Source organism: Aphidius gifuensis, linkage group LG4 (assembly GCF_014905175.1).
Source record: "Aphidius gifuensis isolate YNYX2018 linkage group LG4, ASM1490517v1, whole genome shotgun sequence".
Lineage (NCBI taxonomy): Eukaryota > Metazoa > Arthropoda > Insecta > Hymenoptera > Braconidae > Aphidius > Aphidius gifuensis.
In genome coordinates this window covers 13,366,618-13,438,706 of record NC_057791.1, presented here as the reverse complement: position 1 = coordinate 13,438,706, position 72,089 = coordinate 13,366,618, and the positions used below count along the sequence as shown (strand labels likewise).

The window sequence follows — 72,089 nt, the reverse complement described above, 5'->3', positions numbered from 1 at the left end:
TTACATTTCGTTAACTTAAAATTATAAATATTAAATCCCCAAAAAAAATTTAAATTAATCCAAAAAAAAAAATTTCTACTTCCTATTCGAGACCTCTTACGGACGATCGACGGCTAGAATTACTCCGTGCGAGTCGAGGAGCGTGACCTACTTTTTATTTTATTCAAGTTTCATTTCCGTGTGATATTGTTGAGCTTTCATTCTTTTATCTTACCTTGAAAATTATTTAATATTAAATTTATTATTTTTTTATTTATTGTTTTTTTTTTTTTTGTTTATTGTTAAAAAAATATATTGTTTCAATTTTTAATTATTGAGAATTTATTGATTATTAATATTTTTCTATCTCAGGTTTTTCAGCGATGTAGAATGAATTTTTTTTTTTTTTTATATTTTTTTGTTTATATTTTGATTATTATTATTATTATTTTTTATTTTTTTATTTTGATTTCAAATTGAATTATTTATTGGTAAATCAGCCGCCCACACGGAATTAATTAACCACCGACGCGTGCGTAAAAAATCCCTTACAAATTACTAAGCTAGAAATTTTATTATTAATTATTATAATATTTTTATTTGTTTTTTTTTGTAAATTTTTTCATAAGTTTTTTTGTAAAATTTCATATCAAAATTTTTTTATTTTTTTTTTATATTTTTGTTTATTTTTTTTATTAGAATATTTAAGCAACATTTTTTTTAAATTTTTAAATTGATTGAAATATTATTTTATTATTTAATTATTGAATATTCTTTTTTTTTTTAAAATATTAAAAGTTGTAATTAAAAGTTAAAAGTAAAATTTAATATTTTTTTTTTTTGCAGTAAATTTATGTTATTTTGTAGTAAAATGTAATGTTAAAATTAGATTTAATTTTAATATTGTTATCATTTTTCAAAAAGTAAAAAAAAATTTATTTAATTTCCCAAAAAAAAACTAAGTTCAAAAATTAATTAATTTTCCCATAATAAAAAATTTATATTATTTAAAAAAAATTAGAAAATAAAAAATAAAAAAAAAATGTAAAAGATTTTTTAAAAAATTTATAAAATATAACTTAATTTATTCCTCTTCTTCGATGTACTCCACGGTGTCCTTGAATTGTAATCTGTTACCTCTGCTTGCATTGTCGCTCCTCTCCGGCTTCCATCGTCGCAGCTTGCCTGATGAACTCCCCTCAATTTCTTTTCTGATGCATGTTGATGACTTGATATTGTTTTCTTCTTTCACTGCTCTCTTTTTTTAATTTACTGACCGCTACCATTAAATTAGATGCAATATTGCGGCGTTGCCATTTATATTACAATAAAATCTTCAGGTCCCCATGAACTGCACTTTATTTATTTATTTTAGGATCAAGGAAGATAAGGATCAGGATTGTTACCCTTAAAATTTTTATATATTTATTTATTTTCAAAAAAAAATTTTTTATTATTAGATTTGAATTTATAAAAATAGTATTTGATTTTAATTCATTTTATTTTTATCACCGTTATTAAAACAAATTTGTTATTTGAAAAAAAATTTAATTTATATTTTCGTTTTTACCATTTCCCAAAATATTTTTGTTCATGTTCAATGTGTTATTTGTGTATTTGTTTTTGTGTAAAAAAAAAAATATCAATCCATATATATATGTATAAAACTTATTTTCAATTTTTTTTTTAGGAATATTTTTCCCGATTATTAGTAATTTTTTTGTTTATAAATTTTTTGGTAATTATTTTTTTTTTCATAATTTTTTTTTATTTCCATTTCTTTCGTGTATTAATTATTAGCAATTTTTCCTTCAACAAATTTATACCAGGTTTATAATATTTTAGATTCGATTTTAATCTCGCCCTATCCGGTCTACGTTCCCCCTTAAATTTTTCTACAATATTAATTTCTGATTTACCTTTGTCAATTACTTTATTTTTAAACTTCATTATATCCGACTTCAATTTTTCATCATATGTTTTCATTAGGTCATCTTGGGACTCATTCGCTTTAATATCTAATTTCTTCAGACTCATATTATTTTTTATTTTATTCTTTTTATTATTTTCATTAATTTTATTTAAATCAATTTCATTTAACACATCATCGGTTTTTCCATACGGTTTAATTATTACACTCTCAATATTATTATTATCTTCGCAATTTATTTTTTTATCATTAACTTCAAAATTATTTTTATCATTATTAGAACTTTTTTTATCAACGTAATCATTATTAACATTTTTCTCGATTTTATTCGCGTGTACGCATATATTTTTATTATTTTTGACAGTAACTTCGTCATTTATTTCATTATTACTTAAACATCTAGTTTCATTATTTTTCGACACAAAATCGTCATTAAAATTATCATCAATAAAATCTTTGTCATTATCAGACTCATTATTATATTCATCATTTAAATCATCATTATTTTTATTATCACTTAAATTATTAAACAAAAATATTTCGTCATTATCGCGGAAAATCTTTGTTTGATTACGTTCATTATCAGTTTCTTCAATAAATTTAATTTTTTCGTTAACTTCTTTTGCAATAGTAATATTTATATTTCGTGTAGCAATATTTAAATCTTCATTTTTATTTAATTCAATTTTATTATTATTATTCGATGAGTCTTCCGATACAGATATTTCATCTATAAAATTTACCCTTTTTATTTCATTAATATTATCATTTTTATTTTCTTTTTTATCAGGTTCAGAATTAAAGTTTACTTTTTCAGGTTGCACGATAGGTTCATAATAATTATCAACAGTATCTTTCGACGTTGATGGAATTGGATTAATTATATTATTATTATTTTCAAATTTATTTAATTTATTTTCAGTTTCAGTAATAGAATTATATATTTCATTTATGTCTGATTTTAAAATTAATTTGACTGTATTATTTGATCTGATTGAGGTATTGGCCATTCTTGTTTTCCTCCCTCTAGGTCCACCGGCCCATCCCCGTTTTTTTGAGCTTGACGTTCAAGACATTTTCTCTGAGCATTTTGTAATTTAAAACAATGATTCATATCATGATTTGGTCTTTGGCAAAAACCACAAACTAAATTATTATTTGTTTTATTATAATCTTTTTCATCTTGACTACTATCATATGACATAAAGCCATTATCATTATAAACATTTTTATTTAAATTTTTATTATCAATTGAATCATTTATTGGCGCATAAGAATTATTAAAATTATAAAAATCATAATTATCATTGTAGGAATTTTGTGAATAATCATTTGTTGAATTTTCATATGAATTATAGTATGAATTATTAATATTATTATTATTGTTCTCGACTGGATTCAAACCAAAGATCTCGGGTGAATTTACATTTGAATTTTTTTGCGTATTTAAATTAATATTTTGACTTGAAACGATGGGTTCGTTTACTTCATAATTACTAAAATTGTTATTAAAATTATTATTATTATTTCTTGAAAAATTATTATGGTATCTTTGATTTGAAAAATTACACGAAAAATTATTATTTGATTCAACGACTACTTCCGACGGGTTCTCGATTTTATTTGCTTGCACGGTTTTAATTTCTTTTAATTTTCTAAGCTTTAAACTGTCAATATATTCATTATAAACTTTTTTAGTAATATTCCACACTTTCAAAAAATCTGTAGTGTCTATATTTTTACATTCAACTCTCAAACATACCTCAGGCAATAACCCTTTAATAAATTGACGTATAGTTTTTTCCTCAATTTTAGATTTACTCATTGTTCCAAAACCATCATTATTACCTTCATTACAATCGATTAAATCATTATATAATTTTAGTACTCTACTTCCATACTCATCCACATTCTCATTGTCATTCATTAATACGGTAGATAATTCATTCCAAAGTGACTCGAAACTTTTTCCCGTGTATGTAACTGTACGGAGCAATATTTCCAGCTCATCAAGAGACGAAAATTCCTTGTTAGCAATTAGACTAATTTTAGGATCTGTAATTTTATTTTTAATAGAAAGCATAAAAGCTTGTGTCCATTGTGGATCTAAAAGTTTCAAGGCTGACCGACAACTATTAATAAAACCTCGAATAGAATTTGTTTTTCCGTCATAATTAGGAATTACATCAAGAGCGTCTCGTAAGGAACATTTACCGACCGTAATTGTTTCAACTGGCTCTAATATTTTTACAGTTTGATTGTTATGATTTATTACAGAATATAATGGTCCATTTGATTGTGAATTTGGGCGTTCAATTTTTAAATTAGAATTTACACGATTATTATTAATAAAATCTGGAATAAAATTGTCTCCACTTTTTTGATTAAAATTTTCCGTAAATGAAATAAGACAGTCATTTTTAATTTGCAATTCTTTTTTCAAGGTCTCGTTCTCACGTTGCAGCTGATTAATTGTCTCACTCAAAACATTCTCTCTCTCACTTGACATATACAAATTAAATGTTTCACGGTCATTCTCTAATCTCTCAAGTTGCTGACGACACTCATTCTTTTCCTGATTTACCTTCTCAAGGTTTTTATTTGCATGCATGACTCCCTCGCTCAAAGTATTATTTCTATCTCTTAAAATTTTTACTTCCTGGTTCAAACCATTCACTCTTCTTTTCTCACCACTTAAACGTTTTGTTAAATTTAAAATTTCATTTGACATTTGTTCATTATCGGTAATAACAAGATCAGCAGCGACTTTTATTTTATCAACCGTACTAACTATATTATCCCCCAAATCAGCATGTTGTTTTAGTTTTTCAATTGTTTCTTTAGTATTTGCATATTCAATCCCTTCCACATTTTTTTCTACATCAAATATTTCTAAGGTAGGAATTATTCCTAAAAATTCGCTAGCGCATGATCGTATTTCGGTAAGTAAAAATTTCAAATTTTCCCCGTCAATTTTTCTCCCCCGCATTGCTTCAGCGTGTAGGTCTATTTCCTCATAAATAAGAGAGAAGGGCGATCCCGCCCCCGACCTAGATGATGACATTTTCGCTAAGAATTATTTCCGACGGACAAAAGAAATGATAGAAAAAAATTCAATTCGATAAAATATTTTTTTAAAAATTAATGCATATAAAATTTAATGCAATTAAATATAAAATTCAAGTTTGTTTGTTCATGTAAAAAGTAAAAATATAAAAGAGACATATTTATATTGATAAAAAAAAAATAATAGTGACTCCTGCGACGAAGTAAAAAAAAATTTAATAAAATTTATAGACATATATATGAATATTTTTATTTTCTTTATGTAAAAAAAAATTATGTAAGTGTATAGTGTACCCCAAAATACCTTAAAAAAAAATTTAATCCGCACTGAGTTTAAAAATCTACGTTACACATTACTAAAATCCCACTTCTGACACCAATTTTGTTACGTACCAAGTTGAAAAATTAAAATTTAACTATGAAATAACAAGAAAAAGAAAGAATATGTAAAATCAAAATTAAATAACCAAATAATCATAGAATAATTAAAATAAATCAACTTGGTATTTCACGTTAAAATTAAAAATCCTCTTATTTTGTTATTCCCTACAGGGTAACGGGTTAGGAGGGAATGTGTATGATTGTAGATGTACCTTGATGTATGAATAATCCGAAACAATTGTTGAGAGCGTGTCAATCTGGATGGTCGCCTGTTGATGTTTGTAGTCTCGAATAATCCAAACGGTAAAATAAACTCGAAGCACAGAAAACAACACCCCGGAGAAATGTCACAGTCAATAATTTTTATATAGGATTAGGGAAGGTTAAATAACACAGGAAATAATAATTTATCACAAGAATTAATTAGTTTAAATTCACTCGAAAAATGTTATTTATTTAAAACGTAAAAGTTCAATTGATTTCATTTAATTTTTATCAGATGTAATTGATTTAATTTTAATTTTAATTTTTAATTTTTAATTTAGTTTCAATGATTTGAATAGAACGAAAGTTGTCGCAAGAGTGACGCTCCTTAATATTAAAAATAAAATTATTCCCATAAAAATTTAATTATTAGGTAGGGATGAAAAGTGGTACCATAGTTGAACCAATCGGATTCAATGGTTCCCATAGTAGTCAGCATATTCAATTTGTTTAAACAATTTAATAAATAATAATCTAGCAACTTCAACGGATGTGGCGTCTCACGTTGCAGAGGTGACTTTGAAAACTGCTTACCAAAATTTATATAAAAAAAAAGAAAAAAATAATTTGTTTTATAAAAACGCAAAATTTGAATTTAATTCCGTGTGAAAATAAAAAAAATAAAAAAAGAAAAATTTTATTGCTTGTTCTGCATCTATTGAATTTATTAAATTATTATTTATTATTAATTATTAATTGAAAATATACCAAGACGTAACAGTATTAAAAATTTCAATCGGTTAGTAGTTAAATCTTACTTAATGCTCAATTAATTTTTTTAATGCTCGACTAACTGTATTGGTCAACGAAAAATCAGCTTTAAAGATTATGAATAATATAATTAAATTTAATTAATCTAACAATTTTTCAATTTTTGTTTTCAGGTAAGAAATCGAATGAAGTATCCGCCATCAATAATATAAAAAAATAAATTTTTGATTGTATTCTAACAACTAATAAAGGTAATATTTTTATATTCAATTGGTATCTGTTTATTGAATTAATAGTAATTATTGTATGTTTTATAGGTCAGTGTTTATGAAAATTTATTTTGAAATTAGATCATATATTTATTAAAAAATAGATAAAATATAACAGATAACAGATAACAGATAAAATTCATAACTTTAAAAGGATAACTTTACTAAAGATTATTTACTTAATATTAATATATAAAATCAAGAAAAGATAACCAGATAAAATTAAAATTAAATATAAGTAATAATTAAAAAGGTTTTACTCAATTAATGTTCATATTTTTTTTGGAATAATATGGGTAGACGTCGTATTGAACGTACAGCTGAAGAAATTATCGAATTAAAACGTGCCAAGGAGTCAAGAAATGTTGAGCGAAGACGAGTTTCGCGACAACGAAATTTAGAACGACGTATTCCTATACTTAATTCAAATGATGTTGACGAACATTATATAGGTGAAATGAATGTTATTTGTCAATACTGTAGTGCTAAACACTTCAAATCTGAAGAACCATCAAATAAAAAAAAGTCATTTAATGATTGTTGTAGTCATGGAGAATGTGCTCTTGATCCATTACCAGACCCACCAAAAATAATTAATGATTTATTTACAGGTGTTCATCAATACTCTGATGATTTTCGTTTAAGAATACGCCATTATAATAATATATTTGCTTTAGCTTCATTTAATGCCAATTTAATACAATTCCCATCAAATAACCGACCCGGTCCATATTGCTTTAAAATTCAAGGTCAAATTTATTATCAGATCAACACATCCTTATATCCAACTGAAAATGAAACTCCTTCTTATGGACAACTTTTTATTGTTGATCCAGATGAAGCTGTTTCAATTAGGTGTGCTGGAGTACCTGGTGTTTGTAATGAATTAAATAAAGAAATTGTAACAGAAGTAGGGAATACACTTAGAGAGTGTGATATTTTTGCTCAGTCTTATACGATGATGCATGAAGAATTAATACAATCAATGATTAATAACCAAGAACAAGCAGAGCCTGAAATGCATTTATTATTTTCACTAAGACCTAATATGGATCCAAGACGATATAATTATCAAAGAGTAAATGAAGTTGCTGCAATCTTTTCAACAAATGCGGATGGTGATATTCCAGAATCGTATGTGACGATACGTAATCAACAAACAAAAAAACTAGAATACCTTAGTTCAATGAATCCTCATGTTGAACCAATGATTTACCCGTTATTCTACCCATTTGGTACAAGAGGATGGCAAGATAAAATATCGTGTGTAAATAAAAATAAAAGAGTATCACGAGCTGCTTATATAAAATATAGAATGGCGACAAGAGATAATAATATATTTTTGTATGGTGGAAAGTTATTTCAACAATGGATTGTCGATAACTATGTAAAAGTAGAGAAAGATAGAATGAATTTTTGCAGAATAAACCAAAAGAAAATTCGAGCGGAGAGCTACCAGGGATTAATAGATCATTTACAACAAGTAGCAGATAACGCCAAAAAACGTGTAGGAAGAATGATTATATTACCATCAACTTTTACAGGCTCACCACGTAATATGCTTCAGCATTATCAAGATGCCATGGCAATTGTAAGAAAGTTTGGTAAACCAGATTTATTTATAACAATGACATGTAATCCTAAATGGCGAGAAATTATAGAAAATTTATTACCATTCCAAATCCCATCAGATAGACCAGACATTGTTTCTAGAGTTTTTGATATAAAGAAAAATATACTCATAGATACTATATTGAAAGAAAAATTATTTGGTGATGTACTTGCTTATGTATATGTAGTTGAATACCAAAAACGTGGATTACCACATGTTCATATATTATTAACGTTAAAACAAAATGCAAAAATCACGACTCCAGAAGCTGTTAATAAATATATATGTGCAGAAATTCCGGATAAAAATATAGACGAAAAACTTTATAATATCGTCATGAAAAATATGATTCATGGTCCATGCGGTGATTGGTGTAAAAATGAAAAGGGTAAATGTTCGAAACATTTCCCAAAATCTTTTCAGAGTGAAACGACGATGGATGAAAGTGGATATCCAACGTATATTCGAAGGAACACGGGTGTTTATGAATGTTCTAATGGGAATACAACTGATAATCAATTTGTTGTGCCTTATAATCCCGTATTATTGAAAAAATTTAATTGTCATATAAATGTAGAAGTTGTGTCAAGTATTAAGGCTATAAAATATCTTTATAAATATATTTATAAGGGTCATGATGCTGCAACAGCGCAAATAACAAATGTAAATAACAACTGTGAGGATTTTGATAAGCCTATTGATCATGATGAAATAAAGAATCATATAGATACTAGATACGTTAGTCCTGTGGAAGCATGTGATAGAATTTACGGAAGACCTCTGCAAACGAAAAGTCATTCAATTACACGTTTACCAGTTCATTTACCTAATCAACAGTCGGTTACAATAAGTGACGAAGCGAGTGAAGAATCGATACGGGCTTCAATGGATAAACAAACGATGTTGATGGATTATTTTTCTTTAAATGCACGAGATCCTTCAGCTAGAAATTTTACATATGCAGAAATTCCTTCTCATTATGTATTCAAGAAAAGAACAGGGGCTACGTCGTTATCATGGGAAATTCGTAAACAACAATTCAATGTGATTGGACGAATGTATTCGATAAGCCCAAGTCAAATAGAACTTTTTCATCTTCGATTATTGCTGATAACGGTAAAAGGAGCTACAAGTTTTGAAAGTATAAGAACAGTTGATGGTATAATTTATGATACTTTTCATGGAGCATGCTTAGCACTAGGCTTAATCGAAAATGATGCTGAATGGGATCGTGCAATGACAGAAGGAGAGGTATGGATGATGCCTAGACAGTTGCGAAATTTATTTGTACGCATATTAATTTATTGTCATCCAAATGATCCAAGAGAATTATGGGAAAAGTTCAAAGATTCTATGTCTCAAGATTTTCAAAGAAATAATACTTTAGCTCAATCTCTTGCCAAAGCATACAACGAAATTAATATTTTATTATGTCGTGAAAAATCAGATTTGAATAATTTTCCAACAATGCCACTTCTTAATGAATTTGAAGATATAATTGATAATCAACTTTACGATGAACTTCTTCCTAAGGATCATGAACAAATAGGTCGAGCTCAATATAACAAGTTAAATGAAAAACAGAGAATTATTGTGGATAAAATTCTTCATATTTTGTTAGGAAATGAAGAAAAAAAAATAAATAATTGTTTTTATATTGATGGGCCAGGTGGTTCTGGAAAAACGTTTGTATATACCACCTTATATCATTTATTACGAGGTAATGGAAAAAAAATCTGTACGATGGCTTTTACTGGTATTGCAGCAATTTTACTTCCCGAAGGAAAAACTGTACATAGAACGTTTGGTTTGCCAGTTCCACTTTTCGCTAATTCGACATCGAGTATTAAAATTGGATCAAAAGATGCTAATGAATTGAAAGATGCTGATATGTTACTCTGGGATAAAGGACCAATGGCACCTAGATATTGTTTGGAATGTGGTGATAGACTTTTACGTGATATAACTAATATTGATTCTCCATTTGGTGGAAAAATAATGTTAATAGGTGGTGACTTTAGACAACTGCTACCTGTAAAAGTTAATGGTACACGAAGTGAAATTGTTGATTTATCTATTAAAAATAGTAATTTATGGAAATATTTCACTGTGTTTTCATTGACAGAAAATATGAGAACTTTACCAAATGAAGTAGAATTCGCAGAATATCTTCTACAAATTGGAAACGGAATTTTAAATGATAATGACAATAATTTATTGCTACCCGATAAATGCCTCGCATCAAGAGATGAAGATATAGTAAACACAATATTCAAAGATTTAATTGACGAAAAAAAATATTCAGATTTATCAAAAGTAGCTGTATTATCAGCACGAAATGCTGATGTAGATCAAATTAATAGTAGAGTTATTGAATTGTTAGATAAAGAAAGTGAAAAAATATACACCAGTGTTGATAGTACAGAAAATTGCGATAATGGTGATATTGATGATGTGATATTACCAGAATATTTAAATAGTTTAAATCCTCCAAATTTTCCACCATATGAATTAAAATTAAGAAATAATTGTATCGTCATGTTACTTCGAAATTTAAGTACAAATGAAGGTTTATGTAATGGCACAAGATTACAAATATTACATTTATCTAATAATCTTTTAAAATGTCGAATTTTAACAGGTGATCAAGAAGGTAATATTGTATTTATACATCGTATAACATTATATTGTGAAAATATTTATCCTTTTACATTCAAAAGAAGACAATTTCCGATAAAAATAGCTTTTGCAATGACAATAAATAAAAGCCAAGGTCAAACATTTAATAGAATTGGTGTTGATCTTCGTAAAAATGTTTTTAATCATGGCCAATTATACGTAGCATTTTCAAGAGTACGATCATGGGAATCATTGATAGTTTTTTTGGGAGAACAACGTGTTAATAATGTAGTAAAAAATTATGTATATAATGAATTATTTGAAAGGTGATCATATAAATATATATTATGAATGAATGTTTATAATATTTGATAATTTTCAATCATATTAATCATAGTGAAAATAATATTTATGCGAAAAAAAAAATATATATATGCAAACACGCGCCGAAGGCGCGTAATCGGTCTCGTTATAAAAAAAATTCAATATTTATATTACCATTTATATCAATTGTTCAAGAAAAAATACAATCAATAGCACCATATGGTGTTGATTTTGATTTTTTACTTGAAGAATATGCTGCAAATAAAGGACAATATCCACCAATTAAAAAAAGAAAAAAAAATAGTATTTATATATGTACTATTGAGAAGGCGATTGGTTGAATGAATAGTTTAATTGAAACAAAAAGACTTGATGAAATTGGTATGGATGTTGTTGATGAGTTACATTTACTTGGTGAAAATGGAGGAAGAGGTGCTTGTCTGGAGGTGTTATTAACAAAGCTACTATATGCAAATGATAATATTCACATTATTGGAATGAGTGCAACAATTGGTAATCTAGCTGAACATGCTGAATTTTTAAAAGCTGATATGTATGTTGAAAATTTTCGTCCAGTTGAATTCAAAGAATATGTTAAATGAGGAGATAAAATATGTTCTGTTGATGTGAAAGAAGAAAATATATTCCAAGATTGTAAAACTGTTAACTATCCAGTAAGTAATTTTAATTAAATTTCTCGAGTATTATTAATAATTAATAATTGTCTTTTTTATATTTTAGTATTCAAAAAAATATGCAATACTAGATCCAGATAAAATTGGAGGATTAGTTATGGATGTCGTGCCAAATGATTCTTCTTTAATATTTTGTTCAACTAAAAAAAAATGTAAAAGCCTTGCTGGTTTATTAACACATGTTTTATTCAAATTTGTTTATTTTTTTTTTTGCTTGTTAATTAATCAGTTATTAATTTGTATTATTATTTATATATTTTATTTACTATTTCAGTCCTTTAAAAAAACATACAGAAGCTGAAAAACAACTACTACTTGATGCATTAAAAACAGAGAGTAAATTATGTCCAATATTGGCTGAAACAATTAAATATGGTGTTGCTTATCATCATTCTGGTTTGACAACTGGAGAAAGAAAATTAATTGAAGATGGATTTCGTGAAGGTGTACTTTGTGTTATATGTGCAACATCAACACTTGCTGCTGGTGTTAATTTACCAGCAAGAAGGATGATTAAAATAATACAATAAATATTTATTAAAGTTGAAAATTAATTAATCAATTTTTTTTAGGTAATTCTTAGAAAGCCATATATTGGAAATCAATTTTTAAATTTAAGTAGATATGAACAAATGATTGGTAGAGCTGGTAGAGCAGGAATGGGACAGATTGGTGAAAGTATATTAATTTGTCAAAAAGTTGATATGAAAAAAGTTGAAGAAATGTTAACATCAAAAATGGATGATTGTTTGAGTACACTTCATCAAGAAACAGACCGTGGTATAAATTATTTAATTCTCAGTGGAATACTTTTATCACTCGTTAAAACACGAGAAGAAATACATCGTCTTGTTTCATTTTCATTATCGGGCTTGCAAGCTAAAAAACGTGATATTAATATTAAAGAAATTGTTGATCAATCAATTATAAATTTAGTCAAGTCAAATGCATTGTTGATCGACAAAAAAATATATAATTCAAATTTTAAAATTGAAATATTATCACAAAAATCATTAACAAATAATCATGATGATGATTTTACGTCATCAAATGATATGACAATGATGAGTTATTTAGAATTATCAAATTTAGGAAAAGTGGCAATGAAAGGTAATTTTAATTTATCAACAATAATTATAAAAAATTAATTATGTGTTGTTTTTTTTTTTTTACAGCTAATATTGATTTAAAAACAGCTTATATTCTTGCTGAAGATTTGAAAACACCTCAAAAGCAATTGATACTGTTGAATGATTTGCATTTACTTTACTTTATAACACCGTATGATTTTTCTGATAAATTTAGAGTTGATGGATTGGTTCTTTATGATAAGGTATGTTTATTAACTTTAAAAATATATCTATATTATTGTTGATGTGTTTTTTCAACTAAAAATAATCATCAACAGATAATGAGTCTACCAGAAAGCCTGATGGTTGTATCAAGATTACTTATTATTAACGAAATGACTGTTACAAAATTACGTGAAGGTGTTGTACCAAAAGTATCATCTATCATCATCTAAAATAATTTTCATCTATTTTTTTTTTTAATAATATACAATCGTTTTAGAGTGCTTCAGTCAAAGTCGTTTCTCGTTTTTATTTGACATTGATACTGTATGAATTGAATAATCAACAGTCAATTCATATTGTTGCTGAAAAATATAAAGATGATAGAGGCTGAATACAAAAGATCATGATTTCAGCAGCATCATTTGCAAATTGTATTATTAAATTTTGCCAAGAGATACCAGAATTTTGGGCATTTCCAGATTTAATTAAAGTATTTACTAAAAACTTGAGCTATGAATGTTCTGGCGAGCTAGAAATTCTAATGGAATTACCAACTGTTAAAGCAGTAAGTTTATTATTTAATTTTTCACGTAATTTACGTAATAGAAAATTGAAATAATATATTTTTATTGACAAATAGGGAAGAGCTAGACAACTTTACAATGCTGGCTATAAAATATTACAATCAATTGCAACAGCAGATGCCAAAGAAATTGCTGAAAAAATTCGTTACATGCCAAAAAGTTCAATAAGTCGTATTATTTCATCAGCTCATGGAAGTAATTAAATAAAATTGACTCTTAAAATTTTACCTGACATATTGTTTTTAATATTTTAGCTATTGGAAGGAAAAATTGAAAATTAAAAAGACGAATATGCAGAAATGATGGATGATTTGGATCCAAATTTACCTGATTTTTAATCATTCATTTTTCAATTAATTAATTAATTATAAAATAGTGTTGTTAATTTTTTCGTACTGATCATGTAAGTATATTTTTTCAAGTTTATAATGCTCAAATATATATGTTAATAATAAAAAAAAATTCAAGTATATTCAATGATGATTTATTTATTTACGAATTACATAATTATTTTCATTTGAAAAAAAATAATGTGTCAATCAGATCAGTATGCCTGTAATCTTGTCATACTGATTAAGCTGTCACAAACATTAATAATTCACATAAAATATTAAATTCAATAATGTGGTACAGTATTTTAATTTATCAAAGTAATTAAATTATCTTCTTTTGTATAAGCATGTTTTTAAATAAATTTGTGGAAGATTTTTATTTCTTCTATTGACATCTTCAATTTCTTTAAAGTCCATAAAATAAAATAAATTATTTGACAAATCTTGATATGTATTTTGAAAGCCATATTTGTCTAATGACTTTACAAATCCTTTAATATTTTCAAAGCGACTTACAACATCAGCAATTTTTAATATCCCACTGTAAATTATAACTACAAAAACAAAAATTAATTAAATTAATTAATTAACGAAATATTTCAATTAAAAAATACTTACTCTTGTTTTAAAACACGATTCGCTTCTAAAAGATAATCTGCTAAATTTTTTCCTATGAATGACAAACAAAATACAACAACATTAACACTGATAGTTAGCAGGGATGTATGTGCCATATCACAAGCTGTGACTTTATCATTGACAGCAACTAAATCAAGTGAGTGAACTTTTTGTTCAACTGGTTCACAAAGCTTAGCATCACCACAACCAAAATCAGCAATAACATATTCTTTTGGCTTGTAAAATAAAATAATAAATAAATATTTTTGTGCTCCATTTCCACTACTAGTGTCGCGAAAGTTTTCATGTAAACGATGAATAAAATATAATTAATCTAAAACTGTCGCGGCATTCTCCTGCTGGATTCGCTCTACTAACATTTGTGAATATTTTGACTAAAATCTCGTTCAATTTCCAATCGACGTGGTGTTAACTTCATTTCAATTATTGTCAAGTTCAGTCAAGTTTTTTTTTACCATACTATACCATACCTAGAGGGGGGTATGAAACGAATGAACGTGTGATTGATAGGTTGACCGTTAGTTCTCTGAAAGTAACCTAACTCCAATTAGGATAGTTAAATATTTTATCTAACATTAATGATTGATTGATAGGTACTGGTTGACATTTATATTTTGGATTAATCAAATTGTATCGATAATATTCAAGCAGAATTATATTGAAAAATCGTTGAGCTCAACATTGATGTTCATTAATTATAAAACCAATGGTTAATTGTGAGTAGAATTAAGATTATTTTTAATTTTATTATTTATGAAGTATTTTTTTTTGACATTGTTGATTACTCAATAATGAAAAACGATTGTTTCTTTTATTTCTAATTGATAATAATTCTTTCTTTTTATTTATTTATTCATCAAATTCAAAGTTGAGTGTAATTAACTCAATAAAATAATAAAACTAACAGTATTTCTACCCTAATTTTCGGTTTTTTATTTGACCACCCTGGCGGAATTGGCAAAATAGTTTTGTCGCCTGTGCGATAGTAAAGCCAGAGATAATAAATACAGAATATTAATGATACCAGACGTAAATTTGGGCTTTATGGGTAAATTGTTTAAGATAAATTATTATTTAACTTACTTTGAGCAATAATATTCATGTAATGAGATAAATATAAATAGAACAAGTAATGTAGTTGACAAATTTTGACGTTTTGAGGTTGTAAAAATGCTATTTATTCATAACAATATCAATAATTATTTTTTGAAAATTAAGGTACTTTCATCGTCATGAACCTAGAACCGCTGATTGTCCAAAAAAATCGTAAATAGGCTCATTAGATGAGTCTGTATTTAAAGTGGTTAGTAGTTCAAAGGGTTTAATTTGCAGTTGAAAAAATAAAGATAAAAAATAAGAAATAAAACTTTAAAGTTAAATAATTTTTTTGTTTATCAACACAAATCAAAACAATTATGTCAGCTAGATGCAGGAAGACGGAAAGAAATTCGTAGTAAAAAAATTGAAATTCCTGCTTCTATATGACATAATAGTTTTTATTTTTGATCGTTGAATGGAAAAGTTATTTGACTCAAAAATTTTATCTCTTTTTTTTCATATTCAATTTTTGACTTACAAATTAAATCCCGGTTACTTCAAATTACTACAAATCAAGATTTATGTAATAAGCATACCTACGAATTTTTCGTACAACCAGCGGTTCAGGTTCTCGTCATTTATTTAAAACCAAAAAACTTCTAAAGTTTAAAAATTTTTATGTTGAAATAGGTAAAAAACCACGTATCACAGAACACTTGAAAAGATCTAACGCGTCCTGTGAAAAAAAAAACGAACTTTATATGATACGACCAGCAATTAAGAACACAATTTGGTTAACACAGTTCCAAAACTGCGAGGCATTCCGAGCTTATTCGAAGAATAAAGAAGAAAATTCAAAATTGGATGCTGATTTAATCACGAAATTTAGTCAGTTCGTGATAAAAAAAAACTTGATGCTCAACAGCTTAAAGACAATGTCATTATTTAAAAAAGAAAAGAAGGGTTTAAAAGTTCCAGCCAAAATAGGAACGTTTCGTCGGAGAATTCAAAAACAACTCTACGAACCTATTTTGAATGGAACTAAATTCGAGTCACATCTGTCAGAGGAAGAAATTTCAATTATTAAAAAAAAATTAGAACTCACTAAAAAAGAAAAAAATAAGGACTAATAAATAAAGACATAGGGCTTTATATTTGGCAGGCTTGTAAATATTTTTTTTCAGAGGACTTTAACAATGGGCTGTGGCAGAACGTTTTTGGCAGGAATTAAAGGGCGTATACTGGGCCCAGGAAGGCGTAAATATAATTTTTTATATTGTAGAGGGCGTTCTTAAATCCTTATTCTTAAATCTAAATTTTTAGAAGTCTTCAAAGAAAGACTAACTATATTTGTTTTATTGTAGAGATTTTCAAGCTTTATTCTTTATAAAAGAGCGTGAATGGAGGTCAAGATCATCTGAATATATTTTTGTTTTATTGTAGAGGGCATTCTTAAAGCTTCATTTTTCTAAAAAAAATTATGGAGAGCCTTGAACGCATAAATATATTATTTCATTATTGTAAAGGGCGTTTTTACAGCTTTATTCTTTGAGAAAGACAGACGATATCGTGTCTTTAATACAAAAGAATTATACGACGAAAAATCTTTCTATATGTAAATTATATTTATCTACGGATATTTTGCGAGAATTTTGCGTTTCAAATACGTTTTACCAAAGAAAAAAAAAAAATTTATATGTTGAAAAGTACAAGGAAAAAAAAATTATCGAGTCATGAGTTCAAATCCTACTATGGATTTTTTTTTTTTGTCACACAAAAAAAAGCATGGACGAAGTACGGCAAAGGTACGGATAAAGTGTGGTATACGAACTGATAAATTATAGTAATATAATACACTGCAAGGAAAATTGATATCTAATCTTCCGATAAGCAGTTTTCTTGGCTTAGAAATTAAACATGTATTTTTTGACGTACAGCGTTTATACGGAAGAAGTACAGCATATTAATAGTGTTAAAACCAAAAATTTACTTACCATTTGATGCAACTGTTGACCTATAATTGAATGTCAAATTACTTTCAAAGTAAATAGTTTTCTTTTTTGGTGTTCAAATTCATCTTTCTCTAAATACGGGATACGTTAAAATGAAGTACGGTAGCATAATATATTGCAGAAAAAATTTGGTATTTAATATTTCTTTAAGCAGTTTTCTTGGTTTTAAAATTAAACATTTAATTTTTTTAAGTATGAATAATGTACAGCAGCATACTTAAACTTCAACTGGAAAAAAATCGAATATCTATTGTTCCGGAAAACAGCTTTCTTGATTATCAAATTGATTTCTTTTAAGGACGGCATACGTACGGATAAAGTACGGCATAAGTACGGATAAAGTACGGCGTATGTATGGATAAAGTACAGCAGATGTATAAAGTATGTCCGGATAGAATACGGCAGACTATTTGCGGAATTCTTGGTTTTGAAATTAAACGTTTATTTTTTTTTTTAAGTATGGATGAAGTACGTTATGCGTACTGATAAAGTACCACATACCTACGGATTAAGTACGGCAGCATAATGCATTAGGAAAAAATGAAATATCTATTGTTTCGGAAAATAGCTTTGTTGGTTTTAAATTGGATTTCTTTATAGTACGGCGTATGTAAGGATAAAGATGTATTGAGTACGTTCGGATAAAATACGGCAGCATAAACACCGAAAAAAAAAAATTAAATACCTATTGTTCCGGAAAATAGCTTTTTCGGTTTTTAAATAAATTTCATTTAAGTACGGCATATGTACGGATGAAGTACGGCGTACATACGAATAGAGTACACCAGATGTATAGAGTACGTCTGGATAAAATACGGAAGACTATGAATTTTTTAATTATTTACGGATGCGGCAATATTTATGGAAATTGCCATTTTAAATGAAAAGCAAGAAAATAAAATAAATAAATATTTATTGTTCTGGAAAGCAATTTTTTTAGCTTATAAATTCTTACTTTATACATCTGCTGTACTTTATCCATACATACGCCGTACTTTATCCGTACTTATGCCGTACTTTATCGGTACGTATGCCGTTCTTAAAAAAAATCAATTTCATAATCAAGAAAGCTATTTTCGGGAACAATAGATATTCGATTTTTTTCCAGTTGAAGTTTAAGTATGCTGCTGTACATTATTCATACTTAAATAAATTTTTTTTTTATTATATACTTTTCATCACAGGGGCTGTGAGAAGTGGCGACATACAACTTGACAATCAATTTTTTCACCATTTCTGGTATTTTTATAAATTACACTTTTAATAATCATTGTTTTAAAAAATCAAAACATCATAAAAAAAAAAGAAAATATTTTACACTTTATTTTTTTTCTTTAATTTGTTTTTTTTTTACTGAGTTGTAATCGTTTTTTTAAATTTTCAATTTCTTCTTCTGACAGGAATGATCCAGGTACAGATCCATTCAAAATAAGTTCATACACTTGTAGCTCGATTCTGCGCTTAAAAGTTCCTATTTTGGATGGAATTTTAAATCGATTCATTTTCTTTTTAAAATTACTTAATGTTTTTTAACTGTGTGGCATCAAATTATTTTTAATCACAAAACGACAAAATTCTGTGATTAAATCAGCACTCATTATCGAATTATTTTTTCTGTTGACTGAATAAGCCAAGAAGGGTTCATAGTTCGGAAATGGTTCTGAGAAACTTTGAGCATTGATCTCTGGTCTTTTCCAAGAAAATGTTTGTCCACTTCTTTTTTGATAGATGTTTTTCAAGTACGGCATACGTACGGATAAAGTACGGCGTATGTACGGATAAAATACAGCAGATGTATAGAGTACGTCCGGATAAAATACGGCAGACTATGCCTTTTTTATTGTCTACAGATATTGTGCGGATTTTTTTAATAGTTTTTTTTCAAGTATGGCATACGTACGGATGAAGTACGGCATATGTACGGATAAAGTACGGCGTACATACGGTTAGAGTACACCAGATGTATAAAGTGTCCGGATAAAAATACTGGCAGACTATTGTATATTTTTTATTGTCTACAGATATTATATGCGGGATTTTTAATAGATTTTATTCAAGTACGGCATATGTACGGATAAAGTACGGCGTATGTAATGATAAAATACAGCAGATATGCCTGGATAAAATACGGCAGTACTATAATGCTTTTTAATATGTCTAAGGTATATTATGCGGATTTCGTAAATCGCTATTATTTTACATCTAATATTGATCTTGTCTTATAGCTTCGATAAAAGCAGAATTCTGGTTTGAAATTAAACGTTTATTTTTAAGTATGGATGAAGTACGTTATGCGTACTGATAAAGTACACATACCTACGGATTAAGTAATGGCAGCATAACACAACGAAAATACCAACATCTACTGTTCCGAAAATAGCTTTTTGGTTTTTAAATAAATTTCTTTTAAGTAATGGCATATGTACGGATCGTAGATAATGGCGTACATACGGATAGAGTACACCAGATGTATAGAGTACGTCTGGGCCAAAATACGGAAGACTATGAATTTTTTTTAATTATTTACGGATGCAGCAATATTTATGAAATTGCCATTTAAATGAAAAGCAAGAAAAATAAAATAAATAAATATTTATTGTCTGGAAATCAATTTTTTATTTATAAATTCTTATTTTCTAAGTAATGGTATAAAAAATACGTTCAAGTACGGATTAACTACGGCATAGATTTAAAGTACGGCGTACATACGGATAGAGGTACACCAGATGTATAAAGTACGTCCGGATAAAATACTGCAGACTATGCCTTTATTGTCTACAGAAATTATGCGGATTTTTTAATAGATTTTATTCAAGTACGGCATATACGTACGGATAAAGTACGGCGTATGTACGGATAAAATACAGCAGATGTATAGAGTACGTCCGATAAAATACGGCAGACTATGCCTTTTTTATTGTCTACATATATTGTGCGGATTTTTTTAATAGATATTTTTCAAGTACGGCATACGTACGGATAAAGTGGAGCATATTTACGGATGAAGTACGGCGCACATACGATTAGAGTACAACCAGATGAAAGTACGTCCGGATAAAATACAGCAGACTATGTCTTTTTTATTGTCTACAGATATTATGCCGATTTTTTTAATAGATTTTATTCAAGTACGGCATACGTACGGATAAAGTACGGCGTATGTACGGATAAAATACAGCAGATGTATAAAGTACGTCCGGATAAAATACGGCAGACTATATATTTTTTATTGTCTACAGATATTATGCGGATTTTTTTAATAGATTTTTTTCAAGTACGGCATACGTACGGATAAAGTACGGCATGTGTACGGATGAAGTACGGCGCACATACGGTTAGAGTACACCAGATGTATAAAGTACGTCCGGATAAAATACAGCAGACTATGCCTTTTTTATTGTCTACATATATTGTGCGGATTTTTTTAATAGATTTTTTTCAAGTACGGCATACGTACGGATAAAGTACGCATATGTACGGATGAAGTACGGCGCACATACGGTTAGAGTACACCATGATGTAAAGTACGTCCGGATAAAATACAGCAGACTATGTCTTTTTATTGTCTACAGATATTATGCGAATTTTTTAATAGATTTTATTCAAGTACGGCATAGTATAAAGTACGGCGTATGTACGGATAAAATACAGCAGATGTATAGAGTACGTCCGGATAAAATACGGCAGACTATTTTTAATTGTCTACAGACATTATGCGGATTTTTCGTAAATCGCTATTTTACATCTAATATTTATCTTATATCTGATATTTCGATAAGCAGAATTTTTGGTTTTGAAATTAAACGTATATACTTTTCATCACAGGGGCTGTGAGAAGTGGCGACATACAACTTGACAATCAATTTTTCCACCATTTCTGGTATTTTTATAAATTACACTTTTAATAATCATTGTTTTAAAAAATCAAAACATCATAAAAAAAAAAGAAAATATTTTACACTTTTAATAATCATTGTTTTAAAAAATCAAAACATCATAAAAAAAAAAGAAAATATTTTACACTTCATTTTTTTTCTTTAATTTGTTTTTTTTTTACTGAGTTGTAATCGTTTTTTCAAATTTTCAATTTCTTCTTCTGACAGGAATGATCCAGGTACAGATCTATTCAAAATAAGTTCATACACTTGTAGCTCGATTCTGCGCTTAAAAGTTCCTATTTTGGATGGAATTTTAAATCGATTCATTTTCTTTTTAAAATTACTAAATGTTTTTTAACTGTGTGGCATCAAATTATTTTTAATCACAAAACGACAAAATTCTGTGATTAAATCAGCACTCATTATCGAATTATTTTTTCTGTTGACTGAATAAGCCAAGAAGGGTTCATAGTTCGGAAATGGTTCTGAGAAACTTTGAGCATTGATCTCTGGTCTTTTCCAAGAAAATGTTTGTCCACTTCTTTTTTGATAGATGTTTTTCAAGTACGGCATACGTACGGATAAAGTACGGCGTATGTACGGATAAAATACAGCAGATGTATAGAGTACGTCCGGATAAAATACGGCAGACTATGCCTTTTTTATTGTCTACAGATATTGTGCGGATTTTTTTAATAGTTTTTTTTCAAGTACGGCATACGTACTAAAGTACGGCATATGTACGGATGAAGTACGGCGTACATACGGTTAGAGTACACCAGATGTATAAAGTACGTCCGGATAAAATACGGCAGACTATATATTTTTTATTGTCTACAGATATTATGCGGATTTTTTTAATAGATTTTATTCAAGTACGGCATACGTACGGATAAAGTACGGCGTATGTACGGATAAAATACAGCAGATGTATAGAGTACGTCTGGATAAAATACGGCAGACTATGCTTTTTTTAATTGTCTACAGACATTATGCGGATTTTTTTCGTAAATCGCTATTTTACATCTAATATTGATCTTACATCTGATATTTCGATAAGCAGAATTCTTGGTTTTGAAATTAAACGTTTATTTTTTTTAAGTATGGATAAAGTACGTTATGCGTACTGATAAAGTACCACATACCTACGGATTAAGTACGGCAGCATAACACACCGAAAAAAAAAAATTAAATATCTACTGTTCCGGAAAATAGCTTTTTTGGTTTTTAAATAAATTTCTTTTAAGTACGGCATATGTACGGACGAAGTACGGCGTACATACGGATAGAGTACACCAGATGTATAGAGTACGTCTGGATAAAATACGGAAGACTATGAATTTTTTAATTATTTACGGATGCAGCAATATTTATGGAAATTGCCATTTTAAATGAAAAGCAAGAAAATAAAATAAATAAATATTTATTGTTCTGGAAATCAATTTTTTTAGCTTATAAATTCTTTACTTTCTAAGTACGGTAAAAATACGTTCAAGTACGGATTAACTACGGCATATGTACGGATGAAGTACGGCGTACATACGGATAGAGTACACCAGATGTATAAAGTACGTCCGGATAAAATACTGCAGACTATGCCTTTTTTATTGTCTACAGAAATTATGCGGATTTTTTTAATAGATTTTATTCAAGTACGGCATACGTACGGATAAAGTACGGCGTATGTACGGATAAAATACAGCAGATGTATAGAGTACGTCCGGATAAAATACGGCAGACTATGCCTTTTTTATCGTCTACATATATTGTGCGGATTTTTTTAATAGATATTTTTCAAGTACGGCATACGTACGGATAAAGTACGGCATATGTACGGATGAAGTACGGCGCACATACGGTTAGAGTACACCAGATGTATAAAGTACGTCCGGATAAAATACAGCAGACTATGTCTTTTTTATTGTCTACAGATATTATGCCGATTTTTTTAATAGATTTTATTCAAGTACGGCATACGTACGGATAAAGTACGGCGTATGTACGGATAAAATACAGCAGATGTATAGAGTACGTCCGGATAAAATACGGCAGACTATGCCTTTTTTATTGTCTACATATATTGTGCGGATTTTTTTAATAGATTTTTTTCAAGTACGGCATACGTACGGATAAAGTACGGCATGTGTACGGATGAAGTACGGCGCACATACGGTTAGAGTACACCAGATGTATAAAGTACGTCCGGATAAAATACAGCAGACTATGCCTTTTTTATTGTCTACATATATTGTGCGGATTTTTTTAATAGATTTTTTTCAAGTACGGCATACGTACGGATAAAGTACGACATATGTACGGATGAAGTACGGCGCACATACGGTTAGAGTACACCAGATGTATAAAGTACGTCCGGATAAAATACAGCAGACTATGTCTTTTTTATTGTCTACATATATTGTGCGGATTTTTTTAATAGATTTTATTCAAGTACGGCATACGTACAGATAAAGTACGGCGTATGTACGGATAAAATACAGCAGATGTATAGAGTACGTCCGGATAAAATACGGCAGACTATGCTTTTTTTAATTGTCTACAGACATTATGCGGATTTTTTTCGTAAATCGCTATTTTACATCTAATATTTATCTTATATCTGATATTTCGATAAGCAGAATTTTTGGTTTTGAAATTAAACGTATATACTTTTCATCACAGGGGCTGTGAGAAGTGGCGACATACAACTTGACAATCAATTTTTCCACCATTTCTGGTATTTTTATAAATTACACTTTTAATAATCATTGTTTTAAAAAATCAAAACATCATAAAAAAAAAAGAAAATATTTTACACTTTTAATAATCATTGTTTTAAAAAATCAAAACATCATAAAAAAAAAAGAAAATATTTTACACTTTATTTTTTTTCTTTAATTTGTTTTTTTTTTACTGAGTTGTAATCGTTTTTTTAAATTTTCAATTTCTTCTTCTGACAGGAATGATCCAGGTACAGATCTATTCAAAATAAGTTCATCCACTTGTAGCTCGATTCTGCGCTTAAAAGTTCCTATTTTGGATGGAATTTTGAATCGATTCATTTTCTTTTTAAAATTACTTAATGTTTTTTAACTGTGTGGCATCAAATTATTTTTAATCACAAAACGACAAAATTCTGTGATTAAATCAGCACTCATTATCGAATTATTTTTTCTGTTGACTGAATAAGCCAAGAAGGGTTCATAGTTCGGAAATGGTTCTGAGAAACTTTGAGCATTGATCTCTGGTCTTTTCCAAGAAAATGTTTGTCCACTTCTTTTTTGATAGATGTTTTTCAAGTACGGCATACGTACGGATAAAGTACGGCGTATGTACGGATAAAATACAGCAGATGTATAGAGTACGTCCGGATAAAATACGGCAGACTATGCCTTTTTTATTGTCTACAGATATTGTGCGGATTTTTTTAATAGTTTTTTTTCAAGTACGGCATACGTACGGATAAAGTACGGCATATGTACGGATGAAGTACGGCGTACATACGGTTAGAGTACACCAGATGTATAAAGTACGTCCGGATAAAATACGGCAGACTATATATTTTTTATTGTCTACAGATATTATGCGGATTTTTTTAATAGATTTTATTCAAGTACGGCATACGTACGGATAAAGTACGGCGTATGTACGGATAAAATACAGCAGATGTATAGAGTACGTCTGGATAAAATACGGCAGACTATGCTTTTTTTAATTGTCTACAGACATTATGCGGATTTTTTTCGTAAATCGCTATTTTACATCTAATATTGATCTTACATCTGATATTTCGATAAGCAGAATTCTTGGTTTTGAAATTAAACGTTTATTTTTTTTAAGTATGGATGAAGTACGTTATGCGTACTGATAAAGTACCACATACCTACGGATTAAGTACGGCAGCATAACACACCGAAAAAAAAAAATTAAATATCTACTGTTCCGGAAAATAGCTTTTTTGGTTTTTAAATAAATTTCTTTTAAGTACGGCATATGTACGGACGAAGTACGGCGTACATACGGATAGAGTACACCAGATGTATAGAGTACGTCTGGATAAAATACGGAAGACTATGAATTTTTTAATTATTTACGGATGCGGCAATATTTATGGAAATTGCCATTTTAAATGAAAAGCAAGAAAATAAAATAAATAAATATTTATTGTTCTGGAAATCAATTTTTTTAGCTTATAAATTCTTACTTTCTAAGTACGGTATAAAAAATACGTTCAAGTACGGATTAACTACGGCATATGTACGGATGAAGTACGGCGTACATACGGATAGAGTACACCAGATGTATGAAGTACGTCCGGATAAAATACTGCAGACTATGCCTTTTTTATTGTCTACAGAAATTATGCGGATTTTTTTAATAGATTTTATTCAAGTACGGCATACGTACGGATAAAGTACGGCGTATGTACGGATAAAATACAGCAGATGTATAGAGTACGTCCGGATAAAATACGGCAGACTATGCCTTTTTTATTGTCTACATATATTGTGCGGATTTTTTTAATAGATATTTTTCAAGTACGGCATACGTACGGATAAAGTACAGCATATGTACGGATGAAGTACGGCGCACATACGATTAGAGTACACCAGATGTATAAAGTACGTCCGGATAAAATACAGCAGACTATGTCTTTTTTATTGTCTACAGATATTATGCCGATTTTTTTAATAGATTTTATTCAAGTACGGCATACGTACGGATAAAGTACGGCGTATGTACGGATAAAATACAGCAGATGTATAGAGTACGTCCGGATAAAATACGGCAGACTATGCCTTTTTTATTGTCTACATATATTGTGCGGATTTTTTTAATAGATTTTTTTCAAGTACGGCATACGTACGGATAAAGTACGGCATGTGTACGGATGAAGTACGGCGCACATACGATTAGAGTACACCAGATGTATAAAGTACGTCCGGATAAAATACAGCAGACTATGCCTTTTTTATTGTCTACATATATTGTGCGGATTTTTTTAATAGATTTTTTTCAAGTACGGCATACGTACGGATAAAGTACGGCATATGTACGGATGAAGTACGGCGCACATACGGTTAGAGTACACCAGATGTATAAAGTACGTCCGGATAAAATACAGCAGACTATGTCTTTTTTATTGTCTACAGATATTATGCGAATTTTTTTAATAGATTTTATTCAAGTACGGCATACGTACAGATAAAGTACGGCGTATGTACGGATAAAATACAGCAGATGTATAGAGTACGTCCGGATAAAATACGGCAGACTATGCTTTTTTTAATTGTCTACAGACATTATGCGGATTTTTTTCGTAAATCGCTATTTTACATCTAATATTTATCTTATATCTGATATTTCGATAAGCAGAATTTTTGGTTTTGAAATTAAACGTATATACTTTTCATCACAGGGGCTGTGAGAAGTGGCGACATACAACTTGACAATCAATTTTTCCACCATTTCTGGTATTTTTATAAATTACACTTTTAATAATCATTGTTTTAAAAAATCAAAACATCATAAAAAAAAAAGAAAATATTTTACACTTTTAATAATCATTGTTTTAAAAAATCAAAACATCATAAAAAAAGAAAATATTTTACACTTTATTTTTTCTTTAATTTGTTTTTTTTTTACTGAGTTGTAATCGTTTTTTTAAATTTTCAATTTCTTCTTCTGACAGGAATGATCCAGGTACAGATCTATTCAAAATAAGTTCATACACTTGTAGCTCGATTCTGCGCTTAAAAGTTCCTATTTTGGATGGAATTTTAAATCGATTCATTTTCTTTTTAAAATTACTTAATGTTTTTTAACTGTGTGGCATCAAATTATTTTTAATCACAAAACGACAAAATTCTGTGATTAAATCAGCACTCATTATCGAATTATTTTTTCTGTTGACTGAATAAGCCAAGAAGGGTTCATAGTTCGGAAATGGTTCTGAGAAACTTTGAGCATTGATCTCTGGTCTTTTCCAAGAAAATGTTTGTCCACTTCTTTTTTGATAGATGTTTTTCAAGTACGGCATACGTACGGATAAATAAAGTACGGCGTATGTACGGATAAAATACAGCAGATGTATAGAGTACGTCCGGATAAAATACGGCAGACTATGCCTTTTTTATTGTCTACAGATATTGTGCGGATTTTTTTAATAGTTTTTTTTCAAGTACGGCATACGTACGGATAAAGTACGGCATATGTACGGATGAAGTACGGCGTACATACGGTTAGAGTACACCAGATGTATAAAGTACGTCCGGATAAAATACGGCAGACTAAGCCTATTTTAGTGTCTTCAGATATTGGGGGGATTTTTGTAATACATCTTATTCTAGTACGGCATACGTACGGATAAAGTACGGCGTATGTACGGATAAAATACAGCAGATGTATAGAGGTCTGGATAAAATACGGCAGACTATGCTTTTTTTAATTGTCTACAGACATTATGCGGATTTTTTTCGTAAATCGCTATTTTACATCTAATATTGATCTTACATCTGATATTTCGATAAGCAGAATTCTTGGTTTTGAAATTAAACGTTTATTTTTTTTAAGTATGGATGAAGTACGTTATGCGTACTGATAAAGTACCACATACCTACGGATTAAGTACGGCAGCATAACACACCGAAAAAAAAAAATTAAATATCTACTGTTCCGGAAAAAAGCTTTTTGGTTTTAAATAAATTTTAAGTACGGCATATGTACGGACGAAGTACGGCGTACATACGGATAGAGTACACCAGATGTATAGAGTACGTCTGGATAAAATACGGAAGACTATGAATTTTTTAATTATTTACGGATGCGGCAATATTTATGGAAATTGCCATTTTAAATGAAAAGCAAGAAAATAAAATAAATAAATATTTATTGTTCTGGAAATCAATTTTTTTAGCTTATAAATTCTTACTTTCTAAGTACGGTATAAAAAATACGTTCAAGTACGGATTAACTACGGCATATGTACGGATGAAGTACGGCGTACATACGGATAGAGTACACCAGATGTATGAAGTACGTCCGGATAAAATACTGCAGACTATGCCTTTTTTATTGTCTACAGAAATTATGCGGATTTTTTTAATAGAGTTTATTTAAGTACGCGCCGGATAAAGTACGGCGTATGTACGGATAAAATACAGCAGATGTATAGAGTACGTCCGGATAAAATACGGCAGACTATGCCTTTTTTATTGTCTACATATATTGTGCGGATTTTTTTAATAGATATTTTTCAAGTACGGCATACGTACGGATAAAGTACAGCATATGTACGGATGAAGTACGGCGCACATACGATTAGAGTACACCAGATGTATAAAGTACGTCCGGATAAAATACAGCAGACTATGTCTTTTTTATTGTCTACAGATATTATGCCGATTTTTTTAATAGATTTTATTCAAGTACGGCATACGTACGGATAAAGTACGGCGTATGTACGGATAAAATACAGCAGATGTATAGAGTACGTCCGGATAAAATACGGCAGACTATGCCTTTTTTATTGTCTACATATATTGTGCGGATTTTTTTAATAGATTTTTTTCAAGTACGGCATACGGATAAAGTACGGCATGTGTACGGATGAAGTACGGCGCACATACGATTAGAGTACACCAGATGTATAAAGTACGTCCGGATAAAATACAGCAGACTATGCCTTTTTTATTGTCTACATATATTGTGCGGATTTTTTTAATAGATTTTTTTCAAGTACGGCATACGTACGGATAAAGTACGGCATATGTACGGATGAAGTACGGCGCACATACGGTTAGAGTACACCAGATGTATAAAGTACGTCCGGATAAAATACAGCAGACTATGTCTTTTTTATTGTCTACAGATATTATGCGAATTTTTTTAATAGATTTTATTCAAGTACGGCATACGTACAGATAAAGTACGGCGTATGTACGGATAAAATACAGCAGATGTATAGAGTACGTCCGGATAAAATACGGCAGACTATGCTTTTTTTAATTGTCTACAGACATTATGCGGATTTTTTTCGTAAATCGCTATTTTACATCTAATATTTATCTTATATCTGATATTTCGATAAGCAGAATTTTTGGTTTTGAAATTAAACGTATATACTTTTCATCACAGGGGCTGTGAGAAGTGGCGACATACAACTTGACAATTTTTCCACCATTTCTGGTATTTTTATAAATTACACTTTTAATAATCATTGTTTTAAAAAATCAAAACATCATAAAAAAAAAAGAAAATATTTTACACTTTTAATAATCATTGTTTTAAAAAATCAAAACATCATAAAAAAAAAATATTTTACACTTTATTTTTTTTCTTTAATTTGTTTTTTTTTTTACGGAGTTGTAATCGTTTTTTTAAATTTTTATTTTTTTCTTCTGACAGGAATGATCCGGGTATAAATTTATTCAAAATAAGTTCATAGCTCGATTCTGCGCTTAAAAGTTCCTATTTTGGATGGAATTTTAAATCGATTCATTTTCTTTTTAAAATTACTTAATGTTTTTTAACTGTGTGGCATCAAATTATTTTTAATCACAAAACGACAAAATTCTGTGATTAAATCAGCACTCATTATCGAATTATTTTTTCTGTTGACTGAATAAGCCAAGAAGGGTTCATAGTTCGGAAATGGTTCTGAGAAACTTTGAGCATTGATCTCTGGTCTTTTCCAAGAAAATGTTTGTCCACTTCTTTTTTGATAGATGTTTTTCAAGTACGGCATACGTACGGATAAAGTACGGCGTATGTACGGATAAAATACAGCAGATGTATAGAGTACGTCCGGATAAAATACGGCAGACTATGCCTTTTTTATTGTCTACAGATATTGTGCGGATTTTTTTAATAGTTTTTTTTCAAGTACGGCATACGTACGGATAAAGTACGGCATATGTACGGATGAAGTACGGCGTACATACGGTTAGAGTACACCAGATGTATAAAGTACGTCCGGATAAAATACGGCAGACTATATATTTTTTATTGTCTACAGATATTATGCGGATTTTTTTAATAGATTTTATTCAAGTACGGCATACGTACGGATAAAGTACGGCGTATGTACGGATAAAATACAGCAGATGTATAGAGTACGTCTGGATAAAATACGGCAGACTATGCTTTTTTTAATTGTCTACAGACATTATGCGGATTTTTTTCGTAAATCGCTATTTTACATCTAATATTGATCTTACATCTGATATTTCGATAAGCAGAATTCTTGGTTTTGAAATTAAACGTTTATTTTTTTTAAGTATGGATAAAGTACGTTATGCGTACTGATAAAGTACCACATACCTACGGATTAAGTACGGCAGCATAACACACCGAAAAAAAAAAATTAAATATCTACTGTTCCGAAAATAGCTTTTGGTTTTAAATAAATTTCTTAAGTACGGCATATGTACGGACGAAGTACGGCGTACATACGGATAGAGTACACCAGATGTATAGAGTACGTCTGGATAAAATACGGAAGACTATGAATTTTTTAATTATTTACGGATGCAGCAATATTTATGGAAATTGCCATTTTAAATGAAAGCAAGAAAATAAAAATAAATAAATATTTATTGTTCTGAAATCAATTTTTTTAGCTTATAAATTCTTACTTTCTAAGTACGGTATAAAAAATACGTTCAAGTACGGATTAACTACGGCATATGTACGGATGAAGTACGGCGTACATACGGATAGAGTACACCAGATGTATAAAGTACGTCCGGATAAAATACTGCAGACTATGCCTTTTTTATTGTCTACAGAAATTATGCGGATTTTTTTAATAGATTTTATTCAAGTACGGCATACGTACGGATAAAGTACGGCGTATGTACGGATAAAATACAGCAGATGTATAGAGTACGTCCGGATAAAATACGGCAGACTATGCCTTTTTATCGTCTGCTATATTATTGTGCGGATTTTTAATAGATATTTTTCAAGTACGGCATACGTACGGATAAAGTACGGCATATGTACGGATGAAGTACGGCGCACATACGGTTAGAGTACACCAGATGTATAAAGTACGTCCGGATAAAATACAGCAGACTATGTCTTTTTTATTGTCTACAGATATTATGCCGATTTTTTTAATAGATTTTATTCAAGTACGGCATACGTACGGATAAAGTACGGCGTATGTACGGATAAAATACAGCAGATGTATAGAGTACGTCCGGATAAAATACGGCAGACTATGCTTTTTTTAATTGTCTACAGACATTATGCGGATTTTTTTCGTAAATCGCTATTTTACATCTAATATTTATCTTATATCTGATATTTCGATAAGCAGAATTTTTGGTTTTGAAATTAAACGTATATACTTTTCATCACAGGGGCTGTGAGAAGTGGCGACATACAACTTGACAATCAATTTTTCCACCATTTCTGGTATTTTTATAAATTACACTTTTAATAATCATTGTTTTAAAAAATCAAAACATCATAAAAAAAAAAGAAAATATTTTACACTTTTAATAATCATTGTTTTAAAAAATCAAAACATCATAAAAAAAAAAGAAAATATTTTACACTTTATTTTTTTTCTTTAATTTGTTTTTTTTTTACTGAGTTGTAATCGTTTTTTTAAATTTTCAATTTCTTCTTCTGACAGGAATGATCCAGGTACAGATCTATTCAAAATAAGTTCATACACTTGTAGCTCGATTCTGCGCTTAAAAGTTCCTATTTTGGATGGAATTTTAAATCGATTCATTTTCTTTTTAAAATTACTTAATGTTTTTTAACTGTGTGGCATCAAATTATTTTTAATCACAAAACGACAAAATTCTGTGATTAAATCAGCACTCATTATCGAATTATTTTTTCTGTTGACTGAATAAGCCAAGAAGGGTTCATAGTTCGGAAATGGTTCTGAGAAACTTTGAGCATTGATCTCTGGTCTTTCCAAGAAAATGTTTGTCCACTTCTTTTTTGATAGATGTTTTTCAAGTACGGCATACGTACGGATAAAGTACGGCGTATGTACGGATAAAATACAGCAGATGTATAGAGTACGTCCGGATAAAATACGGCAGACTATGCCTTTTTTATTGTCTACAGATATTGTGCGGATTTTTTTAATAGTTTTTTTTCAAGTACGGCATACGTACGGATAAAGTACGGCATATGTACGGATGAAGTACGGCGTACATACAGATAAAGTAGGACAGATGTATAAAGTACGTCCGGATAAAATACGGCAGACTATATATTTTTTATTGTCTACAGATATTATGCGGATTTTTTTAATAGATTTTATTCAAGTACGGCATACGTACGGATAAAGTACGGCGTATGTACGGATAAAATACAGCAGATGTATAGAGTACGTCTGATAAAATACGGCAGACTATGCTTTTTAATTGTCTACAGACATTATGCGGATTTTTCGTAAATCGCTATTTTACATCTAATATTGATCTTACATCTGATATTTCGATAAGCAGAATTCTTGGTTTTGAAATTAAACGTTTATTTTTTTTAAGTATGGATGAAGTACGTTATGCGTACTGATAAAGTACCACATACCTACGGATTAAGTACGGCAGCATAACACACCGAAAAAAAAAAATTAAATATCTACTGTTCCGGAAAATAGCTTTTTTGGTTTTTAAATAAATTTCTTTTAAGTACGGCATATGTACGGACGAAGTACGGCGTACATACGGATAGAGTACACCAGATGTATAGAGTACGTCTGGATAAAATACGGAAGACTATGAATTTTTTAATTATTTACGGATGCGGCAATATTTATGGAAATTGCCATTTTAAATGAAAAGCAAGAAAATAAAATAAATAAATATTTATTGTTCTGGAAATCAATTTTTTTAGCTTATAAATTCTTACTTTCTAAGTACGGTAAAAAATACGTTCAAGTACGGATTAACTACGGCATATGTACGGATGAAGTACGGCGTACATACGGATAGAGTACACCAGATGTATGAAGTACGTCCGGATAAAATACTGCAGACTATGCCTTTTTTATTGTCTACAGAAATTATGCGGATTTTTTTAATAGATTTTATTCAAGTACGGCATACGTACGGATAAAGTACGGCGTATGTACGGATAAAATACAGCAGATGTATAGAGTACGTCCGGATAAAATACGGCAGACTATGCCTTTTTTATTGTCTACATATATTGTGCGGATTTTTTTAATAGATATTTTTCAAGTACGGCATACGTACGGATAAAGTACAGCATATGTACGGATGAAGTACGGCGCACATACGATTAGAGTACACCAGATGTATAAAGTACGTCCGGATAAAATACAGCAGACTATGTCTTTTTTATTGTCTACAGATATTATGCCGATTTTTTTAATAGATTTTATTCAAGTACGGCATACGGATAAAGTACGGCGCGTACGGATAAAATACAGCAGATGTATAGAGTACGTCCGATAAAATACGGCAGACTATGCCTTTTTTATTGTCTACATATATTGTGCGGATTTTTTTAATAGATTTTTTTCAAGTACGGCATACGTACGGATAAAGTACGGCATGTGTACGGATGAAGTACGGCGCACATACGATTAGAGTACACCAGATGTATAAAGTACGTCCGGATAAAATACAGCAGACTATGCCTTTTTTATTGTCTACATATATTGTGCGGATTTTTTTAATAGATTTTTTTCAAGTACGGCATACGTACGGATAAAGTACGGCATATGTACGGATGAAGTACGGCGCACATACGGTTAGAGTACACCAGATGTATAAAGTACGTCCGGATAAAATACAGCAGACTATGTCTTTTTTATTGTCTACAGATATTATGCGAATTTTTTTAATAGATTTTATTCAAGTACGGCATACGTACAGATAAAGTACGGCGTATGTACGGATAAAATACAGCAGATGTATAGAGTACGTCCGGATAAAATACGGCAGACTATGCTTTTTTTAATTGTCTACAGACATTATGCGGATTTTTTTCGTAAATCGCTATTTTACATCTAATATTTATCTTATATCTGATATTTCGATAAGCAGAATTTTTGGTTTTGAAATTAAACGTATATACTTTTCATCACAGGGGCTGTGAGAAGTGGCGACATACAACTTGACAATCAATTTTTCCACCATTTCTGGTATTTTTATAAATTACACTTTTAATAATCATTGTTTTAAAAAATCAAAACATCATAAAAAAAAAAGAAAATATTTTACACTTTTAATAATCATTGTTTTAAAAAATCAAAACATCATAAAAAAAAAAGAAAATATTTTACACTTTATTTTTTTTCTTTAATTTGTTTTTTTTTTACTGAGTTGTAATCGTTTTTTTAAATTTTCAATTTCTTCTTCTGACAGGAATGATCCAGGTACAGATCTATTCAAAATAAGTTCATACACTTGTAGCTCGATTCTGCGCTTAAAAGTTCCTATTTTGGATGGAATTTTAAATCGATTCATTTTCTTTTTAAAATTACTTAATGTTTTTTAACTGTGTGGCATCAAATTATTTTTAATCACAAAACGACAAAATTCTGTGATTAAATCAGCACTCATTATCGAATTATTTTTTCTGTTGACTGAATAAGCCAAGAAGGGTTCATAGTTCGGAAATGGTTCTGAGAAACTTTGAGCATTGATCTCTGGTCTTTTCCAAGAAAATGTTTGTCCACTTCTTTTTTGATAGATGTTTTTCAAGTACGGCATACGTACGGATAAAGTATGTACGGATAAAATACAGCAGATGTATAGAGTACGTCCGGATAAAATACGGCAGACTATGCCTTTTTTATTGTCTACAGATATTGTGCGGATTTTTTTAATAGTTTTTTTTCAAGTACGGCATACGTACGGATAAAGTACGGCATATGTACGGATGAAGTACGGCGTACATACGGTTAGAGTACACCAGATGTATAAAGTACGTCCGGATAAAATACGGCAGACTATATATTTTTTATTGTCTACAGATATTATGCGGATTTTTTTAATAGATTTTATTCAAGTACGGCATACGTACGGATAAAGTACGGCGTATGTACGGATAAAATACAGCAGATGTATAGAGTACGTCTGGATAAAATACGGCAGACTATGCTTTTTTTAATTGTCTACAGACATTATGCGGATTTTTTTCGTAAATCGCTATTTTACATCTAATATTGATCTTACATCTGATATTTCGATAAGCAGAATTCTTGGTTTTGAAATTAAACGTTTATTTTTTTTAAGTATGGATAAAGTACGTTATGCGTACTGATAAAGTACCACATACCTACGGATTAAGTACGGCAGCATAACACACCGAAAAAAAAAAATTAAATATCTACTGTTCCGGAAAATAGCTTTTTTGGTTTTTAAATAAATTTCTTTTAAGTACGGCATATGTACGGACGAAGTACGGCGTACATACGGATAGAGTACACCAGATGTATAGAGTACGTCTGGATAAAATACGGAAGACTATGAATTTTTTAATTATTTACGGATGCAGCAATATTTATGGAAATTGCCATTTTAAATGAAAAGCAAGAAAATAAAATAAATAAATATTTATTGTTCTGGAAATCAATTTTTTTAGCTTATAAATTCTTACTTTCTAAGTACGGTATAAAAAATACGTTCAAGTACGGATTAACTACGGCATATGTACGGATGAAGTACGGCGTACATACGGATAGAGTACACCAGATGTATAAAGTACGTCCGGATAAAATACTGCAGACTATGCCTTTTTTATTGTCTACAGAAATTATGCGGATTTTTTTAATAGATTTTATTCAAGTACGGCATACGTACGGATAAAGTACGGCGTATGTACGGATAAAATACAGCAGATGTATAGATATGTCCGGATAAAAATACGGCAGACTATGCCTTTTTTATCGTCTACATATATTGTGCGGATTTTTTTAATAGATATTTTTCAAGTAATGGCATACGTACGTGATAAAGTACGGCATACTATGATTTAAAGTACGGCGCATACGGTTAGAGTACACCAGATGTATAAAGTACGTCCGGATAAAAATACAGCAGACTATCGTCTTTTTATTGTCTACAGATATTATGCCGATTTTTTTAATAGATTTTATTCAAGTACGGCATACGTACGGATAAAGTACGGCGTATGTACGGATAAAATACAGCAGATGTATAGAGTACGTCCGGATAAAATACGGCAGACTATGCCTTTTTTATTGTCTACAGATATTGTGCGGATTTTTTAAATAGATTTTTTCGGCGTTACGGCATAATACGTACGTGGATAGTACGGCATGTGTACGGATGAAGTACGGCGCACATACGGTTAGAGTACACCAGATGTATAAAGTACGTCCGATAAAAAATACAGCAGACTATGCCTTTTTTATTGTCTACATATATTGTGCGGATTTTTTTAATAGATTTTTTTCAAGTACGGCATACGTACGGATAAAGTACGACATATGTACGGATGAAGTACGGCGCACATACGGTTAGAGTACACCAGATGTATAAAGTACGTCCGGATAAAATACAGCAGACTATGTCTTTTTTATTGTCTACATATATTGTGCGGATTTTTTTAATAGATTTTATTCAAGTACGGCATACGTACAGATAAAGTACGGCGTATGTACGGATAAAATACAGCAGATGTATAGAGTACGTCCGGATAAAATACGGCAGACTATGCTTTTTTTAATTGTCTACAGACATTATGCGGATTTTTTTCGTAAATCGCTATTTTACATCTAATATTTATCTTATATCTGATATTTCGATAAGCAGAATTTTTGGTTTTGAAATTAAACGTATATACTTTTCATCACAGGGGCTGTGAGAAGTGGCGACATACAACTTGACAATCAATTTTTCCACCATTTCTGGTATTTTTATAAATTACACTTTTAATAATCATTGTTTTAAAAATCAAAACATCATAAAAAAAAGAAAAATATTTTATACACTTTTAATAATCATTATTGTTTTAAAAAATCAAAACATCATAAAAAAAAAAGAAAATATTTTACACTTTATTTTTTTTCTTTAATTTGTTTTTTTTTTACTGAGTTGTAATCGTTTTTTTAAATTTTCAATTTCTTCTTCTGACAGGAATGATCCAGGTACAGATCTATTCAAAATAAGTTCATACACTTGTAGCTCGATTCTGCGCTTAAAAGTTCCTATTTTGGATGGAATTTTAAATCGATTCATTTTCTTTTTAAAATTACTTAATGTTTTTTAACTGTGTGGCATCAAATTATTTTTAATCACAAAACGACAAAATTCTGTGATTAAATCAGCACTCATTATCGAATTATTTTTTCTGTTGACTGAATAAGCCAAGAAGGGTTCATAGTTCGGAAATGGTTCTGAGAAACTTTGAGCATTGATCTCTGGTCTTTTCCAAGAAAATGTTTGTCCACTTCTTTTTTGATAGATGTTTTTCAAGTACGGCATACGTACGGATAAAGTACGGCGTATGTACGGATAAAATACAGCAGATGTATAGAGTACGTCCGGATAAAATACGGCAGACTATGCCTTTTTTATTGTCTACAGATATTGTGCGGATTTTTTTAATAGTTTTTTTACGGCATACGTACGGATAAAGTACGGCATATGTACGGATGAAGTACGGCGTACATACGGTTAGAGTACACCAGATGTATAAAGTACGTCCGGATAAAATACGGCAGACTATATATTTTTTATTGTCTACAGATATTATGCGGATTTTTTTAATAGATTTTATTCAAGTACGGCATACGTACGGATAAAGTACGGCGTATGTACGGATAAAATACAGCAGATGTATAGAGTACGTCTGGATAAAATACGGCAGACTATGCTTTTTTTAATTGTCTACAGACATTATGCGGATTTTTTTCGTAAATCGCTATTTTACATCTAATATTGATCTTACATCTGATATTTCGATAAGCAGAATTCTTGGTTTTGAAATTAAACGTTTATTTTTTTTAAGTATGGATGAAGTACGTTATGCGTACTGATAAAGTACCACATACCTACGGATTAAGTACGGCAGCATAACACACCGAAAAAAAAAATTAAATATCTACTGTTCCGGAAAATAGCTTTTTTGGTTTTTAAATAAATTTCTTTTAAGTACGGCATATGTACGGACGAAGTACGGCGTACATACGGATAGAGTACACCAGATGTATAGAGTACGTCTGGATAAAATACGGAAGACTATGAATTTTTTAATTATTTACGGATGCAGCAATATTTATGGAAATTGCCATTTTAAATGAAAAGCAAGAAAATAAAATAAATAAATATTTATTGTTCTGGAAATCAATTTTTTTAGCTTATAAATTCTTACTTTCTAAGTACGGTATAAAAAATACGTTCAAGTACGGATTAACTACGGCATATGTACGGATGAAGTACGGCGTACATACGGATAGAGTACACCAGATGTATAAAGTACGTCCGGATAAAATACTGCAGACTATGCCTTTTTTATTGTCTACAGAAATTATGCGGATTTTTTTAATAGATTTTATTCAAGTACGGCATACGTACGGATAAAGTACGGCGTATGTACGGATAAAATACAGCAGATGTATAGAGTACGTCCGGATAAAATACGGCAGACTATGCCTTTTTTATCGTCTACATATATTGTGCGGATTTTTTTAATAGATATTTTTCAAGTACGGCATACGTACGGATAAAGTACGGCATATGTACGGATGAAGTACGGCGCACATACGGTTAGAGTACACCAGATGTATAAAGTACGTCCGGATAAAATACAGCAGACTATGTCTTTTTTATTGTCTACAGATATTATGCCGATTTTTTTAATAGATTTTATTCAAGTACGGCATACGTACGGATAAAGTACGGCGTATGTACGGATAAAATACAGCAGATGTATAGAGTACGTCCGGATAAAATACGGCAGACTATGCCTTTTTTATTGTCTACATATATTGTGCGGATTTTTTTAATAGATTTTTTTCAAGTACGGCATACGTACGGATAAAGTACGGCATGTGTACGGATGAAGTACGGCGCACATACGGTTAGAGTACACCAGATGTATAAAGTACGTCCGGATAAAATACAGCAGACTATGCCTTTTTTATTGTCTACATATATTGTGCGGATTTTTTTAATAGATTTTTTTCAAGTACGGCATACGTACGGATAAAGTACGACATATGTACGGATGAAGTACGGCGCACATACGGTTAGAGTACACCAGATGTATAAAGTACGTCCGGATAAAATACAGCAGACTATGTCTTTTTTATTGTCTACATATATTGTGCGGATTTTTTTAATAGATTTTATTCAAGTACGGCATACGTACAGATAAAGTACGGCGTATGTACGGATAAAATACAGCAGATGTATAGAGTACGTCCGGATAAAATACGGCAGACTATGCCTTTTTTATTGTCTACAGATATTGTGCGGATTTTTTTAATAGTTTTTTTTCAAGTACGGCATACGTACGGATAAAGTACGGCATATGTACGGATGAAGTACGGCGTACATACGGTTAGAGTACACCAGATGTATAAAGTACGTCCGGATAAAATACGGCAGACTATATATTTTTTATTGTCTACAGATATTATGCGGATTTTTTAATAATACATTTTTAAAAATCGTACGGATAAAGTACGGCATGTGTACGGATGAAGTACGGCGCACATACGGTTAGAGTACACCAGATGTATAAAGTACGTCCGGATAAAATACAGCAGACTATGCCTTTTTTATTGTCTACATATATTGTGCGGATTTTTTTAATAGATTTTATTCAAGTACGGCATACGTACGGATAAAGTACGGCGTATGTACGGATAAAATACAGCAGATGTATAGAGTACGTCCGGATATACGGCATTATGCCTTTTTATTTTCTTCATATTGTGCGGATTTTTAATAGATTTTCAAGTACGGCATACGTACGGATAAAGTACGGCATGTGTACGGATGAAGTACGGCGCACATACGGTTAGAGTACACCAGATGTATAAAGTACGTCCGGATAAAATACAGCAGACTATGCCTTTTTTATTGTCTACATATATTGTGCGGATTTTTTTAATAGATTTTATTCAAGTACGGCATACGTACGGATAAAGTACGGCGTATGTACGGATAAAATACAGCAGATGTATAGAGTACGTCCGGATAAAATACGGCAGACTATGCCTTTTTTATTGTCTACAGATATTGTGCGGATTTTTTTAATAGTTTTTTTTCAAGTACGGCATACGTACGGATAAAGTACGGCATATGTACGGATGAAGTACGGCGTACATACGGTTAGAGTACACCAGATGTATAAAGTACGTCCGGATAAAATACGGCAGACTATATATTTTTTATTGTCTACAGATATTATGCGGATTTTTTTAATAGATTTTATTCAAGTACGGCATACGTACGGATAAAGTACGGCGTATGTACGGATAAAATACAGCAGATGTATAGAGTACGTCTGGATAAAATACGGCAGACTATGCTTTTTTTAATTGTCTACAGACATTATGCGGATTTTTTTCGTAAATCGCTATTTTACATCTAATATTGATCTTACATCTGATATTTCGATAAGCAGAATTTTTGGTTTTGAAATTAAACGTTTATTTTTTTTAAGTATGGATAAAGTACGTTATGCGTACTGATAAAGTACCACATACCTACGGATTAAGTACGGCAGCATAACACACCGAAAAAAAAAAATTAAATATCTACTGTTCCGGAAAATAGCTTTTTTGTTTTTAAATAAATTTTAAGTACGGCATATGTACGGACGAAGTACGGCGTACATACGGATAGAGTACACCAGATGTATAGAGTACGTCTGGATAAAATACGGAAGACTATGAATTTTTTAATTATTTACGGATGCAGCAATATTTATGGAAATTGCCATTTTAAATGAAAAGCAAGAAAATAAAATAAATAAATATTTATTGTTCTGGAAATCAATTTTTTTAGCTTATAAATTCTTACTTTCTAAGTACGGTATAAAAAATACGTTCAAGTACGGATTAACTACGGCATATGTACGGATGAAGTACGGCGTACATACGGATAGAGTACACCAGATGTATAAAGTACGTCCGGATAAAATACTGCAGACTATGCCTTTTTTATTGTCTACAGAAATTATGCGGATTTTTTTAATAGATTTTATTCAAGTACGGCATACGTACGGATAAAGTACGGCGTATGTACGGATAAAATACAGCAGATGTATAGAGTACGTCCGGATAAAATACGGCAGACTATGCCTTTTTTATCGTCTACATATATTGTGCGGATTTTTTTAATAGATATTTTTCAAGTACGGCATACGTACGGATAAAGTACGGCATATGTACGGATGAAGTACGGCGCACATACGGTTAGAGTACACCAGATGTATAAAGTACGTCCGGATAAAATACAGCAGACTATGTCTTTTTTATTGTCTACAGATATTATGCCGATTTTTTTAATAGATTTTATTCAAGTACGGCATACGTACGGATAAAGTACGGCGTATGTACGGATAAAATACAGCAGATGTATAGAGTACGTCCGATAAAATACGGCAGACTATGCCTTTTTTATTGTCTACATATATTGTGCGGATTTTTTTAATAGATTTTTTTCAAGTACGGCATACGTACGGATAAAGTACGGCATGTGTACGGATGAAGTACGGCGCACATACGGTTAGAGTACACCAGATGTATAAAGTACGTCCGGATAAAATACAGCAGACTATGCCTTTTTTATTGTCTACATATATTGTGCGGATTTTTTTAATAGATTTTTTTCAAGTACGGCATACGTACGGATAAAGTACGACATATGTACGGATGAAGTACGGCGCACATACGGTTAGAGTACACCAGATGTATAAAGTACGTCCGGATAAAATACAGCAGACTATGTCTTTTTTATTGTCTACATATATTGTGCGGATTTTTTTAATAGATTTTATTCAAGTACGGCATACGTACAGATAAAGTACGGCGTATGTACGGATAAAATACAGCAGATGTATAGAGTACGTCCGGATAAAATACGGCAGACTATGCTTTTTTTAATTGTCTACAGACATTATGCGGATTTTTTTCGTAAATCGCTATTTTACATCTAATATTTATCTTATATCTGATATTTCGATAAGCAGAATTTTTGGTTTTGAAATTAAACGTTTATTTTTTTTAAGTATGGATGAAGTACGCTATGCGTACTGATAAAGTACCACATACCTACGGATTAAGTATGGCAGCATAATACATTGGGAAAAAATAAAATATCTATTGTTCTGGAAAATAGTTTTGTTGGTTTTTTAAATGGATTTCTTTTGAGTACGGCATACGTACAGATAAGGTACGGCGTATGTACGGATAAAGATGTATGGAGTACGTTCGGATAAAATACGGCAGACTATGAATTTTTTAATTATCTACAGATATTATCCGGGATTTTTTTTTTAACTTGCTATTTTAAATGAGAAAAAAATAAAATTAAAAAAAAAATTCACACGTTTTCAAACACAAAAATTTAAATGTATCTACAAGGCACGGGTTCGATTCTTGCTCAAATCACTATTTTTTATTTCTAATAAAATTAAATTTAAAAAAATACAATTTTTAAGCATATAAAATTAATTTTAAGTATATGATTTTAATTGATGCTGAAATTATCTACAGATATTTCACGAATCTTTTATTCTCAATCTTTTTTTTTTTTTTATAAAACATTGAAATTATTTTTTTTATTCCAATGAAATAAAAAAAAAAAAAACTAAACATTTTATTAAAACATCTTCTTACTCTTTTTTCTACTTTCTTAATACTATATGTTGGTTTTTTAATATGTACTTCAAGAGAAAGAGTGAAATTCAATAAAATATCCAAGATTGTATCAGCGCACCATAAAGTAAAGGAGTAGAGCGCTCATGCATGTTATATACACGTATTATATACATGTAGTATGTCATATATACATACTACATGTATAATACGTGTATATAGTATGCATGTATGCTATCTGCAAGCGCCACTCTTTCATTTTATAGTTCTCTGATACAATTCTCAAGATTCTTTTCAATTACTCCAATTTGACACGTATTTATTTACCGTAGATAGCTGTCAAAGTTTTCATGTTTTTTTTTTTTAGTAATACTTTTAATTTATATTATCATTGAAAAGGCAATTTAATAAAATTACATGTATATAAATTTTAAAACCATGTACAGATATTTTGCAAGTTTTTTTCGCCCCAATACTTTTCTATATTTTAAAAAAAATATAAATTAAAGTTGCATCTTGTTCATTTCTATAACCTCTTCCTCAAAAAATTTCATACACATTTACTCTAAAGAAACTAACTAAACGTCACTGTATCTACGAGATTATTACAGGGAAACATAAAAGTAAGGAGTAATTCACACAAAAGTCGATACATACATATACACATATAAACATAAATCGGTTTTCTTTCGAGTATCGACTTATATCGATATACATACATGAACATATCAATTGCATTCATTTTTTATTCAAATAAATTTTTAAATTTGGAATATTTCAACAATATTACACTCCCGCGTACGGCAAGTTCTCTGCCCTACTTATTATTTACAGAACTGAAATTTTAATAATTAAAATTAAAACTCACTTATTTATATGAAAATATTAATTTTCTGAATTTGATATAAATTGTTCTTGAAATCCTTAATTTTTCAATATTTTAAAAACTTTTGTAGAATGGTTCAATACATATTTTTCTCAAATTGAGAAAAACTGATGCGAATTGAAGAACAATAAGATTCCATTGTTCATTTCTTTTCTCTATTCCACATAAATTTTTTTATCAAATGAAAATTTCTTCATACTAAATCATTTTAGTTTGTCGAAATTGGAAATAGCGTTGATATATTCAAAAATATAATTTAATGAATTTTTTTTTTTTTTCAATTAACTAAAGCTTCTTATGACTCCACACGGCATTCTTTTTGATCAAATCGACTTTTTCTTGAATGAAGTGGTTCACGGTTAATTTCATATTTCTTCATCCAAGAAAATTTTTTACCGGCAAAATCTAAAATTTTTCTCAGTATACTGAGATCCTAATACTGGATTTGACGTCTAAATTCTAAAGTTTCAAGCCTACACACTTTCATAATTTTTTATAATATTGACGACGGATATCTATTCATACAATCATACATATGTGCATCTTTAGCAATCTTTAGTTTCATATACCATGCAATATGCATTATTAGAAGGGGGAGAAGCTTATACCCACTCTATGCATTATACATTAAAAGCACCCCTACATTTTACTTTCTGAACTATTTTACTGACGTCATTTTTTTTCCACACACCAATAGAGATGTAAAAATACCGGTATTTTTTTTCGGTATTAATACAATGACAGATACCGTATTTTTACATCGGAACATCGGTATTTCGGTATCTGTATCGTATTTGGCGCTCGGTATTAATACGGTATTTAATACCGTATTAAATACGGTACCGTATCGACTCACATCTCTACTCACCAACGATATCAGAAAAATTTGAAAAAATTTTTTCACACATTTCTCAGTATGGGTTAATTTTAAAGAAATTCAGACTAATCATGGAGAAATACAAAGTAATCGCGGCGAAATATTTTCACGAGTGGTTGGCTAAGTATGACAGTTCAGTATTACATACGTATTATGTTTCATATTCGTATTAATCAATTTGATACAGATGAAGAGCTTCTACTTTTCACTTCTTATTGATGAGTCTACATTTGTGTGAAAGACTCGAAATTTTATTTGGGAAGAACCGGGCGGGGTCAAGTATAAAATTTTGTCAAAAGTTACGACCATTCATATGGGTCAATGATTTTTAAAGGAATTAGTACTTTTGTACTTGACTTTTTTGATATTCTCTTTTTTTGTATGTTTAGAAAAAAAAATAATAACAATTTCGAATACTTGACTCTCCTTTTTGTACAAAAATTTATTTTTGTTTTTTGTTTGATATCATATCTTTTTGTAGTGTCTTTTGATCGTTTACAATAAAAAATAACAACACATCATACGTCCTGATCATCAAAATAAACAAGGTGTTTAAAGCTTGTCTATTTTAGACTACCCCATACAAAAAATATTTTTTATCTTAAGATAGAAAAACATGAAGGCGCTCGTTGTTGCTTTCATGTGAAGCTGCCATTGTGGTATGCAAATTTTCAGTGATGGGTAAATGGTCGATTTTTGAGGTTTCTTACACTTACAGTAAGATACTGTAAGATACTGTAAGAAACTGTAAGATACCTGAGACGCCATTTTTGAACATTCTTACCGACTGTCGACTCGACAATTAGCTGTCATTGCTCGATATATGTTGGTACATGTATTTTATTTGCATTTATTTGTTAAATAAATATATAAGATATCAAGAAGAAGCAGTGGCTAAGAAAAGATGTAGCTCGGAAATTAATGTTGCCAAACAATTATGTTTTAAGAAAGTAATGTTGCTTGAAACAGAATTTTTTTGGCAACTGTAATTTCTTAGCTACATCTTTCCCTTAGCTACTGCTTTTCCTTGGACATTTGTATTTTAAAAAAATAAATTTACATGTATTTTATTCATAAAACAAATAAGAATGTCCAAAGAGAAGCAGTAGCTAAGGAAAAGCAGTAGGTAAGGAATTAGATTGCCAAAGAATTCTATTTTAAGCAACATTATTTCCTTGAAACATAATTCTTTGGCAACCTTAATTCCATAGCTACATCTTTTCCTTAGCTTCTGCTTTTCCTTGGACATTTGTATTTTCAAAAAATAAATTTACATGTATTTTATTCATAAAATAAAAAAAATGTCCAAGGAAAAGCAGTGGCTAAGGAAAAGATGCGTGGCTAGGAATCACAGTTGCTCAAAAAATAATTCCTTATACCCACTCCAGCAACTGTGATTCCTTAGCTCCATCTTTTCCTTAGCTACTGCTTGTTCTTGGGATTTTTATTTATTTAATAAATAAATGACATGTATTTATCGAATAAAAAAAAAATTGTGGCATGAAGGTTCCACTAAAAAATCATAGGAAGCGCTGGGAACGCAGTGTAAGATACCTCGATGTATGAAACCAATGATGTAAGATACAGTATCTTACCTACCCAACACTGATGCAAATGCAAAAATAAGGTAAAATTTACATGAATGCAACAAAAAGCGCCTTCATGTTTTTCTATCGCGAATAATATTTCTTATCGGCGAATCGTTATTAACAAGAAACATTTTAGAAATTATGGATACAGGCGCGTGTATTAAAAAAGATATTTTTTAGTTTAAAAGATAATTTTTGATTTAAACTAAAAAGTACTTTTATGTTACAAGGGCAGTGGGATCAATGTGTGAATTTCCAAAGCGCAAGAGGGGTAGTGCGCTTTTTAGAAATTCACACATTATTACCACTGTCCCTAGTAACATAAAATATGGTTCGTTACATGTGCCCAATCAGAGAGCCCGCTCACAACTCATTTGGAGGGGAAACACTCGCCAAGGCTCGTGCTTGCCCCTCCAAATTCGTTGAGAGCACACTCTCTGAGTGGGCACTTGTAACGAAATATACTATTTTCTAAAAGTATGATATATTAAGTATGAAAAAACACCGTGATATTCAAAGTTTCAATATCGATATTTTTAGGAATCAACTATGTATTATATTTCATCTGTCGATATTTATTGATTTTAAATTATTCGAGTTCGTTTAACATACTAAATGCGAAATAGTGTTTGTAAAATATAGTTTAGGAACTGAACTATCGAGGTGCTGTAATGTATGTTACACGGCGTATAGAAGTGAAGACGTATTAATATAAATAAAAATAAAAAAATATTAATAAAACGAATACAAATCCATTATATCGATACTTTCGGGGGATATTATCATATCCCAGACAACACGTTTTTTTATTCAGTTTTTATAGAAAATTTTCTCACGATTACGGGAAAAATACAGTAGAAATTCCTACACATGAGCAAAGTGGTTAAAAATGGAGTTGAAGTATGGAAAAAACGGCTATTTATCCGTTATATATCGTTTATTATTAAAATAACGATTAATTCTAAAATATATCAATATCAATCAATAAAGCTTGTCAAGGAGAAAAAATTTTTTGATGAAAATTCAGATAATAATTTATAAATTTCAATATAAATATTTTTTTTGCAAATATAATAATTTTTTTGTTTCTTTAAAACCGCTAGATTTTCAACTGAGCGACTAGATTTTTTACATAGCCGCTAGATTTTTAACTTAGTCTCAGTTATAGCCAAATATATTTTTATCAGCTTAATTTTTCCCTCAGCTACATCTTTTCCTTAGCTAGATTTTTTACTTAGCTACATTTTTTACCTAGCCGCTTAATCTTTTACTTAGTCTTAATTATAGCCAAACAAACAATACCTACATATTTTTAACAGCCAAAACATTTTACTTAGCTACATCTTTTCCTTAGCTTTATTATATTAACAACTACAAAGCAAATAACCGCCAATACCAGAAAACTATCGATAACTAAAAAAATATTCGGAATATATTAAAAAATTTTATTTGAACTTTTTTTCTACTTGATGAGTTCTATCGATCGTCATCATAAAATTAGAAAAAACGAAATCAATATATCGAAATTTTTAAATAATTGATTATTGAAAATTACTGAACAACAATAATTGTATGAAAATAGAAAAAAATAGAATAAAAACAAACAATATTTTTCTAAATCAATGAAAAAAATTTGTTTAAATGTGTACTTATTATTATGTTGTTCAATTACAACAACATGCCGAAAATGTTTACACATAATAAACCTGCGAGTCTAGATGGCTCACAAAATTTTTTTTTTATTTTCTGGTGGATCTCGAAAAAACTTTACGGGAATGTTCTCATCTACACGCACATGTATGAAGATAAAGAAATCTTTCTACAATCGGCGAATCTTTTCAGGGTAGAATAAATTGGTACCTGTGTTGAAAAAATGGTTGTACAAACATTTAAGAATGGAGTTAGTGAGCATATACACATGTCTTGGAGAAGTGGATATGAAGTTGATAATGTAGATAATAGCTTTTATAAGTCTGATGACAGATTTGACGAATAGTGATCAATTGAAGGTCTTGAAAATGTCAAGAAAGTTGCAACATTATCGTCTTTACTTGTATCAATTACGAGTTGGAAAAATCTTTAAGCTTAGTGACGGTTTGTCGATGGTCTAAAACTTTCGACTTATCATAAAACCCACGTTATCCAACCTTATCATAAAAAAAATATAGATTTTATATTGTATTGATTTGATGAAAATTTATTTTCATTTGAGAAAAAAAAAAAGTTCTTTAATAAAGTCATTTTATATATATTATATGTTATATTATATGTAGGCATAATATATATATATTTGCATAAGAATTAACGATCAAAACAAACAACTCACGTTTTACAAAAACATCAATTTTTTTTATTTTTCTATGATTTGTCCAGGCTATATCATCTGTGTATACAAAAGCCTTGCAAAATAAATTTCTATACTCTGAGAGAAAAAGTTGCTAAAATATAGCAAAATTTTGCTTGAAAGTTTTAGGCTTTGATTTAAAAAAAAAATGTATTAAATTGAGCATAAAATTTTTTAATTAAAGCAATAGGTATTTTTTTCGTTTTTCTTTAAGCTACTTAAATAAAGTGACAGAAAGATGTATTAATAAAAATTTAAACAATTACATGTAAAAAAAATAAAACCAACCAGCCTATCGGGATGTGATGAAACTTTTGATTCAAGGGCTTCATAATTTTGTCTCTGATACGTTAACGCGCGATGGTTCAGGGGGTAACGCACTGGCTTTTAAAAGTATAGGTTTAGATAGGTTTAGATTAGGCAGAGGTTCGAGGCTCGGTTAGGACAAAAAAAAAAAAAAAAAAACAATTAAATCTTCAAGTGTAAAATAAAATAAGTCCTGAAAAAAAAGGAAAAATAAAAAAATAATTTTTTTTTTTATTTTCATTTCTTTTAATCAAAAATAAAAACAATTTTCTATTAATTTAATCTATAACTTCCTTAAATTAAACGACTTAACCATTAAATTAAATGAAATGTGGCTCAATTTTAGCAACTTATGTCTTGATTAGATCGCTTTTCTGCTTTAAATTGATTCAGAATTTTTTTAAATTAATTGATAATTTCCTCAAGTTAAACGACTTACCCATTGAATTGAATCAATTGTTGCTTAATTTTAGCAACTTGTGTCTTAACTAGATCGCTTTTTGTTTTAAATTGATTCATAATTTTTTTGAATTAATCCATTTTTCTTTTGTAGAAAAACAATTTTCTATCAACTTAATCAATATTATCCTCAAATTAAACGACTTAACCATTAAATTAAAAGAAATGTCGCTCAATTTTAGCAACTTTCGTCTTGATTAGAACGCTTTTCTGCTTTAAATTGATTCATAATTTTTTCAAATTAATCGATAATTTCCTCAAGTTAAACGACTTACCCATTAAATTAAATGAAATGTCGCTGAATTTTAGCAACTTGTGTCTTAACTAGATCGCTTTTTGTCTTGAATTGATTCATAATTTTTTTAAATTAATTCATTTATCATTTGTATAAAAACAATTTTCTATTAATTCAATCAATATTATCCTTAAATTAAACGATTTACCCATTAAATAAAATCAAATGTCATTTAATTTTAGCAACTTTTGTTTTAACTAGACCGCTTATTCGCTTAATTTAAAGGATATTTTTGCTTCCTTTTTAGCAAAGTTTCTCTTAAATTAATTCTCTTTTCTCTTAAATAAATAGAAAGCTGTCTTAAATTAAAGCAAATAAATTGCTTTAATTAAAAAATATTATGCTCAATTTAATACATTTTTTTTTAAATCAAAGCCTAAAACTTTCAAGCAAAATTTTGCTATATTTAAGCAACTTTTCTCTTAAATGCAGACATTTTTTTTCTCAGTGTACCTCGAAATTGAAGGAAAGAAAGACTTATTTCCATCTAACTTGGATGAAATACAATTTTAACGGTAATTGTCCGTGAGCTGTAATGTTATCGTCAATTGTTGTTCTGTCATGTGTACAAATATTTCTTACTCAAAAATAGAACTTTTTTCCTTTTCTTTTTTAAAAGACATTCACTGACCAATAAAACGAGATATCAAATATAAAATAGACTATGTATATACGTATAAAGAGGACATCAACAACTTTACTCCACTAGGGCTTGAATACACAGAAACTTTTCCCAGTAGATGGTTGTGGATTTAGTGACAACATTCGAACTTTTAAAATCACTATAGACTGACCAGAACAAAGATACACAAAGCTCAAAAACATTAAATTTTCTTGGAGCATCGCCAAAATATTTTTTATTGATGATAAAAACAGTATTTACATGAATCGTATGATAAAAATATAAAAAAATAGATACATTATAATTTTAAGGTTGCTTAGAAATAATTAAATCGTCACTCAATTTTTTTTTTTTTTGGCTCATTTTTCAAATGAAATAAATATCTATACTCTCAATTTTTTTCAATTTTTTCTGACGTCGTTTTTTTGAGATAATTAATGTCAAAGTTGACAACTTTTATACGCGAGGATAGGACTATAAGTTGATATACCGTACATTTTTATTTTTAACGAGTTTGTTTTTCACTATAAAATTTTCAAATTACTATCAAATTGTGGTGCTCGACAAGACGAATACGATAAAAAAATTTGAATTTTTTCTGACGTTGATTTTTAAAGATATTTAATGTTAAATTTTGAAATTTTCGTCTTTCTCGCAACGAGAGGACATGAGAGAATTGCGATCCGGCAACACTGCTCTCTTCTCCTTGTTTACTTTTCACTGTTTGTTATACACCAACGTGACATACACGATGATGCACTGTAGTAGTGGTAGTATATAAAAAAATACAGTGTCTCACGATTTCCATTTTGCTTGCTGAAATAGTGTTGGTGCCTATCTGTTTACACACACACTACGATTTTTAAGGCAAAAGCGTAACAAAATTTTTAAAGAGGGGCCACAAAATAAACGTAGTGGTATACGAGTCCTCCAAGCCTAAATAATAGTACGACTATGTCCCTTGTAAGCAACCTTAAAACGAAAAACCATAGTTCGAAAACGGTATAATTTCATGATTGAAATATAATGAAGTTTCTTTTACGTTATTGATACAAGCTATATATATAGCTATAACGAAACAATCAAAACTTTAATATAACGAAGTACTGCAATTTGATACAGAATACAGTTTTTACAAAATAAAAAATAAAACAACAATTTTGAGGCAAAAATTATACATGTAGATGAATTATTTCAAAATGTGTATATAAATTCATGTTACACGTACCAGTATATTTTTTTTTATATTTGTTCGGTTGGATTGGATATCCCGGATTTTCACCAGTGAAATATATATATATATATATTTATTTATTTATAAATAAAAAAGAAAAAGTTACGATTTTGGCCTCTCAACCAAAGCTTCTTTTTTTTTACCCTCACTATAACTTTTTGGTTCGCCTCATTGGCCTCCATTGGCTCGCTTGAGTTTTCCCGATGGGGTTGTTCTGCTACGCCAATTGATATTCCACCTTCGTAAGGATATTTATCGGCTCATCCTCTCGATTACTTAGGCATACATATATATATATATATATATATATATGTATATTTTACGAAGAGGAAACCGCAATGAAACAATGAATATTCATGAGAAACTAACGATCCAACCAATTTTTTTTATCTTCTTTTTAAACATATAAATGTTTTTCTATTTTTGGTAAATACATTTGAACAGTACATATTGTGGAAAGAGTTGACTTCAATTAATTTACATTTAAATTATTTAATTTATCTTTATGAGCGAAGACGCCAAATCGAGACGTCGGTTTGGGTGACCCATCCTCAGAACTTCCTGAAATTTTGACAGATTATAGTCTTCAATAAAATACACTTACTGATTTTTTTTTTTTTAATTTTTTCATCCATTATTTCGGCAGTTATTGTATAAGCCATTTTATCAAAATTGGTTTTTTTTTTTTTTTGGTTCATTTTTTTAGTATTTTGTCGGCGAATGAAAATATAGAGAAAAATCATTTTTCATGTGAAATTTTTTCAGCTTTTCAAGAAAAATATTACTTTTTTTTTTTTTTTAACGTTTATAACTGAAATTTAAAATTCATGACAAGATTACGATATCTGTGGCGACAAAATTTCATGACTGATGTTAAAACGCCTTTTCGAGAAAAAATAATGGCCGCAACAGAATTTCGATATCTCGAAGACATGCTTGGCTGACCATTGGTTGAAAAATAGCTGGACAGCTCTTATCAGGCCATTCATCGGCTGAGTCTTGGTAAATTATTGGGTGGCCAAGACTGGAAAAAAAAAATTTAGCCAAGGCTTTGCTCATTGAGGGCTGTCCAGCCATTGATCAACCATTCATCGGCCAAGCCTTGGTTAATTATTTCGTGGCCAAGACTGGGAATATACAATTAAGCCAAGAGTTGGCACATTAAAAACTGGCCAACTTATGATTTCTCGGCTGAGTGTCGATTGTTCTTTGGGTCACGAAGACTGATTATTTTTTATTTTTTCGACTTATATAAATATATTAAGGGCCACTGTTATGTATTCAATATTGAAAATTTGTTTGTTCAATATGTACACGTAGAGAAATATCCTACAAAAATTGTTAAAAAACTACTTAAAAATTGTTGAACAGAACCACAAAAAGGTGGCAAGATGTCAATCCAATAAAATTTGTTGTGGTCATTATCAAAATTTGTTTTACCGACTCACAATTTTTGTGGTTCCCGGGACACAAAAATTACGGTTCTGTACAACAAAATCTGTTGGGCACGTATTAAAATCTATATAACTTCTAATAAAAATTCTGATAAAACAAACAAAATTTGTTCTTTTTCAGATAAAAATTGTTGTACAGTACCAATAAAATTTATTTAATTTCAAATAAAAATTCTTGTGAATCAAACATAATTTCTTGATTTTTAAATAACATTTATTGTACAGTAACAATTATATTTATTTAACTTTCAATAAAAATTCTTAGGAAATAAACGAAATTTGTTTTCTACCTAAATAAAAATTGATGAACTCTTTTAATAAAAAAAAATTAGCGTGTTGCGAGTACGCGTGGGGGAAGTGAAACTTCTTTCAGAGTAGTTTCATGTCACGCTGAATATTAATAATAATAATAATAATAATATTAAAACTGACAATAATATTCAAATATAAATATTATTAGTTAATAATAATTATTAGTATTTATATTTCGAATATTATTATTATAAATTTTATTATTTATATCGTCACATTAATGGAAGAAGGGCGTAGGTGCCATTTTTAGGAAATTTTTTTCTTCTAAAAGAAAAAGGGCGTGAGTGCGAATTTATAAATTTTCGGGCTTTGCATCCAATTTTAAGGCTTAAAGAAAAAAAAAAGTGCGTATGTTCAGGGACTTACGCCTTTTTTCCATTCTCAAAATCATTTTTAATAAAAGATGAAGATTTGTAACTATTTTTATGTTTTTCTTATTGATAATAAATTATGTATAATTATCAGTAAACAATCAATAATTTAAAAAATCCTGCCATTAAATAAATTTCAAATAAAATTGAAAATATGCCCTTCATCTTTTATCAAAAATTATTTTGATAACGGGAAAAAAGGCGTAGATCCTTGGACATACGCCCTTTATCCTTTATCAAAGGTTGTTACGCCAATTTTCCTTCTTTTTTAAGTATTAAAATTAGATGAAAAACCCGAAAATTTATAAATTTGCACTTACGCCCTTTTTTTAAAAAAATTGACGTTTTTGGCACTTACGCCCTTCATTCTTTAATGCAACGATATAATTGATACCATCGATATTATTACTAATATTATATTGATATTATTGTTAATCATAATATTATTGGAGTTATTATTATTTATAATAATATTATTCATATATAACCATAGTATAAATAAAATAATAATTTCAAAAATATCATCGATAATAATAATATCAATATAATATTAGTAATAATAACAATAATATTATCGATTTATAATAATATCAGTGATATTAATAATATGAATAATAATATTGACAATAACATTCATATATAAATATTGATAATTATTATTTCTTATACTAGCTTTGTAGCACATTTGATAGCTAATATATCATATTATTATTATTATTAATGTGAAGACTGGTTTCTTTTCATATACTATTGAACTATTATTCTAATATTATCTAATTGTTATACTTTTGTAATAATAATTATCTTAATCATCATTATAAGTTGAGTAATGTGATCCATGCCATAATATAATTATTGTAAATAACATTTATATCTCATATTTTGATAGATTGTAATATTATTATGTAATATGTACTAAATTGCTTACTGCAATTTTATCCTGATTTCAATAATGGCCTCTTGCCGCTGGGATATTAATAACAAATAAATAAATGAATAAATTAGTATTGATATTCAAAATATATATTATTATTAATATCAATACTATTGTGAATAATTGGTAATATTATCAAAATTATTGTTGTTATAATTATTATTTATATATATTTATAATAATTTTATTGTTATTATAATAATGATTCTTTAAACCCGCGAGATAACTATTGCTTGATACGTTTAAATGAATTTTTTTTAAAAATCAATTGTTAAGTATTAAACTCAGTTGAACTGTTTAATAATATTTAAATAAATAAACAAACGAAAAGTCGCACACGCATACACACATAGCAGCTGACGCTCCGAGTTTATACGCTATATATAGTGCATGTATAATGCTTGCCGGTATAGCAGAGAGTATAGCAGAAAGTATACGAGAGAACGTCTACAAGGGAGTATACGGGAGAGTAAACGCGAGAGTAAACGCCAGAGTATACGCGAGCGCGTAACGCTAGCAGGGCCTCGAATTTTTTTGCTACCCTCCGTAAAGAAGTTTCACTTCAATAATAATAATAATAATTAGTTAATAATTAATTAACAATTAATACAATTTATGTGGCAATTTTTTTTTTATTATTTTTATAAATCCAGTTTTACATTTTTTAGTTTATTTAGCATAATACATTTTTTGTTATTTTTATTTCAACATACGTATATTCTAATTACGTTTTACCACCAGTTTTTTATTATAAATCTATGCACTCTAAACATATAATTGACAAAACTAAAAGATCAAAAAAAAAAAAAACTAAGTAAATAAAAAAGTTATAGTTGATAGATAAAAAAATTAAATTGATGTTTAAAAAGAAAGGTTATGTGATGAACAAATATCGAATCAACTTGAAAAAAATTATGTACTGACTATAAGTAATCTTAGCTGCAGATTCACACCCTGTTTTAATTTTTATTCACGCACTTTATAAATTACTAATTGTTATAATCTTTCAATAAATAAATAATCAAATAATGTCTATATATTTTCTTGTGTTTTTGTCAATCAATGACAGGTCTAAACCAATCTATCCTAATTCGCCTAATTCAGAGTGAAACATAAACATAACTTGTAACGGCCAACAGTAATAACTCACACAACTATAACACACCCCTCCCAAACTTGTTTGTGTGTGTCATCTGTTGCTAGCTGACAAAAATTCTGGTTCTAGAACCACAAAATTTGTGGTGATCTAAGACAAAAATTCTTACGCGGTATACAAGTTTTCTTGGACCTCAAAAATTGTTGTACTGAACAACAAAATTTATTATGCACAAAACAAAAAATATTAAAGTGAAAATAAAAATTATGAAATTAGAAAATAAAATTTGTAATAAAGCAGACTAATAATTGTGGTCTAATAAAAATTGTGGTTCTGTTTAACAAAAATTATGAATCTACAAAACAAATAGTATGCAAGATTTAACAAGTTTTATAAGAAAAACAAATAAAAAAAAAGAAGCTTGCATCTTGCCACTAAAGTGTTGTACCAGAACCACAATTTTTGTTGAATATTTCTCTCCGTGTGGAGTGTCAACTAAATAATACCGTGTTAAAGTCCTGTTGATGTCAAGTATTTATGGTGAAATTCCAGTCTGATAAATCATTACTTATATAAATAAAAAAATTGAAGTTGTAACGAGTTAACATTTAAATCTTGTTAAATTTAATACAACGTAAATTTGACATGATATATTATGTGCTGCGCATGGTGCGCATTGATGTGCACCACCAGAGTCAAAAAAATAATTGACTGAATAAGTCAAAAATATCATTTTCCTTTTGAAAAAAGGAAATCAAGGAAATGAAAAAGAAAGAAGTGGCAGAGGCTTTCTGGCTGCCGCCTCATGTGCACGTGTGTGATCACAATTTCTTGAGAGACACACACATTAATATTTTCGCTTGGATATTTTATTGAGTCAAACAATCGACTCAATAAATAATAAAATGATATTACATATAATTATAAACATTATAAATACACTGAAAAAAAAAAATTCTAAAACCAAGAACAAAACTTCTGTAAAATAGAAGTTTCCTTCTTGCAAATAATTTTCTTGAATCATGAACAAAACGTTCTTGATTTGTGAAGAATATTTCTTATTTTAAGAAAAAAAAATTTCTTGAAACAAGACGTCTATGTCATAATCCATGACATGTACGTCTTGTTCCATGAAACATTTGTCTGAATTTTAAAAGTATCCTTCTTGGATTATGACAAAAAGTTTCTTGCTTCAAGGCAATATTGCCATAATCCAAGACTCATTTGTTATAATTATAGAAGTATTCTTCTTGGATTGTGACAAAAATATTCTTGCTTCGTGGCAATATTGTCATAATCCAAGAACATTTATGTCATAATTTTAGAAGTATCCTTCTTGGATTATGACAAAAAGTTTCTTGCTTCAAGACACTATTGTTTTTTGACAAGAAAAAAAAGATAATAATTAAAATAATAATTAAATAAATAAATAAAACAAAAAAAAATTAATTATTGTAATTCATTCAAAGTTGTTTTTTTTTAATGTTTGCTCTAAACTATGCTTTTTTTTTTTTCTTGTGACAACCGCTCGGACTTGAACCCCTGTTACCCGAAAGTCTACTTATGCTAATACCCTGCCTTAACCAACTTAACCACGGACGCGAGATTTCTGATCGGAGATTTTTTGTTTCTCTTGTATTACAATCATCATAATAAAAAATTTGAACTATTTTTTTTTTTTTTTTTCATCTTATATAATATGAAAAAAAATTAATGTGATAGAAACAAACATTTTATAATATAAAACAAAAGAAAATATTAATTTAATTTTTTATAGAAAAATTGTTTCATTGACGTTAATTTTTTTTATATTATAAGATGGAAAAAAAATATTATCAATGAAATAACGAAAAAAAAGAAGGATGTTTAACTAAAAAATAATAAAATAATAATTTGAGAATAATATAAATTAATGAGCTTGATATTTAACTTGTTTTTATAAAATCCTCTTGTTTTGTTATTCCTTACAGGGTAACGGGTTAGGAGGGAATGTGTATGGATGTAGATGTACCTTGATCCCGACTAGAAATTTTTCTAGGGGCCTTATTGGGACCAAATTGGGTTGCTCCCTAATTGAGATTGGGTACCAACAGCTCTACTCAATGGTGACCCGACTCGTTGGTGTAACGCATGGCCTTCATTGGGTACCGAAATAGGGTAAGGATTGGTACCCAACTATTTTCCCAAATATTACCCAACTTTTTCCTGAAATTTAACTCAACTGTTCCCCAACTATCAATTAGTTTTATTAAATGTTTCTGAAAAAATACACACATTTTTTATGATAATGATTGTATGAATAAATTTTATTTTACATAAATATTTTCTTTGTATTACACAGTAAAAAAAAAAATATTAAAAATTTGACATTTAAAAAAATGTAAATTGTCTTGAAGAAAATATGCATATAAATATGATCATGTTTCAAATTATTTATTTCAATCTTTTCTTAATTATAAAATCACAAACAATCACACAAAATATTAATAATAATATCAATATTCACAAAATAAATTTATTTGTAGCAAAATTGATATATATTATAAAAAAAAATTGACACAAACGAGCAAATTCATAGGTTAGGTATGACATATTGATATTAAAAAGTAAATAATTATTCATTCCGAATGGATATGATCTCGATAAAACAAAAAAAAAGATGAACTGAAGAATAACTTATGTTTTGTAACTTCTTTAATTATATTATTTATTCTTATAATATGTATTAAACTTATTTCTGTAACACAAAGTTTTATTTGACGTCGTTCACTAGTAAAAGCGAGGGAAAAATGGAAAATGATTAACGCAACTCGCAAGACCTAGCGGTCATCTCTTAACTAATTTTTACATTTGAAAAATGTCAAATTCAAAATTTAACATTTTTTTAAGTGTTAATTTTATGTGTAAAATAAATTGACATTTTTTTGAATGTCAAATTCACATTTTTTCTAATTGTAACATTTTTTCAGATCCATTCCATTTTTTACTGTGTACTCTCTGTTACTTCGCGATTTATTTCTTCATATATTTTCTTTTTCCTAGTTTCTTACATAATATAAAAAATGCTCCCCAACGTTACCCTACTAAATCCCTAAAAAGATATTTTTGCATTTCTCGAAAAATGCTCCCCAACGTTACCCTACCAAATCCCTAAAGAGATACTTTTGCATTTGTTTGAAAAAAAGCAACCCAACGACAACTCAATTGGGACCCAATGCAGTTACCCAATTTTCGTTTGCCCAACAAAAACCGGACTGGGTCCCAATGCCATGTTGGGAGGATTTCTAGTCGGGATGTTAGAATAATCCGAAACCAATATTGTTGTTGAGAGCGTGTCAATCTGGATGGTCGCCTATTGATGTTGGTAGTCTCGAATAATCCAAACGGTGAAACAAACTCGGAGCACAGAAAACAACACCCCGGAAAAATGTCACAGTCAATTATTTTATAGTATTAAGAACAGTCAATTTATAAAGGAAATAATAATAATTTTATCACAACGATTATTTAATTTAAATTCACTTGTGAAATTTTATTTATTAGAACGTAAAGGTTAAATTGATTTTATTATTTATTTAATTTGATTTGATTTTATAAAAATTTATTGAAATTTAATTCAGATATTGTCCAAACAAAAGTTGTCGCAAGAGTGAAGCTCCTTAAATTATAAAAATAAAAATTCCCATAGAAATTAATAAAATAAAGAAGGGATGATTAAAAGTGGCAACATTTTGACCAATTATATTTTACCTGTCCCACGATAGTGAGCATTTATCATTTATTCAAACATTTATTTATAACAATTTAGTAAATTTAACGGATGTAAACTATCGAGTTGCAAAGGTGACTTTGAATTATGGTTTTCAAAAATAATTTGAAATAAAAAAATTTGTGTGTTAGTAGTACGCACGAGGAAAGTGAAACTTTTTCCGCAGTCTGTCAAGATATTTGTAACGACTTCAATAATATCAACAATCAATCAATTGATAATGATGATATTATTGATGATATTAATAATACTGATATCGTTCATAGAATAATTGATGATATCAATATGATATTCATAATAATAATATCAATCATATTGATAATAATCAAAATATAAATATTGATAATATTATTAATATTATATCGTTATTATTATTATTATTATTATTATTATTATTCATACCATTGATATTATAAATTTTAAATATTATTAAACTATTATCAACATCACTATTATTTATAAAATTATTGTTATTATTATTCATACTGTAAATGATAATAACAACAACAATAATTTCAAAAATATTATCAATTATTAACAATATTATTGATATTAATAACAATATCTATAATAATAATAATAATAATAATATTCGAAATATAAATACTAATAATTACTAATATTTATATTTCAATATTATTAACAGTACTATTATTATTCTTATTATTATTATTAATATTATATCGATATTAATAATGTTAATATCAATGATTTTATTATTATCGATGATATTATTGAAATTTATTATTGTTTTTATTATTCATACTATGAATTAATTTATATATTAATAATATTATTATCAATAACAATTACTCCAATAATATTATATAGAATAATAATGTCAATAATATTTTTAATAACATTATATATTAGGAAACTTTAGAAAACCATTAGGAAACCATAACAAAAAGACCTATGAAAACCACCCCCCTGCCACCCATAATATTGACTTTTGAATTTTTTCTGCCTTTTTTCCGTAATCAGCGTAATTTTTCCTGCAAGTACACTGCCGCATATCCTATCTATTATTAATATTATCGATGATATTATTGAAATTATTGTTGTTATTTTTATTTATACTATGGTTATAGATATTAATATTATTATAAATAATAATAATATCAATATAATATTAGTAATAATATCAATGGTATTTATCATATTTATAATAACGCTGCAAACCGATCAGCTACACTATTGGCAACGCACACACACACACACATCTACTGTCTTACTCGTGGCCACTCACTCACTCACTCACTCACTCACTCACTCACTCTCATTAGTTATATGGGCAAACGCTTGCTCGGTCTGAGCGTTCGCTTGCGCCGAGCGTTGGCTCGCTCTGACCGTTCGCTTGCACCGAGCGTTACATGGCCGACACACTGTTTTTTTTTCATTACCCTGCGTAAAGAAGTTTCACTTCAAAAATATAATATTGTGAGAGAAAAGGTAAAATATTGATTTTGCTAAAATAAATAAAAGTAATTTAAAAAATAAAAAGAAAAAAATTTAATTGCTTACTCGGTATTTTATATATGCCCTCGACTTTACTAACCATTTAATTTATTTATTTATTTATTTATTTATTATATTGATACCAAGACGTAACATATTCAATATTTTTTTTTGGTTAAATAATATAATTTATAGATTAAGTTTGTCAATAAATTATATCAAGAATAAAATTCTTGATCATTGAAAATCTGATGACCACAAGGTCATCATTGAATTACATATTCGTACGTACAAAATTGAGATTAGATTCTTTAATTAATAAGTTAAAATTAAGTGATTAATAAAAATAAAAGTTCAACTATTAAATTACAAATTAATCGAATTTATTTAGTATTTAAAATTGTTTGATAAATAATAAAGATAATTATCACTCATTATTTAATAATTACGTGCTCATCAATAATTTCACGTAATATACACCGTGATTGGAAAGTATATGATATGCCGGAGCCAAATTAAAGATAAAAATTCGCTGATCACGGGAAAAATACGCAAAAAATTCTACGACAATTAGAACAATAGTTATTAATTTATAAAGTTAATTAATTTTAACCAATCAGAGAGTACTATCGAACAATAAAATTCGAACGATAAATCGATATATTGTTAGAGTTTAATTGATCGAATCGAAGCTCGCGAGAAATGCGTTGAAATAAAACAAATGCGAGAAGACATGAAAATAATGCTGCTCTTACGGTTCTTCAGATAATGATAATTCAAAATAGCTCGGAATGATTATTTCAATCGAAAAAAATTGAGAGTTATTGTTTTTGTTACCGTAATGTCTTGATTCATATCAAGTTCATTCAGTTATTGAAGATTTTATTTATTTTTTTGGAGATTTTTATTTTTAAAATACCAAAAATTGTTGCTCTCACGGGTAACATTTATTTAATAAATTAAAATGAAATTATAAAATATTCATACCTATGCCGCACTTTATCCGTATATATGCCGTACTTGCAAGAAGAAAAAAAAACAAATTATTTTAGCATTTTATTTATTTGCCGTACTTTATCCGTACATATGCCGTACTCTATCCGTACATATGCCGTACTCTATCCGTACATATGCCGTACTCTATCCGCACGTATGCCGTACTTGGAAAAAAAAAAATATTTTTTTAGCATCTTATTTATCTGCCGTACTTTATCCGTACATATGCCGTAATTGAAAAAAAAAAAAAAATTTATTTTAGCACATTATTTATTTACCTTACATATGCCGCAGTTTATTCGTACGTATTCCATACTTGCGGAAAAAAAAAAATTATTATTTTAGCAACTTATTTGTCTGCCGTACTTTATCCGTACATATGCCGTACTCTATCCACACGTATGCCGTACTTGCAAAAAAAAAAAAAAAAACTTATCAAGCATAGTATTTATCTGCCGTACATAACCTGTCCGTATGCCGTAGTTTTACCACAAGTATGCCGTACTTGGTAGAAAAAAAAAAATAATTGTTTTAAGATAATACTGATCTGCCGTACCTATGCCGAACTTTATTCGTACGTATGCCATACTTGCGGAAAAAAAAAAAATTATTATTTCAGCATCATATTTATCTGCGGTACTTTATCCGTACGTATGCCGTATTTGGAAAAAAAAATAGGTATTTTTAGCATAATATTGATCTGCCATACCGGTGCCGCACTTTATTCGTACGTATGCCATACTTGCGAAGAAAAAAAATAAATTATTTTATCATTTTATTTATCTGCCGTACTTTATCCGTACATATGCCGTACTTTATCTGCACGTATGCCGTACTTGAAAAAAAAAAAAATATTATTTTTAGCATAATATTAATCTGCGATACCTGTGCCGATCAAGCATAGTATTTATCTGCTGTACATAACCTGCCCGTATGCCGCAGTTTATCCACAGGTATGCCGTACTTGGCAGAAAAAAAATTATTTTTATCATAATATTGATCTGCCATACCGGTGCCACACATTATTCGTACGTATGCCTTACTTGCAGAGAAAGAAAAAGAAATTATTTTAGCATTTTATTTATTTGCCGTACTTTATCCGTACATATGCCGTACTCTATCTGCACATATGCCTTACTTGCGAAGAAAGAAAAATAAATTATTTTAGCATTTTATTTATCTGCCGTACTTTATCCGTATAGAATAAAATATACAATAATATACGATAACATATAATTACGTATGATTCGGATTTCATAAAAAATATCATGTCCATGTTATTGTATAGCATATAAATATATAATTTTATATTACTCTGGTTTTCAGGCGAAATCCAATTGTATAGATTGGTCTATAGATATACTTATATTATTCAATTATTATTTAATTAAATTGTTATTAATTTAAATTTTATTTTATTTATATTCAAAATTTTATTATTTATTTAAGTTTTTTAATATCATTTTAGCTGTATATTCTTAAATTGGCACACATTTCCGTCAAACATTGCCTAAATTCCATCTTCGACGATATTTTACCAGGTATTTCTTTTGATACAAATTCTAAAACATAAAAAGAAAAAAAGTCCAGTTTTTTAAATAGAATATATAACTTTGAGAACATTTATAATGTTACTACGAACGGCAGACTGTACGTCATCCGGAATTTTTTATCTTCCTTGACGTCTTGTAGGGATCATTTTTCTTAGTTTTTTTATTTTTATGACCTCTTTCATTATTACAGTTACAAGTTTTCTTGGTTTCGTAATTTTTTTTTTTCTCATTTACACCTACTCGTAATACATATATTTACTACATGCATGACTCCATTGGTATTGTCGTTATAATAAAAAACGGCATTGAGCCAAGTTCCCCATCGCACAGTGACCGGTCCAGGAGGCAAGCAAACACCTGGTAGTTCCTCATGAAAAATTCGTTGTCGTGCTGGTGACTTTCAAAATATTTTTTTGACCAAACTCACTATAGTGAAAGAAATTAATTAACTGCGTTGACTCTCTGGTAAGCTGCCCGAACAGTTTCTGCAACACGGTGTAAACGATGGGCTAGGCATTTTATATGAATCAACTTATCAAAACCTCTGGCTCTCAGGTTTTCATAAGCAGTCATCATATAGTGCGCACTATCACTTGTAAATGCCAAGACACTATTTCTATCAACACCATTTGGCCATAAAACCTGTGAACTAGTGTTGCCGCGATAGACGATAATCACGATACGATACGATACGATAATCACGATAGACGATACGATAATGCAAATTTTTATCGTGACGATATGACGATACGATAATCCCCTAGTAGTATATATAGGAGAGTCCTGGCTCACCCCCCGCTGTGCCCCGCGAAACCGCGGATATCGCCCCGGGGGTCCGCGAATTAATAAACCCTTTGATCGCCACAAGGGGTCCCTGAATTAATTAATTAGGTCGGTCAATTAATTAATTAGGCCAAATCGCCGTGGGGATCCGTGAATTAATTAATTAGAGCAATGTCGGCGTGGGGGGTTCGATTTTTTCGTAAGACGCCATATTGGTTTCTTCCGTAAGTCGCCATATTGAATTTTTTGACGGCATATTGGTTTTTTCGTAAGACGTCTTATTGGATTTTTTTTTTGATGTCATCTTTGGTTTTTGAAAGACGCCATCTTGTGTTATTATTATTATTAATGGAAAAAAAAATATTTTCCCTAACCGGGATTTGAACTCGGACCTTTGGCATAAGAGTTTGGCACGCTATCCTCTGGAACAAACAAAAGATTATGATATATCCTATCGGTAAAAGAATATTCCTTTAAATATTATATAATTAAAAACTAAATCACCTTCGATAGCTCAGTTGGTAGAAGCAATGGACTGTAATTGGTTTAATTAAAATATGAGAGATATCCAGAGGTCACTGGTTCGAATCCGGCTCAAAGGAATATTTTTTTTCTATTTTATATAAAAACAATGTTGATGGAATTAAAAAAAAAAAAAAAATTGTCTTGATGATGGTTCGAACTGAGGACCAATCATTTTATAAGTTGGAACCTTAGCTCTTGCATCATCAAGACAAATTACAGAAAGTATTGTAAATAATTCCATTATTCCATCATATATTTGATGTTTATAAAATAAGTTGGGGAGGGGGTAAAAATGGTAGGGGTAAATAGGTAGTGGAAGAAATGGAAAAAGAGGGGAGTGAATACCAGAGATATAAAAGAAATATTATCAGTTCAGAACTGGTCACTATTCAGTCGAGTTGAGTTGAGTTGATATATATTGAAACAAAATGTCAGCATTCATTGATTTTCATAGATTTCAAGAACCTCAAGGTTTATTTGTTGTAAAAGAGTTGGTTATCCAACCTATAAATTCAGGATCTTCACCAACTATAAAAATATTCAAACCACCTTGTGAAAAATCACATCTAACAGAAGAATATAAAAAAACTGTGAATAATTGTGAAAAAAATTATCATGGGATATCTTGGAAAGCCGTCATGATCAATATAATAACGTATCAACAATAATCATTGAAGAATTAGTTGGAAAATTTAATTATTTATTTGTCAAAGGTGAAGATAGAAATAAATGGTTAACATTTATTTTACGTTCTATTCCGATGACAATTTTAAATTTGGAAGACCTGGGTTGTCCAGATATAAAAATATTAGAGACGGAACATCCAGCAATACGACATATGAATTCACATCCCTTATGCAGTTCTTATAAATGTGCATATGAAAATGCACAAAGATACAAATATTGGTATATTAAAAAATTTTCAACAAGAGCCAACATGAAAAAATCCATTTTACATTTTTGTGCAGTCGAAAATATAACTGAATTGACATAAAAAGATATTGCTGCACTTCCAGTGATGGCTATCATAAAATTTGCATCACATCAAATTGATGAAATTTGGGGAAAATTATCGAAAATAACTAAATGTTGTTTTAATTTTACAGTATGCCTTGTAAAAATCTAAATATTCTGAAATCCCGAAAAATATTCAATTTTATTTTTACATGGTCACCCTGTAAAAAATTATGTACGTAATCCGAAAATAACTAAATGTTGCTTTAATTTTACAGTGTGCCCTGTAAAAAAAAAAAAATTATCATGCTTTCTGTTTTTACATAGTACTTAGTAAAATTTCTAATGTATACACACAAATAAACAAGTTATCTTTTTTAAATTACATTGTTGGCGCTTCGATCCCAACTCTCCTGGTTACCATGTAAGAATTAATATTTTTTTTTGTAAATTTCACAAAGAAATTCTCTCCGTGTACCAGCTTCTGCATGCGTTTTACTCAAAAACTATTGACTGAATCGAAAAAATTATAAAGAGAAAAAAGTTTAACTTTTATTTATAGTTACCAAAAAAAAGTTTGAAAAATTGTTCAAACGGTTTTTCTACAATTATTTGTTAAATAAATAATTGAAATCGATTATTCTCAAACTTGCCCCTATTTTTTTTTTTTTTTTTTTATCAATAAATAATCCTCAAAAAACAAGAAATTTTTGAGCTAACTATGTATATATGTATATAGTCAAGCGGCACGCAGGACCGTGTTATTCACTCTTTATTTATTCGTATCTCAAAAAGTTATGAAAATGCTAAGCTTATAATTTGCTCGAAAATTTCTTGTATTTTAAGGATTATTTATTAATAAAAAAAAAAAAAAAAATGGGGCCAAGTTTGAGAAAAATCGATTTCAGTTGTTTATTTAACAAATAATGGTAGAAAAATTGTTTAAACAATTTTTAAAAGTTGTTTTTTGTAAACTGTAAATAAAAGTTAAACTTTTTTGTCCTTATAATATTTTTGAATTTTGATTCAGTCAATAGTTTTTGAGTAAAAAGCATGCAAAAGCTGGTATATTTCTTAAAAAGTCCGTAAAAATCAAAACTAAAAAAATCACAAGTCAAAATTTTTTGGAAAAAAAAAGAACAAGTATTGCTCACTTTTTGCTGAAAAATAATTAAAAAAAAATTTTGGACAAATTACGAAGGCTAGGATCTATAGGCTCAGCCGCAGTCTTGAATTCATAGGCGAAAAAAAAAAATGCTCATAACCTACGAACTAAGTAATCAAGAGACTTCGTACTAGGTTCAAAAGAAGTGCATTGAAAAACTCTATCGCCCGCTTAATAGGTTTTTTGCTCTATTGATAATAGTTTTTAATGAAAAAAGAAAAATGTAAATTTTGAATGAATTTTTTTTCTTACTTAAAAAATCGGGCTGTCTTAACTATCCATCAGAAAGTATTTATCACCGAAGGTTTTTTGTTCCTTCTTCTCTATCTTCATATATCAAATCTTCAAATCTTCTCTGTTTTATATTTTGAAATTATTGGATATATGTAACTTAAAATATTACATACGTTTATATGTGAAAATTTTACAAGTTATAAAAACGGCGCAATGAATAACTCGACGCAAGTGGAGACTTCGTATTAGGCTCATATAACGCGCCTCAAAAAACTCTATCGCCCGCTCTGCAAGATTTCTTTCCATTTATGATAGTTTTTGAGAAAAAAAAAAAAATATATAAAATTGAAAAAAAAAATTCTGATATTTAATTTATTTTCTCGAAAACCATTATTGAGAGAAAAAAAACCCCTAATGCCGTTACTAGACTTTTTTGAGGCGCATAATATGAGCTCAATACGAACTCCCTATCTTGATTATAACAAAAGTTATGGCTCGCCGAAAAAAAACTGAAAAACGGTGCAATGAATAACTCAACGTGAAATCAAAAGAGAGACTTCATATAAGGCTCATATTATGCGTCTCAAAAAACTCTATCGCCCGCATAATGGGTTTTTTCCTCTATCTATAATAGTTTTTGAGAAAAAAAAAAAAAAAAACTTCAAAATTTAACAGAAAATTCGGATATTTAATTTTTTTGCTCGAAAACTGTTGTTGAGAGGAAAAAAAAAACCCCAATAACGTCACTAGATTTTTTGAAGGCGCATAATATGAGCCTAATACGCAATCTCTATCTTGATTATAACACAAGTTATGGCTCACCGAAAAAAAAATCAAAAAAACAGACAAAAAATGGCATCATAGAGTTGAAATAAAATGTTTATAAGGCTCGAAAAAAAGGTTCAAAAAACTCTATTGCCAGTTTTTTTCTATAATTTTTTTTTGTAAATCTAATATTAATTGTAAATTTGTAAACGACCGATTGAATTATTTGTAAAAGTAACAAAAATATAATTGAATCTTTATAATTTTTCTTGATCAATTAAACATATCTAAAACTATGAAAAATAAAGTTCCTTTTTTTCTAGCATATGGCATATCTTACGGTAAATTTTGTTTTATTGATCATCTAAATATTCAACTAAACACGTGGAATTAGCCATATATATCTTTATCAATCATAGTGATTGTGTAAAAATGCTTAAGGTTGATTCCGAATATCTGAATTTCTGATAGACTTTCGATTTTTTCGGCTTATTTTCTAAATGAAATAATTATCGATATTGTGAATTTTTTTGAATTTTTTCTTGTTTGCTTTTTTCGAGATATTTACTGTCAAAGTTGACAACTTTAACACACAAGGTATACGCGTTACCTCATGTTTTTACGAATAACTTTTTTTTGTGTTGATTCAAAACTGTACATTTACTATCAGATTGTAGCCCTGGACAAGACGAAATTTTGATAATTATTTCAATTTTTTCTTCTTTTTCTTTTAATAAATATTTAACTTTTAAACTTCGAAATTTTGCTAGATGCGCGGCACACAGACATGAACACAAGCATGGTTTTGGCGTACGACGTAAACTTTGTTTGCTAGTGTGTTGCCGCGCACACACATACTACTAAAGAACTTGGTTTTTTCATCAGTGGCGCCACAAAAATTTCAGGATACGGGGAATAAAAAATAGCGTTATTAATATACGGGCCCTTTGTGGCATAAATATTGGTACGGCGATGGGACTTGGAATCAACCTTAAGTACACTGAGAGAAATTTTAACTAAGAATTACAAAAGAAAAAGGAAAAATTACAAAATAAATAGTAAAAACTGCGTTCCCCCGTCATTTATAAGAATTATTCGTATATTGATACATAATTTTTACAATAAAATTATGTAAAAAATCTGGCCATTGACTATATACACTACTAAGCCATAAAATTTACACAATTTTATTATAATTTCTGTTTAAAAAAATGACTAAATTCACGACATCCACAAGTAAATTCTAGCAGACTGAGAATTTACCCACTACCGGTTTTGGAATTTACTAAATTTTATTATAAATTTTATTTGAAAGTTGGACATTTTTTGTGTTAAGTTCGGCAGTTTGTGCTAGATTCACGGAGAATAGAAATCAATTCCCGACAACATTTTTTCTTTTCTGTTTACATGCTCAAAACTCGAAAACTAGGTGATAAATAGAAAAAAGTTATTCTTGATAAATTGTTTAGAAATAAATAACTAATAATAAACCTCGCTTAACCCCATACCTAGCTTCAACAGATAAGGCTGTAGAAATGCTTGAAATTACATGACAGTTCAATCATTTGTTCAATCGGTTGGCCATCTTTGTGTTATTTCGCCCCACAAACAGAATTTTTACAAAGCAATATAGTAAAAAATATTTAAGTCTATGCTAACTTTTATATGTCTACATGATAATTTTTATTATATATATAAGAATATTTATTGAATTGTGCAGTATTTTTTATTCAGCCATATAATAATTTTTATTCTTTTCACAAAACATGTATGTCTTTATTTTAATTAACTCATAACTCATTATCTAAGAGATTAATCAAAAAAAGTAATTCTTTATAAATTGTTTAGAATTGAATTTTCAATAATAAACTTCACTCAACCCTATGTCCATCTGCAATAGATAACGATGTATAGAGGCTTGAAGTAACCCAACAATTTTTTGACATTTTACACATTTTACATAATTTTATTGTAGAATTCCATCTCTCGCGGCCAGTCCCAGAAATAAAACAAAAACTACAAAGCAGTATAGTAATTTCTATTCAACCTTGATTTTAATTTTTAGTTAATATTTCTCTCAGTGTGTAAATTTATAATGAATTCATGTAAGATAAAGTCATATTTTCTAACGAATCCACTCAGTTCATAAATGATAGTGACATCACAATGAGGTAAAAAATATTCTATGTCACAAGGGCAGTGGGAAAAATGTGTGAATTTCTAAAGCGTCGGGAGGGGTAGTGCGTTTTTTGGAAATTCACACATTATTACCACTGTCCCTAGTAACATAAAATATAGTTCGTTACATGTGCCCAATCAGAGAGCCCGCTCACAACTCATTTGGAGGGAAAACACTCGCCAAGGCTCATGCTTGCCCCTCCAAATTCGTTGAGTAGTCTGACTTCAGAAGACATATTTCATAAATCGATATGACTCTATGTATTTCTTTTTTTAGCTTCCACTAAAGTTTTTTTATCTAAATATGTAAATATGTTTTTCGGTTATATGTAATCAAATTTTTGTCCATCAAATAGGTCTACATATGTCTACCTATGTATATATGAGTCGACCATTCTTTCTAATATTTACCAAAAATGAAAGTCTCACTTTCACGGACAGAAATATACATAGAAACCAATGAATGCTTCACTCCCACTGAAGAATATCGGAAACTAGTCAATCTTCTTGGACCGATACCAAAATACCTACACTTTATTTTGTGTCTAATCCTACCACTATTTGTCAAATATTCAACGCGCTCGCATCCGTAGTATTTTGAAACATCCATACTCGTTTTTTGTTTTTTTTTTTTTTTTTTCGGTTTAATGTGTGATAAAGTTCGAACTTTTTAAATAATTCATTATTCGAAAAATGAAATTTTTAGATCTTTCCGTTCTGCTATTTATATATATATAATCCTTCTTACAGGTAAATTCATATTTCTTTCAAATGTAAAATATAAAAAATTATAAAAAATTATAATATTAATGATTTCGTTTATAGAGTCAAAGCCAAAGAGCTGTCGGTAAAATTTCTGGATCGACCATTAAGTGCCTTGTATACTGCTTGCTATTGGGTTGAATACATTGGAAGACATGGAAGCAAGGCTTTTAGGTCACCAGGTTTAGAATTTAACTGGTGGCAAGTTCAACTTTTGGATGTTTATATTGCAATTTTGTTTTATTTTTTCCTATCCATCGCCATTTTCGAATTAACTATTAGATTTTTAATCAAAAAAATTTATTGCATGAGATCTAAAAGTTTCCAGGCATGTCTCAAAAAAAGTAAATATTAAAAAAACAGTTGTATACAAATTATAATTAGTTATTTTTATTTAATCAATATTTATTAGTATGTAAAAAAACTCACTTTGATTCCACAACATTTCAAGGACCCAATTAATCATTATTTTTCATTTATTTGTCCAGACGATAGTTTTAGAAGTATAAACGATGAACCATTGATTATAATTATTTTCCAGAACTGAACGTTTCCTAATTAATTGAATGGTCGATTTCTAATATGTCATGTGAGATGTGGCTTAGTGAAAGAATCGAAGAGAAATTTACGTTACTATATTACATGCATGACTTCTTTTTTTGATGATGTAATTTTTTATAAAAACATAAGTATGGTGAAAAAAAATAAAATCAGTCCAAAAAATGATGAAAAAAAATGAGA

General features: G+C 29.2%; 1 protein-coding gene across 1 annotated transcript; it reads right to left on the bottom strand.

The window, feature by feature from the left end:
• Nucleotides 1–14,388: 14,388 nt before the first annotated feature.
• Nucleotides 14,389–52,701, bottom strand: LOC122853875 (ribosomal RNA-processing protein 8-like). The gene is made up of 4 exons (XM_044154285.1): nt 52,644–52,701; nt 52,521–52,600; nt 14,680–14,915; nt 14,389–14,602 (listed from the first exon to the last, which is right to left on the bottom strand). Exons 1-4 carry the CDS (start codon nt 52,699–52,701, stop codon nt 14,389–14,391), a joined length of 588 nt encoding a protein of 195 aa, XP_044010220.1.
• Between the last annotated feature and the right edge of the window lie 19,388 nt (nt 52,702–72,089).

Bases quoted from the DNA above. Each gene is read 5' to 3' on its own strand.
- LOC122853875 (XM_044154285.1), bottom strand. From the start codon at position 52,701: ATGGCTTATACAATAACTGCCGAAATAATGGATGAAAAAATTAAAAAA. The intron at 52,601-52,643 runs GTAAGTGTATTT...TCAAAATTTCAG, and splicing joins AATTAAAAAAAAAAAAATCA to GAAGTTCTGAGGATGGGTCA. The intron at 14,603-14,679 runs GTAAGTATTTTT...TATAATTTACAG, and splicing joins AATCGTGTTTTAAAACAAGA to TGGGATATTAAAAATTGCTG.